The sequence below is a fragment of the Lepisma saccharinum genome, unplaced genomic scaffold (assembly GCF_977018435.1).
Source record: "Lepisma saccharinum unplaced genomic scaffold, izLepSacc3.1 HAP1_SCAFFOLD_457, whole genome shotgun sequence".
Classification (NCBI taxonomy): domain Eukaryota; kingdom Metazoa; phylum Arthropoda; class Insecta; order Zygentoma; family Lepismatidae; genus Lepisma; species Lepisma saccharinum.
Genome location: NW_028143152.1, coordinates 3052 through 63999, shown reverse-complemented (window position 1 = coordinate 63999; position 60948 = coordinate 3052). Strand labels below are relative to the sequence as shown.

The window sequence follows — 60948 nt, the reverse complement described above, 5'->3', positions numbered from 1 at the left end:
GCAAGCCGCTTTGACCGCATCCAGGGTTCCGTGGTGGTGTCCTTTGAGGGCTGTTTTCACTCTGGGAAAGAGGAAATAATCTGCAGGGGCAAGGTCGGGGCTGTAGGGAGGCTGAGGAATCGTTGTGATGCCAGATTTCGTCAGGAACTCTCTAACCACGAAGCACGTGTGACATGGCGCATTGTCATGATGGAGCTTCCAATCGGCGGCAATTTCTGGTCGCACTCGGTTGACCCGTCTCTTCAACCTTTTTAACACCCCCACGTAGAAGGAGCCATTGACTCTCATTCCTGCAGGCACACATTCCGCGTGGACCACACCTTTCTTGTCGAAAAACACAATCAGCAATGCTTTGATTCTGGACTTGGACATGCGCGCCTTTTTTGGTCGAGGCGACTGCGGAGTGTGCCAGCAAATCTCGCACACGTTGTTCGTTGTCTCTGGTTCGTGCGGTTGACGGGCGTCCTGCGCGGGGTTCGTCCTCCACGCTCTCCCGGCCTTCTTTGAACATTTTGTGCCACCGAAACACTTGCGCTTGTGATAAACTGTCAATGCCGTACGCTTGCCGAATCATTTCCAGCGTTGCTGCACCAGATTTTCCAAGGCGCACACAAAATTTGATCGCGTACCGCTGTTCCATGCTTTGCTGCATTTTGCTCTTGCACACACTACTTTGCAGACGTCCACGCCACGCGTGATCATGCCTCAACGGACGCCAGCAGGCAAATGCCGCTTGGAGCGCTTTCAAGGTCACACCCCCCACTACCGACTCCAATCGGTCCCAGCGCGCTCTGACGTCTAGTCGCGGCAGAAAAAAAATATTCTCATTACTTAAAATACAGACTCTGTAAATGCAACCTTATGTACGGAAGGAACAACAAGCTGCACGTGTCGCTCGGACTTGACCGTTTTCTCAATAGCGTGCATATTGCTGATTCGGTTTGTTGTTCGCGCATGCACGGTGAATCCTTATTTGTAGACTGAAGTTGCTCGTGTCGCTTCGGTCTGAAGTCTCCTTTGAATATGGAACTGGTATGAACTTAAACAACGAAAATAAAATATTCAATATTTTTATTCGTTTTTGAAAAAAATAGAAGGAATACATGTGCGCAGTATAACAACTTTTCCAAATATGACAATACAATATTTTCAATAATGTAAATACTAAAGAACGTCAGTAAAAAAATATATATTTCTTGTGTGTAACAAAGCAGTGAAACGAGAAAACTACGTATGCCCATCTTCTTCTATCAGCTACAATGTCATGGTTGCATAGAAAAATGTGGGCTTTTAGCAATGGCTGTGCGTGGGGGTAATATATCATGAATCCAGTCTTACTGTCCTCCCTCCATCGATTTCGACAACCGCAAGCTACGTTCGTGGTTGTTTCAAACGGTCTTCACTTTCTTACAGTCCCAGATATACAGTCCCAAACCTACAACAACCAGTACAACTCCCACGGCTATCAGGGCCCACTTGACTCCTTCCAAGATTTTAAGCTTGGATATCAGCATGTCGTCCAACATGTCAACAAGTTCGTCGCTAAGATTCACCCCCTGCAAGAAAGAAAGGAACACGTAACAGTTATTTATTGATAACATTTGAGATTTCTTGTTGTGGAATTGTGTTGGGCTATTTCTTAAACAATGTGGAGACCTTGGGAGTATAACGTCACAGTGAATGAATGGATGTATGTCTAAAACTCTGCAGGTAACCAGGGTTTTAATTGTTCCTGAAAAAAGGGTTCCTGGACCGTATTTAAATTGATGCGGGAAAAAGCTTCCTGGACCGAATTGAAATTCATTCTGGAAAAAAGGTTCCTGGACCGTATTAAAATTCATTCAGAAAAAAGGTTCCTCGACCGTATTTAAATTGATCCGGAATAAAGGTTCCTGGACCAAATTGAAATACTTTACAGATAAAAAGGTTCTTTACGGTCCAGAACCCATTTACGCTTGCTGATTTTCTCTCCTGGACCGGAATTGAATTTATTTAATATTCCTGGATCTTTAACAACCCTGCAGGTAACACCTAGCTTAACACCTAGCGCCAGTCCGGTGCCTTTGACACAGCTCGAGAGAAAGCCGAACGGACGCGTATCTGCTTTCGAGTCAGCCTCTGTTGTTCTGAGAAGATCTGTTGTCACTTTTAACTGCAGTATTTAGACATCAATTCATTCATTGTGACGTTTTACTCCCAAGGTCTCCACATTGTATAAGAAATAGCACAACACGATAACACAACCTAGCAAAGATAACGCAACCGAAACATTGTGTTCAAAAATCTATAAAGAAACTGAATTGGCAACATCTCATTTACTCCGCGTGGACTTGACAAGTACGCCATTGGTGGGAAAGATTTGAAGGGACGATTTACTGGACTCCGCGTTTACTTGACATATAGTTGTCAGACGGAGAACGTATTTCTCGGAGCTTTATTTGAAGTAAAGTGGAGTTCCGATTAGGACTAAAACTATACTCGCAGTTTAAGTTTAAAACACAGTATAAAATAAGCCGACCTCCGTTGCAGAGTGATTTTCTCTGCGTGCTACAACGCTAGGAGGTCATGGGTCCAAATCCCGGCCTGGACATAAATGTTTTTCATATCATCACTCATTCTCATCTTCGCGATTATCAAAAGTGGCCGAAGTAAAGTAACAAAACTAGAGTGTCAAACAGTATTGTGTTATCATTATATACTATCATGTGTTTGTTATTTTTACTATGTATTGTATTGTAATGACATTCTGTTTTTCTAGTCGCCCATATCGAGTACTATAAATGCCAAATACCTCACTCCTTAATTACTTAAGCAGGCTAAAGAAAAAAAAATGTTCTTAAGTTCCATTTTGTTTACTCACCTCGTCAATCCACACAAGCGGAAATAACGTATCCTTAACATCCGTAAAGTACTTCACACCTGCGTACCTCTTCAGATATAAATTGAACTGTACTCTCTTTGATCCCCTGAGTGGTACACCTGTGTGCTGAAACAAGAAAGTAATTGTATGTACTTGTAAATGATGTCCTTTCCTTGCTTCAGCCAGTTCTTGTTCTGTTGAGGTTGCATTACAAAGTTAATGGAATGATGTATTTCTATTTGCCAGTGTTTGGAAGGAACACCTTACTTCTACCTGCCTTACGAGTAACAGTTACTTTTGTTTAGGAATTCTAATTGTAACTAGATACTCTTAAAATTAAGGAGATGTAACTGTAACAGAGTTCGGACATACTGCCGCTAGGTGGCAGTGCTGCTTAGAGTTCATTCTGAGTTCAAGGTAGCTCTAAACTGGCGTGTATGTAATTTTAACTGTTTCCTATTGTGTGGAGATTATAACACTTAAAAATCAAAAAGATAAGAAACGATTTCTGAAGGTCTGCAGCCCTATTTGCTCTTTACTCTAGTGCACTTAAATACATTGTTTTGTATATAATTGCGCTTCACTAATTTACTACTAATTGTCTAAAAGAAATCAGAACTGAAGACTAAAATTGGTAAACGATGTAAGTGCCAAAAAAATTCAAACACCGTTTTTCCACGTTAAACTGTCAAATGTGCCATGCTTTATAATGTGGTAAACGTGAAAAGTGGCTGGTAGCCCTCTAAGTAGTTCAAAAGGGCGTGTAAAGAGGTCGCTAGTGTAAACGTCCCTGCGGGCTGATTGGTGAGCGATGGAAGTGCCAAGGTTACTCAAATTCTCTAACAATAAATTGGAAAAAAAATTATTATTTCAGGTACCAAAACAGGTTTCAGGTTGAGGGTGAGTGAAAATCGTAAACGTTTTAAGTACCAGATATGTGGAAAAACAGTTTTTTGCAATTTCCCAACACTTTCGCTTTTGGCACTTACAACGTTTACCACTTTTAGTTCTCAACTATTCATATTCCTACAACAAAACAGTTACCGTAAGTATATATTTAAAAAACAATAATTACCGTAAATGTACAAGATTTAGAGATTTGCCTTCACATCTGGAAACTCCATTTTACCTACAAATCATACATTGCTAAAGAAAACAGTAGCTTAGTAACAATTACTTCTATTGTTTAACAGTTGAATTGTTGGACATGTAATTTTATGAGTTTACGTTTGTCGCCGATTTGTGTTGTCTCCAGCTATAATGTTAGGCAAAAATATAAACTAGAATTTGAAAGAAATAGCAAGGAAAGTAAGGATGTATTGAAAAATAGCGCTCGTATACACAAAGAAGGTCTAGTACACGGTAAGAAGTTAATTGCAGTTTTGATGGTCAATTTCAGCTGCCATCCACTAACGTAAAAAAACAAGATCATGACTGTTCTTTAAGTATTAATGACCAATACATTGTTAACCTAATTAATGTAATGTCAATGATTCTGTTTTTAAAACTATGTATTGCACATGCAACTTCAATTTATGGTCATTATCTATATTTATTCATGATAACATATTCAAATTTAAATAAAAAACGGCTGTGTCCTGTTTTTGTAAAGTTAAAGATAGAATGTTAAATTTTAACGGTAGAGTATTGAAAACGTTACTGTAACTTCCGTGTACAGTCGTGGAAAGAATCTTTCCTCATAAGACTACTGGTACACTCTATGTGGAAGTACTTTTTTTTTTTCATGTAAGACGTATTCAGTGCAATGAAAATCAAATGTCACATTTTGAAGACACGTCCAGCAAGTAGGGGGTGTGTGGCAGCCGAGTTCTTCACAGCAGTTCGTTACGCCCTTCTTGCACAAGCACAGGTGTCCTCTGTGATGTAGGACCAGTTCATTGTCGGTCACAGCTTGATGCCCAGAACTGTTCCACTCAGCTGTCTGTGGTCTGGGACTCTTCTTAGGCTTTTAACTGGAGACGAGGATGAAGTATCATTTGAGAATGAATGCATGACATTTCTACTGTGAGTGTTTTGTTCACTGTGATGCTGTGGTTATTAAATCGCCCAACCTATCACCTTTCCCGCTCTAGCGATCGCTCGACAGTTCCTGTGCCAATCGAAAAGGAAGGAAATTACCGAGGAGCGAATGGGAAGCATTACGCACGCAATGTTGCCACTTGGTACTTTAATCCCTACTTTTTAGCCATTAAAAAAGTTTATTTTTTACAATTCTTATGGTAGTGGTTGGTTTGTGTGCTGCACGTACACTTGGCCATTCCCGCGTAACTTATTCGCAACATGGATACCACCAACTTCGGGTTGACAGTAGATAGCGATAACACCACGTGGTTTCAGCTAGAAACGTCAGCTTATGGCAATCATGGTAACAGCAACAGCTTATAGTGCAGGAGGCCTTAGAAAGAGCGTTTCGCGGGCTAACAGCAGACGTCGCTCGCACACTATTGCCGATACTCTCGTGTCCTCTGCTCCTCAGCCGAACAAACAGGCCGAGGTAGCAAGAGACAGAGGTCATTCACCCTTCCAGAAGGGTGCAGCGAGCTAGCTGTGGCAACCGGGCTCGCTCATTCTCGGACCTGATTGGTTCTCGCAGACACACCCCCATATTGTCGTCTGCTGTAAGCCCGCGAAGCGATCTTTCTAAGGCATCCTGCACTATAGCCCAAACGCGTTTATTTTAAAACTGCATACCCTCCTCAACCTGAACTTCGTCTGTTTCCCGCCTAAGAGCATGCAACGCCACCATAATAGGCAAAGTAAATCCTACCATAAATTTTGCCCAGCCCTGAATTGACTTGTAACAGTTTCAGGATCGAAATGAGTACGTGAAACTTGATCTTATTTCTTATCAACTTACTGGTTCGATGTCTGCAAATATTTGATGCTTCTCCTTGTCAGGTAAAAGATTTTCAACTCCGTTCTGATACTGGTCGTCAGCCATGTAGAAGTGAGGCTGAGTAAGGAATATTGCAGTGTCTGTAGAAAGAGAATAAATTGAGTTAGATATTTACATGTACCGATGTGACATTTCCTGCCGTTTGTGAAGAACCCTGTAGAAAAATATCACCTTTGCATGTTTTTCGCCAATGCTATAATACTGTCAGGTTTGATACCTAGTGAAGGCATGGTGGTTCTGGTCCAGCTTTAAACGGTAGGTCCAGTCCCGATTGGTCAGTGGATCTTTGAAGACAATTTCCTAAGGTTGCAGTAAAAATAATTGTTCTATTTTGGAACTGATCACCTTACAGAAAATATTGACTACATCCGTTTGCCACTGTTTAAATGCATACGCCACTTTTTTAGTTGTGCATCTCGGCTCATATGCTTTTTCGAATGTGTTCGTATACAGGGTGATTCTCTCAATAAACTTTTCTTAATATTATTTTCCCTGTTAAAATTTGCATACGCATTCCACATATCTTGCAAGACAAGTTTTTCTTAAAATTGATACTGAAAATGGTCTCCTACATAATCTAAAGATTATATAGGTCTTTCTGTTTAATATCTAAACCTGATTAGGGCATTGTAATTTAACTAATTTCCTTGTTTTCCAAACGGAACAGGTGAAGTGTGAAAAAGATTCTCTGCTTTAGGAATGGGAGGCGGCGTGTTGTAAATCAGGGCTATATGGTGGATGGCCCATCAATTCAATGTTTTCACCGGTCAAATACTGAGTTGTTGGGACCGATGTGTAACAACTCGCATTGTCATGGTGAAGAATGATCCAGCGTCGCTGGTTGTTTTTTCTGATTTTCCCAGAAACTTCTGGCAAACAAATGGTTGTGTACCATTCAGAATTGACGGTTCTACGATTCTCTAGTGGCATTGTAGCCACATGTCCATTTTTTCCCCCCAAAAAAAAAACATGCGACCATTTGCTTCGAATTGATTCTTGCACGAACAACTTTTGTTGGGTTTGGCTCATCTTGGAACACCCACACCGTCGACTGCTGTTTGCTTTCGGGCTCATATGCATAGATCCAAGATTCGTCACCTGTGTAGATGTTATACACGGCTTTTGAAGCACCACGATTGTATTTTGTGAGTATTTGTTTGCACCAATCGACACGAGCCTTTTTTTGAGCGATTGTCATATTATGCGGGATCCAACGCGAACAAATCTTCTTCACGGCTAAATGTTCATGCAATATCTTATGTATGCTAGTCATACTAATGCCCAGGGATGCATCAATCTCACGATATGTCGCATGACGATCTTGGTTATCAGTTCTCGCACAGCATCAATGTTTTCTGGCGCAACAATCGATTTTGGACGGCCTTCTTTAGATTCGTCCGTGAGCGAACGACGGCCACGATTGAATTCACTAAACCAGTGATATACAGTGCTTTTAGATGGTGCGTCATCGCTAAAAGTCGAAGTGAATTGATCGATGCACTGTTGTTGAGATAATCCACGTCGAAAGTCGTAGAAAATCATTGCTCGAAAATGTTCTCGAGTTAATTCCATTATTAGCTCCGATGAAATTTTCAAGTCCCTGTAATAAACAAAAATAGCATCCGTAAACACAACGTTCTGGGTACATATACCATAGAAATGTCCAACTTTACGATGGATATATTAGATGTTACCTAGCAACATTAGTGTTGCCAGTTCCGGATACATAAATAGCAACCTATGTAGTACTCCAAATCTTTGTCGCCAGATTCTGTCAACAACTCCTACTGTTTATACACGCAGGAATTTCGTTTCTGTATTTTCGACTAGAGAGAGTTAGTTAATCCTTATTTGAGGACTACATATTTCGTCAAAGGAAGCCATGTGGAATTTGTCTCTGTTTCCAGCTAAGTATGTGAAACAAGCGATTGGAAGTGCCAGCAACAAGTCTACGGATTGCAAGCTTTTTATGTGTTCGTACCGTTAGCCCTAACTACTATGGAGCGTCTCTCAGACAGCGCTGAATATATCATTTAATTTATTTCTCGACCCCCTCTAACTACAAGCGGGTCCTTCTCCATACCTTTCGCTGCCTAGGTCATGAGGTCTTACTTTTATTTTATTTCTTTCAAATCATACTGAATTTTATTTCCGGAGACCTGTCTGTAGAAATTTTTACAATTTGCAATTTTTAAAAAAATAAAGGAACCACTGGCGTACGCAGAGAGGACTGATGGGGCTACACCCCCTCCGAAATTTTGATAAAAATAACATTGTCAAATAATAGTAGTGAAGAACTAGGGGGGGGCAGAGTGGTAGTAAATGCAAACGCCCATTAAAATGACTCCCGATCGCTATTTTAAGAGTGGAAAGTTGTAAATATACGTAATATCTCACTGTGAATGCTGGCCCCCTAGAAATATATCCACCTTAACCATTTCAGCCCATCCCGAAAAACAATCCTGCGTATGCCAGTCAAAGGAACCATTGTTGCAATTCTTTACTGATTTTCTTCTTCATTGCATAAAATGCGTTACGTTTCTTTAACTAAACAATAATATTTTAAAACTGCTTTATAATATTCTTCTGTAACCGTGTCAAGTCAAATGAAACGTGTCAGAAAATGAAAATAGCAAAACACCTAGTTCACAGTTCAAAATCAAAACAGCGGTCTGACAGATCCCTTGTAGTAGTTGTGTGGTTCACTGTCCATAGTAGTTAATGGTTAGTAAGAAAAACTACAGTTAGCTCACTTCTTGTGCTGAGGTTTGATCACAGCTTGGAACTTCAGCCTGTTGGCATGAACCCGATTTCTTGAGCATGGTCGAGTTACTTGTGAAAGAAATGGTGACCGACTCAGGTGAATAAAATCATCAAGGCAGTGGCTGTGGATCTCGATACGGTAACCCCATCTCACCCGATCAGCAATCCCTCAAAAAACGGTTACAACACTGAACTGGCTTGAACTCAACTTTCCACAAAACTTTAAGGTATTAAACACGTTTAGAAAAATGAAAGCAACTTACTTTGGCAACTTGTCAAATCCCAAATCCCTCTTTTGAAGCAAGATTGTTTTTCGGGACAAAAGCAATAGTTTTCTTTGCGCTCTTCAACAGATGCGAACAAATCTTCGTCTATAATGTAACGGTATCCAGGGATCCCCTTGTACTCGATTTCCTTCTCGTATACAATATGCAGTGACCTGCAAGTAAAAACAATTCAATAATAATAATAATAAACAGCAAAGTGCTCCCCTGCGCTTTGCACCACGCCATGAAGGCGTATAGGGGGTGTGGAGTTAGGGTACTTACTTCAATTGTTGGCGACCGAGTGAACATGGTAAACGCGCAGCGTAACGGCATAACTTGCGTGAACGGGGACAGAGATGGAAACGCTGCATCATACACCGGAGAGGAAGGAAGAGCGCCGAGAGACAGGAGGAGGGAAGAAGTTGAAAGCAACGGGGTGCAGAGTGCAACGGGTGCAATTAGCCGTGATCCGCGAATTCTGAAGTACCAAATAAGGGAATGAAGGTCAGAGATCCGGCGGGGCATCTGAAAGGACAAAGGTAAGCAGCAAACGGCCATAGACAATAGTGAGATTGTTGAAGAGAGGGTCAACATCCTATTTTGGAACATTGAGGGCATAAAGGGAAAAGTGGGAAATGCCTCCGTATTGAAATTTCTAAAAGATTTTCACATTTCCTAAGTTGACACTTGGATGCCGGAGGAGGAAACTCCCATGTATTCAACCATTGCATTCTGCAGGGCGTGCAAAGGGTGGGGAAGAGGGGGAGGCACAAAATAGAGGAAATTAATACGGGATGTAGGGGACTTGTTGCTCTCAAAGCAAATCTTAACAATTGGCAACTATGTATCGTAGTGGCTTACATACCACCAAAAAATTCTAAATTCTATTCTGACAAATTCTTCAAAAATCTTCTCATTTGCCTCCAGAATATAACAGAGAAATACCCAAACACAGTAAACAGGAACAAACTATGGGATAAACTGTGGCACATGGGAATGTCGGCGACTGATATACTGTATAGGAGGATGGAGTTCTGTGTCAGGTGCCAGGCAGCAACGGTGACTGAAAATAAAAAATCGGGGGCGGCTGTGAAGCAAGGATCTGTTTAATCCCCGCTCCTGTTTATACTCTATATAAATGACATTGTCACATATATAGAGGGGAAAGACACCGACACCCCAAAGGTCGGGACGGCCAAGGTTTTGGCTCTCCTGTACGCGGACGACGTTGTTCTGATCTCGGAGACAAACACAGGCCTGCAAAGATCGCTCGGCGTGTTGGAAAGATTCAGCCGTGACTCTAAGTTAGAAGTAAATGAGGCCAAAACAGAAATTGTTGTGTTTAAAAATGGGTATGTGTACGGGAAGGGAGAGAAGTGGAACTTTATGGGTCAAGAACTGAAAAGGGTTAAACGGATAAATTACTTGGATACGGACACAATAATGGGAATAACGAGAACACTGCAAAACTATGAAATAGTTCAATAAGCTATACCGAGCCTTATTAACCAAAGACAGTGCAGCTACTTCAGAAAAGCCTTGCATGTCGCAACAGGCACCGCAAACAGCGGGGTACTACGGGAACTGGGGCTTGCGAGGGAGAACACCAGACTAACGTGGACAAGGGTTAAATATTGAGCAACTCTTATAATAGCAGGGGGAGACACTATCGAAGGGAAGGCTCTCATACAACAAGTAAGGGGAGGAGAAATGGACTCGTGGGCAAAAGAAGTTAAAGGTAAACTATTCGAAATTGGGTTGGGATGGGTATGGGAAGAAAAGCACATAGACCAGGGAACACTTGAACTCGTTAAACAGCTAGTAGAAGATATACGTAGATCGGCAAGAAAAAATGATGGAAACTGCAACTAAAATATCACTAGACCTCCAGACAAGGGACATTCGGGAATGGGGACAAGCAAATTATATAAATAAAGTAAGCAAGGAAGCAAGAGAGGGATTAGTATGGCTGAGACTGGCGGGTGGAGACACAGTGCGCTGAAAAGAGAGGGAGGTACATATGAATGTATAATATGTAAGGGGAATGACAGGACGGATCATCTGTTTTCGTGCGCGGGAACGCGCGCCCTGCAGGACAAATGGCTGGAGGGTGTGGATAAAGAAGAAGCACTCAAATTAGTTGTGGAACACGGTGAAGCTAGTGTGGAAAAGTTAGAGAAAGTGGGAGTGATTTTGGTGAAAGTGAAGGAAAAGAGAAGTGAGGCGAGGAAGAAGGAAGAAAGACTGGTAACACAAATCACCGTCCCGGTCCCCGGATGACTTCTTTCATACCCCGGCACGGGGCCAGACGTCACCTTAGGTAGGGGAAACTGGTCGTGTGATTGCCTACGGTCCAGGTTTTATTAGTTCGGTACTGAGACGGTCATTTATTGTCGTACTAGTGGTAGGCGGAGATAAAATACCTTGAAATATTACACTTTTTGCTTTACCTTAGTTGTGTCGACTCGAACAATAACAAAACACAAATAGCATTATACCTGATACCTGAAAAACATCAAATGATAACACAGACGAACGGTAAAAAATATGAATATATTCTATCAACTAAAATATTGGAATTAACAAACGTTTTACAGGTCCCCGTGATTCACTCTCTCATTCATTCGCTCATTCTCACTCCTGGGATGTCACATGGGAATATATATACAAATCATGGATCTAATCGACGTACCATTTCCTTTTTGTTTAAGCATTTATGTGAATTTAGGTCATTGGTCTTTTTGGTACGGTGTTGATACAAACAATACATGCGTACATGGGCATGAACCAGCTGAAGAATACTCTACCCAGATTCTGCTACATCGTGGGATCGTTCATCTTTCCTGAATGCGGGGATTTGCACAAGGTTCCTTTGCGGCGAAAATGTTCCTTTGAGGTCGACCGTGGCGAAGGCTGGTCGCGACGATTTCGGGCGCATTCACAGTCACTAGACGTCGCGTATTCCTTCTTCTCACAAGCGTTGGCTGTACTTTCTCACGCGTCGCACCGGAATCTTTCTTGTGTATCGGGCATCAATCAAACGTCGTCCAGAATGTTTCTTGTGTATCGGGCATCAATCAAACGTCGTCCAGAATCTTTCTTGTGTATCGGGAATCAATCAAACGTTGTCCTGGAATCATATCTCTCTCTCTCTCTCTCTCTCTCTCTCTCGCATTAGGCTTCTGTCGGGCGTTGATCTGGAATCATCCTTCTCTCTTTCTCTCGGGTACCGGGCTTCTGTTGAGGGTCGAACTGGAATCGTCCTTCTTGGCGTCGGGCAATGGTTGTTTTCGCGGCATTGTGCATCGCAGGTGTTGGCTTTGGCGTCGGCTGGCTTCGCCGGATGGTGGTGGCGCAGTGTCGTTGCGGGTTTCGGGAAAAGGGCTACGGCCCCCTTTTTCTATCGTGTTAGCCGCTCATGGTTATGATAGTTCTTGTTTCGTAAAAACAAACCACCGCGAATGCAAACAAATTACACACTGATAAACTCACTATCGATAACTCGCTCATGGTCCGAAAAAAGAACAAAGTCCACAGTAGTCACGCGGGAGTGTAACGCGGAGATGCTCTCTCTACAAAATCCGGATAAAACTGTGTGGTGAATTCGAAGTCCTGCAGATTTATATGAGATTCAAAAGTGTCCGTTGAAAAGACGTTAAGATGGCTTGGCTTCGGTTTCTGGGCGAGATGGAAATCACCCCGGCTCATTGTCTCGAAACGCGGTCACAGGGTCTTCAAGCTTGGGCTCTAGCTGTGAATCCTGGTCTGCTGTGAAGCTCCGATGAAAAGCAGCTCGCCCTCCCGCGGTGAATTCTCTGTTGGTCCTGACGAAAATAAGTCCATTTTTCCTCCGTGTCGAGCCGCTTCGGTTGCAAAAATATCATGTACTTTGCCGTGTTGACGGTTCGTGCTGTGACTCAGAACCTGTCCCCCAACACCAGATGTCTTGCTCGAATATCAATTTTACCATATATGGATTGGAAATATTCAGACTACATAAACCAAACTTCACACTTTACACAAGTCATAATATGATTAAATAAACAAAACGATAAATATCGAACTGTGATTTTATACGTCACTGGATACCGTGACACTGGAAGAAGAACGAATAGAGTGAATGAGCTGTTAGGGGAGAGGAGAGAATGTGTACATAGGGGACAAACTAAGAGACAGCATATAAATATATGTGTGTATTGTAGGAAAATCCAAATGATATGGAGTGCGTACAGCTTATGGCTCGCACATGAAAGAAAAAATCTAATCTAATCTAATCACTTTATACGACGCTGGGTGGGCGCTCTTTTTTTCTACTGTTCTACCGAGAAGAGGAAAACCATCTGGTGCCGTCGTCAAATTTTCGATGGTGTTGTACTAATTGCGAACAGTCCCAGTAGCTAACAGTCCCAGTTGCGAACAGTCATAATTGCGAACAGTCCCAGTTGCGAACAGTCCTAATTGCGAACACATGCTGACTTAACAGAAATAACCTCGAAGTGCTGTATCCTAATTGCGAACACATTTTTCTGCTTTGGGACCTACAACTTTTCACTTGCCGTGTTTTTTTTTAGGAATTCTTAAAAGCGAGTTAGTTCCACCACACGGTTCCACACTTGAGACTGGTCAGTGCAGTGCCTTGTGGGTCACAGTTCGTAGATTGATGGATTGATTGACATGTTTAATTTTCTTCGCTTCTTGTGCTACTTTTAGCTAATTTGCGAAGATGGGGATGAGTGATGATATGATTAAATTGATGAATGGACACTCGGAAACTTCCATTCCGAGGTCAGATTTCGAACAATAATTTCCAAATTTCTTCATGACGTGTGCTCCAATGACTGTTTCTTTCTGTGGGTATGGGAATTTTGGGCATGCATTTTTTCCCCAGTAGTCACTCAATCGTCAGCTGTTAGCAACATGTCGATTAAGTGCTCAGGGTGTAGTAGTTTTTTAGTAGTTTTTGGTCGCTAGTCGGAATATGTCACGAAAATCTACAAACTGCAATAACTCAAAACCCATTGATTTCCGACCCCCGGTGCATAGGGTCAAATTTGTTGCAAATGTGCTCTAGTATTACCCCTTTCCAGGAATAGCTCGAATTACCAATCACCCTGTGTGTATATATATATTAATAATAAAAGTGTGGCCTGTTTTTATGCGAATGCATACAATTCGAAATGAATTTGGAGTTATTTTCGGTTGTGCAAAAATGCTGTAGATGAGAATTTCAATGTAAAGGAAACCGAAGATACTGACGGTGTGTTTGAATTTGCACTAGTCTTTGCTTGCGCTTTACAGAGAATAACACTAATGTTCCACATTCCATCCTCCATCAGCTTTAATCATAGCGTTAATACTTTACCAAGGGATGTTTATGAATGTGGTCCATGGGAGAACAACAGCGTTGTCATTGCTTCCCTCCGCTACGTTTTCTACAACCTCGGTGTGAGCCATTCCGATATATATAACGTACTCGCGGACCTTTTTTAGAAGGCAACTTTAGATCGGTCCAGGTAAAACAGAGAAATCAATTCGGAACCAATATAGAACCTTAATTATGGTGGACCGGAAACTTTTTTCCGGACGAATTTGAATACGGTTCAATTTCGGTCCCGGAATGAATCAATAACCAACTAGGATCGAATATAAACTATGATGGGCAAAAGGTTTGGGTCTTGTTACCAAACCCCAAAGAACCCATAAGAATTTATCAGTTCTTGGACATTTAACAACCCTGCCATAAGGGAACGTTGGCATTATACCATGCTATTAGCGATGTTATAGACGTAATCTTTATTCGGTGTCAGCGTCTGTATCAACATGAAGTGGATGACAGTACACAGCAAAAGCAGAAATGTATATTTAACGATGTTGATTTTTTTGACAATGAAGCAAGGTAGAGGAGTTATACATTTGACAACACGGAGGCACTCGGATACAAGCGAAATTGATGCGAGAGAATAAAAGCAAATGACTACTCATTTTAGTTCCCGAGTTGACAGCGGTCTGTCTCTTTTTGGTATAACTGTAAATCTGACTCTGCTTAAGTCCTCTAATGAAATACACACACACACAACAATAGATGGAAATGTAATTAATAACGCCATTGTGCTTATTAAAATATTGACTTTAGTTTAACTTACCGGCACACGTCTGTAATGAAAATATCTATTTTGTCGTCCTTTGTTAAATATGGGGAATATACGGTTGAGTCGGAACCTTTGATGATGTTGCAATCCTGGTCACTCCACGTGTCGACATACTTGCTGTAATTCCATCCTGCTATCTGACCTATCAGACTGGCATCGTCAACCCCTGTATGAACAGTGTACACCCCATCGTCAGTTGCGTTTTTCTGCAAGTACAGTTATTCGTTAAAGTTTCAAAATGATAATACATACGCCAGGAGTTCCCAAACTTTTTGCTTAACACACAATTCAAATTCAGAAACATTTTATGTGTAAAAAGTACTAAATATTTGAAATATGTGCAATTTCAGTGAAAATATTGGAACACTTCGCTGCCCCCCAGGGCGCCGCGGCGCACGCTTTGGGAACCACTGACATACAGGGCGAGTTAAAAGTCCTTTAACAGCACTTACAAAATCTAAAGGATTTACGATGGTTAAAATTAGTCATGATGGAAACAGGTTATGCCCAGGGGGAACTATAGTTATGTGTGTGCCAAGCCGAGGTCCGTCATATTGTTGGCCGTCATATTGAATTCAACTCGAAAAATTTAAATCAAATTGGATTGGAATTTCACGAGAAATGCTTACCCTCAAGCAACAGCTGGTCAAATGCTGCGTAATGTCATCACTGTTATAACATGTTTTTATTTGGCATCAGATCTAATACTGGGAGCAATATATAACTCTACGTATTTGATGAAAATCAGCTGAACTTGATAAGGTATATTTTGACATATTTTATCAATTTCGCGTTTTTACAACTCTATTTCTTTGTAAAAAAATATTTCTGTACAATTTCGTAATTGTCTTGCATATAATTCGTTATTTTATAATATATTCTTCCTCTTTGTACCTTTAGCGCAGCGGATAGTTTATATTATCGATGGCAGGATAAGGAAATTATGAACGAAGAAATTATAAAAGCAGATGCCGTCTTTTCTTACTAACTAGTACATTTTTTTTATCCCGCCGACAATTGATAGCAGTGTGAACATTATTGAGAAAAAATGTTCTCTGTCATTGTTGTGCAAGTACGAGAATCGCCGAACAGATAGTAAACAAGTTGTTCTAATTTATTCACTTTTTTTTTGCTTCAAAAGTAAAAATAACATTCAGTACATTACAGCCCCTACTCTATCGGCAATCGAGTTCTGGAGTTTCAAGATCACATCAGAGCGTATACGCTCTGATCACATGTTTGAGCCAGTGCGAGTGAATAGAATGCCATAAACAGGAACTTCTGCAGAAAGATTGTAAGTGTTGTTGAACGGAAACGTATTTAGTGTAACTTGTCTGACAAAAATCTTGTAGGCTGTTTTTTTGAAATTCTATATACTTGAAATCCTCCTAAAATATTTGTGTATTGATTGCTGCCACAAGATGATACGTTCATTGTGGAACGAAAATAATATTGAGTGTAACATGTTCTGACAAAAAATTTGTAGGCTGTTATTCAGATTCTATACACAGGGTGTGCAACTTCAAGTTTTAATAACTCCAATTCTAGTTAAAATCTCTCCCCCCCCCAAAAAAAAGAAAGTTGTGTTTGTGTATTGATTGCCTAGATTTACCAAAGCTGGAGCCAGCTGCCAATCATGCTTTAGAATCCACAAAGGTGTAAATCTGACTTAATAGTAAATGAAACGTAGAATAATTGCAGTGAACCTCATGATATTTTTCGTATTTTCTCACTACAGTCTTCGGTTAAAGGGATTCTGACTTCATTTAATACCCCACTCCCACCCTAGACAATCTTCCCTGGAAGATACTGACTTCCTGCATAATGAGAAATTCAAAAGGACTGTTGCGCATATTTTTGGCTTTGCTTGGAATATTTATGCATTTTTCTGACATATTTTTATTTTTATCTGACAATTTTTTTTATGTCATAATTAGATACATATTTTGCTGTTTTATAGGACATAAAGTCCCGGGCCGTAGTCATCAGTAACATTGTAGAGCCTCTCGAGAAATACACTGAAGTGAATTAACTTTCTATAACTATTTCTCGGGTGTCATATAAGTTTAACGTCTTGTACTATTTATTATTCCACCATTTGAGGATTTATCCTGGTAGTAAATAATTCAGAGGTGCGAAGAATGTATTATTTTAAACTACTTGTAAACTTATTTCAATCTTGTATTTTCCACAGACTTTAAAATTATTCTTGGAAGATTATGTCGTCATTACAATAAGAATATACAGGGTGGCTCAATAAGTCACTTAACACCCCCAGTACAATGGCACTGCGGCATGGAACGTGAAAATGGCGATGACCAATCGTTATCAGGCCAAGGGGGAACCACATTGACGTCACCCGCATGGTCGGCAGCCATCTTGATGCCCGCCATCTTGAATTCAACTTCAGAAATTTAAATGGGAAGGGGGTCGTGCGACATATCAAAATGGGCTAGACTTTCACCAGGAAAACAACTGTGACATTTGTTTTCACCTAACTTTAAATTTAAGGGCGATTTCCGCATGGGAGAGTGAAACGTCCTTTCCATTTTTGCTTAAATGTTTATTGTTCAAATAATCGTTAGTATGTGATTATGTGGTATTTATTGTTAGACCAATCACTGAAAATGTCCGGATGTTGACTTACCGGTATGTACATATCTTGTAGTATTGGTTGGCATGGGAATTACGATTGTGTTTTGTCTTTACATAAAAGTTTAAAAAAGTGATGATGTGAATTGATCGTGTCAAGAGTAGCATATTTCCTTTTTCACTGATCTGAACGAAAATGCCACTAACACGTGAGGAACGGATTGCCATCATATAGATGTCAGGGGAGAGAAGTACGCGTGACATTGCCGCAGACTTCAATAACCGCAATCCTGCAAGACAACCGGCGTCACATGTGGCCGTCAGCCAGTTGCTGGCAAAGTTTCAAGATACTGGATCTGTGGATGACAAGCCGCGACATGGACGTCCGAAAACAGCCACGGATGAGGGTACTGCTGTAGCGGTGTTGGCATCATTTGCAAAGTCCCCAACCCGTAGCACACGGAGACTGGCGCTGGAAAGCGGTGTCAGCAGGGGTTCAATTCAAAGGATTGTACGTGACCACCACTGGCATTCGTATAAGATACAGCTGCAGCAGCACCTTAGTGAGGACGATCCAGACAGGCGTTTGCAGTTTTATGAGTGGGCTATAGCACAACTGCCACGTGACCCTGCCGTCGGTAGCAAGATTCTGTTCAGTGATGAGGCTAATTTTTATGTGTCGGGAGAGGTGAATAAGCAAAATCTGCGGTACTGGTCACCCGAAAATCCACATTGGACATATCCCAGCAAGGTGACGGGAGGCAGGAAGCTAATGGTGTGGTGTGGTACTTGGGGTTCGCGACTTGTTGGTCCATTTTTCATTGAGGCCAACTTAAATGCAGAGGGCTACTTGCTTCTGCTCCGGGACTAGATCTTACCATCCTTACTGTCCGAGGATGGAGCTATCCTGAATGGTTCCAGCAAGATGGTGCTCCACCGCACTATGGGATGATAGTCCGTCAGTACCTGGATCAACAATTCCCTCTTCACTGGATTGGTCGCCGAGGGACTGTGGAATGGCCTGCACCCTCACCTGACCTGACACCATTGGACTTTTACCTCTGGGGACACCTGAAAGCCATGGTGTATGCTACGAAAATCAGGGATCTGGCCCACTTGCGCACACGCATTGTGGATGCCTGTACTGCAATAACTCCTGAGGTTCTTCAGAATGTGGTAAGGTCATGGGAGAGACGATTACACGTGTGTGTTGCGCAAGAGGGACGTCATATTGAGCATGTGTTATAACTTTGTGTTATTGTTAACTCTGCAACAATTAAAGTTAGGTGAAAACAAATGTCACATTTGTTTTCCTGATGAAATTCTAGCCCATTTTGATATGTCGCACGACCCCCTTCCCATTTAAATTTCTGAAGTTTAATTCAAGATGGCGGGCATCAAGATGGCTGCCGACCATGCGGGTGACGTCAATGTGGTTCCCCCTTGGCCTGATAACGATTGGTCATCGCCATTTTCACGTCCCATGCCGCAGTGGCCTTGTACTGTGGGATCCATGAGTATTACCGTGCAAATTGTCCATCACCATGTTCGTGCACTTTATTTGACTCAATAAGAGCTTCAAGAATTGAAAGAAAACTCTAAACAAGCTGATGACAACTTTTGCACCAGCATGCATAAAAATTCATCGATTGAAAACACATAGGATGTGAGAGAAAAATTAATGACAATAGTCATGGACAATTTACACGGTAATACTCATGGATCCCACTGTACTGGGGGTATTAAGTGACTTATTGAGCCATAACTTTGTGGTATTGTTAACTCTGCAACAATTAAAGTTAGGTGAAAACAAATGTCACAGTTGTTTTCCTGGTGAAATTCTAGCCCATTTTGATATGTCGCACGACCCCCTTCCCATTTAAATTTCTGAAGTTGAATTCAAGATGGCGGGCATCAAGATGGCTGCCGATCATGCGGGTGACGTCAATGTGGTTCCCCCTTGGCCTGATAACGATTGGTCATCGCCATTTTCACGTCCCATGCAGCAGTGGCCTTGTACTGGGGGTGTTAAGTGACTTATTGAGCCATAACTTTGTGGTATTGTTAACTCTGCAACAATTAAAGTTAGTTGAAAACAAATGTCACAGTTGTTTTCCTGGTGAAATTCTAGCCCATTTTGATATGTCGCACGACCCCCTTCCCATTTAAATTTCTGAAGTTGAATTCAAGATGGCGGACATCAAGATGATGCGGGTGACGTCAATGTGGTTCGCCCTTGGCCTGATAACGATTGGTCATCGCCATTTTCACGTTCCATGCCGCAGTGGCCTTGTACTGGGGGTGTTAAGTGACTTATTTAGCCACCCTGTAGTATGATAATTTGAAATTGATGTGTAAATACTGTATTTCTATCCTAGTCAATGAATAGAGACTTAGCTTCCTATAAGTTTTTCTAATTATACTTTTATGAACCTGAACCTTTGACAGTTAAAAACCTGTATTAATAAGAAATGAAGTCTGAAGAAGTGATCTACCATAATAGAGAGAAATAGAAAGAAGGATTAAGAGAGATAAAGATGGGAGAATAGGAGGAAGAAGAAAAGGATAAAGAAAGAAAGAAACAGGCACGAAAGACAGAAGTAAAGAAGAAAATGATGAAGGAACAGGAAGACGGAAAGGAAGAAATAAAGAGAGAGAGAGAGAGAGGCACTAAGAGACATAGAGATAGTGAAACAGAGAGAGTAAGAAATAGGTAAAGGAATAGTAGTAGAGGAAACGAACGGGAAAAAAGGGCCTAACCCGGAAATAATTGCAAAACAAATGTTCTTTGTGCCATATTGTGCGGAATGGTATAGTGAATAATATATTAAAAATCCGCCATCCAAATGTTTGCGTAAAATCCGCCATCTTGGAAAATGGCGGCCAAAATTCAATTTAAATATTTAAAAAATTAATATCTCGAAAACGGTGTATTGTAGACAAAAAGTGAAGATAACCAAAATGAAAGAACAGAAAATTTGCTAAATTATGCTTTTTCTTTGATAGAGCTACCATAAATTTTAATTGAATTAGAAAGATTCAAATATTATCTTTAATTTTTAGAATTAGCGTAAAAGTTGGTTTCTTACACAAAAAACAGCATATATGTAAGAAACTATGTATATTACGTCCTAAAGTCACTGAATCAAATTCATAGCTTAAGATTTCCTCTACAGATTGGTTTTTGTTTCGTGCTCTTAGAGTCAGGGGTTGAGGAGATATGTAGTTTAATGCAGAGTCATGCGTTTCCCTAAATTTACGTGAGATGTAATTGACGGGTTGACCAACTCCAAGTGAGCCGCATTGTTGCCAACCCACCCCAAGAAAATTTCACCATGTGATATTTTACAGGCGACGCTAACCTACAAATAGGAGTTGGCAACACTGCCTAGTAGCTTCACAAACCTTTTGATTTTTAAAAATTTTGCCATATGATATTTCAGAGGCGAAGCTAACCTACAAATAGGAGTTGACAGCGTAATATTTTGTAGCCTTCATATTTTTTTTAATATCGAGCGTAGCTTCTCATCTATATTTAAATTTATACATGTGGGCATGCGCGCAGGAGTGAACTTTATTTTTTTGTTTGGGTGGGTTGTAAGGTGAGTGAATATGTAGGAAAAACAATGGTATACACATAAATCAAAGTCACATGGTTCTGGGTCCCATAGGAGCCAAGAAAATCAATGTCTTGGAAAACGTCTTAAGACAAATATCTTAATCTTTAAGAAAGTCGACTTCCGGTTTGGCAAGATGTTATTTCCGGTCTGTCAAGAAAATTTTCTTAAGGCAAATATCTTAAGACGTTTTCCAAGACATTGATTTTCTTGGCTCCTAATTGAGCTAGGATGATGATTTTAGATTTGTTGGATAGGATTCGACGAGAACTATTCGACTAGCAAATAAAATCGATTCTACCCCCTCAAGTTTCGGAAATACAGACAATTTTTTATTTTTTGAGAAACTTGATTTGCTGGCTTAGTTTTTACCCTAATTCGAAAATTTTAATAGCATTCGATAAAAAATTAGAAGTAATCTACAACCTATTGGAGGGATGATGACTAGTGCTTGCTGTTTTCGAGTTATTTTGGATTAAAAATTCAAGATGTAATTTCTAACATGTTTTGTAATTCATAAACTATGGGTTGTAGGAAAACGATTCTTGCTCTATCTGCTATTGCTCGACGAATAGTATAAACATAAATAATGCTTATGGTTTGATTTCAAAAATGGCGACCGGAAATAACTCTGTTTTTGAAATTATGATTTATACTTCATACGCCAAGAGGACTGAGGGTTAGAAAGAGATTGTTTGGTAGAAAAACTTAAATAGAATTATGTACACATAATATTTTTGTGTTTTCTATACACAAACATTTTTTTTATTTATTTACAGGATTGATTAAGGAGTAAGAATAGCATATACATAAATAACACACACCAAACCAGCACCATCGTGAATTAGCCTTCCAAGGTTGTTTTTTTGTTGTAAAGCATTTATTTTGTGACACTCCACAAATAAAATAACATACCCACAAATATTTTCAACAAGATGCAATCTGTGAAAATTTGCCCTATGTGTGAAACTAGTTTTTCAAGTAAAAATTTCGAAAGACACTGCCGTAACTGTGTACCTGGTAAGCATGTGACCGCTACAGAACCATGTCCCAGGTGCGGTAAACATATTACTATTGGTCATCTGAAAAGGCATATAACAACATGCAAAGTCGTCGGAGCACCTGTCCCACAACCGTCGACCAGCTCGACCAAGAGAAAAGCGAAAGCCGACTCGCCGCCATCCGCCAAACGTGTCAAGCCTGTGGCGAAAGCGAACCAGTCTGCTTTCGAGCGTTTGTTAGAGGATTTTGTCCTCACTTGTGACGTGCGTAGCTTTTTGGAGAACGAGCAAGCCAAAATTATTTCCATCCTCAGCGATGCGCTTGCAACGCACTCCACCAAATTCTACGCATCGCTACGTTGCCAGTACAAGAAGCCGTCTGATAAAATTTATAGCTTCTACCACAACACCAAGGCGAAGACACTGCATCTGGCGGATGTCGACAACCTAGAAGTCATCTACAACAAGTTTGCCGAGGAGCTGTGGCCAAGCAGGAGGAACATCAAGCTAAAAGCTCAGGAGGTTCGCTGTGTGGTGAACCTCACGAACTGTGTATCAAACTTAACAAGTTTGGGCCTCTCTTCGCGTCCAGCTACGTCCCCTTACCACCTACCATTGCGTTAAAGAAGGCTGTCCTGAATATTCAGAACAGTGACGCCAAGTGCTTTCTCTGGTCGGTGCTTGCAGCGTTGCACCCTGTCCACTGGAAAAAACAACTCCACCGAGTTAACCACTACAAGCAGTACGAGCCAGAGCTGGAAGATGCGATGGTTGGGATCGACTACCCGGTGGAGGTCTCGGATATTCGCAAGTTCGAGGCCCGTACACACAACCCGCAGTTGGCTATCAATGTTTATGGCCTCATGGAGATGAAAAACAAAGTATACCCTATTCGGGTAAGCGACGTAGACAACAATGATGCTCGAGAAATCCATCATTTACTCATCAAGGATGAAACTCACCATCACTACACTCTTATTCGCTCTCTCTCGGCTTGCTTCTAGCCAAACAAGCAAACAAAAAAAACACATAGAAGTTTGTCGCAGGTGCTTGTCCACTTTTGATAATCGAAAACAGCAGGATTATGAGAGCATCAGAGGTCCCAACATTGCTGCCGAGAAGCTTGCTAGCCACAAATTCTATTGCAATGCCAACGAGATAGGGGTGGCAGTTTTGCCCAAACCTGGCACTGTAGAAACATTTCACATGCACAGTGCCATGGTAGAGCACCCTGCTACCATCATCGCCGATTTCGAGGCCTTCCTCAAACCTATGTCCACATGCGATCCCAATCCCGAAGTTTCCTCTACTACCCCTTACCAACTCCACGAGGCCTCGAGTTTTGCTTATGTTGTGGTGTGGCGAGACCGACTTGTTGACCCTGAGCCCTATGTGTATCGCGGTCCCGACGCAGTCAAACACTTTCTAGAGAGGATGGTTGTGGAAGCCAACGAGATAGGGGAGTTCCTGTTGACCCCCAAGTCTATGGAATCGCTGTCTCCTGACGACAAAATCAAGCACGACAAGTCTACTACATGTCCTGTGTGCAACTGGGAGTTTAGCACCAACAACCGTAAAGTTCAACATCATGATCACTTCAACGGCAACTACATTGGTCCTTGGTGCAACCGGTGTAATTTGTTGGCCCGGGACCCGCGCTTCATCCCTGTGTTTTTCCACAATTGCTCGGGGTACGATTTCCACCATCTGGTGCCACATCTTGGGTACGACGACATGCAAATCAACGTTCTGGCGCAGAACGAGGAGCGTTATATTTGCTTGAGCAAGTGGGTGCGAATCCCAGAATAAGGCTCTCGCATCGAACTTCGTTTCCTCGACTCCCTGAGGTTCCTCCCGGCCAGCCTCGATACCCTGGCGAAAAAGCTCAGCGATGAACAAATGCTCATCACCTCTGCCATTTTCCGAACTTGGACGCCGGTCTCTTCAGGCGTAAGGGGGTCTAGCCCTACGAATACGTCACCGACTCTACCAAGTTTGCGGAGAAGTCGCTGCCTCCTCGAGCGAAGTTCTACAGCAAGCTGCGAGGCTCAGGCATCTCTGAGGACGACTACAACCATGCTCAGTCCACGTGGCGCGAGCTGGATTGCCAAAATCTTGGGGACAACCACGATGCCTACCTAAAACTCGATGTGACGCTCCTCGCTGATGTGATCCAGGCGTTTCGTGCAACTGCGAAGACCATCTACAAGCTGGACCCTGCATACTTCTACAGTCTTCCTGGACTGGCATGGTCGGCCATGCTTCTTGTTACAAAAGTCAGGCTTGAGCTTCTTTCGGACGTGGACATGATGCTGTTTGTAGAACGTGCCGTCCGGGGTGGAATGGTCCAGGTGTCGCAGCGACACTCGCACGCCAACAATCACCACATGGCCACCGGTTACGACCCCTCCCAACCGTCCAGCTACATCATGTACACAGAGGTCAACAACCTCTACGGACACTCCATGATGCTGTCACTTCCCTCCAGAGGGTTTATGTGGGCTGACCCCTCCAAATTTGACGTTGAAGATTTTTGCGATTTGTATTTCGGGTTTTTTGCCGAGGTGGACCTTTAGTTCTCCGAGAAGCTGCAGGATTTTTTTCTGCGACCTTCCGTCAGCCCCGGAATTCAAATGCCCGCCTGGCTCGAACCAACCAAAGCTCGTCATGGACTTCAAGCCCAAAGAGCGTTATGTTCTGCACTACCGAAACCTCCGGTGGTTGATGAAGCAAGGGGTTACCGTTCGCACAGTACATCGAGTTCTTATGTTCGTGCATTCTCCATGGTTGAGGCCATACATCAAGCTCAACACCAAACACCGCACAGTCGCTACTTCTGATTTCGATCGCGATTTCTTCAAGTTAATGAACAACCCAGTGTTTGGGAAAACCATGGAGAATGTGCGAAATCGTGTGGATGTGAGGCTAATGTAAAAAAAGCACAATGTCGCAAGTTTGTAGCAAGCCCGTTATTCAAGTCACGTACTATTTACAATGAGCAGCTTGCTCTGGTGCATATGAGGAACAGCGAGGTGATGCTCAACAAGCCAATCTATGTTGGTGCCTCAGTATTAGACCTGAGCAAGCTGCGCATGTTTCAAATATATTATAAGATACTACGCCATCACTATAACGACAATATCAGCCAACTCTACACGGACACAGATAGTTTGGTGTACCACCTTCGCACGGACGACGTATATAGGAATATAGCCACGGTACCAACTTTTGTGAACCTTTTTGACACGTCAGGCTATTCCCAGCCGAACCGATACAAAATCCTGGCTCGCAACAAGAAGGTGCCTGGAAATCTCAAAGACGAGAAGGACGGAGATGTAATTCTTGAGTTTGCCGGTCTTCGCGCCAAAGCCTATGCTATTCGGGCAGAGGGTTCCGTCACAAAAAAAGCTAAGGGTGTGGGCAGGCAGGTCGAGGATTACGTCGAGACTCTTCAAACTAGGACGCCAATTCTAGGAGTGGAGCAGCGCATCCAGAGTGTCGACCATGTGTTGACAACCAACAAGGTGAGAAAGGTTGCCCTGGACGCACGAGACGACAAGAGGTGTGTTCTGAAATGTGGGATTCACACGCTCCCGTGGGGCCACTATCGTCTAAAAACTAGTAAGACATGCCTCAAATGTAGTAGTATGAAGTAGTAGATAGTATGTATGAAAAAAAACTCATGTAACAGAAGTTCCAATTTAATATAGCCAAGATACTAAAACAATAGTGTTTATCTTCAAATGCAAACAGGTAGAGGTTTGGAATTTTTTTTAACGGAACTAACTCCCTGCCGTGTCCTACGGGACGAAAAAGGGGCACACGCAGGGCCGAAGAGGAAGTTTCTTTGTGCGCTCAAGTGTGATTATTTCTAAAATGCATCAAAATTAAATTTTATTATTTTTTCCAGATTATCCTCAACAAATCTTCTCCATCTTAATAGTGTAAGAAGATGTTCCATGAAGTATGCTCAATTATCAACCTCCACTCTTCGCAGTACATCCTGGACACTGCGTTGCAGGTTAACAAAAAATCTAATGTTTGAACCTAAGGTCAGTATAATTTTATAGAATTATGCGATTTTTTTTTCTTGTACTTAAAACTGTTCGGTCACTCTTTCATTTTTGACATCATACACAAACGTTTTCTCTGCAATAAGGATGACGCTGAACAGGGTGTTGGCGGGCAAGGCATCGTGGAACTCACAGACAATCTTGATGTTGGTGCGACCATTAACAACCACCTGCTTTCTCTTCGATGTGTTGATGACGAACATGGGTCTGCGAGCTATGAACTCATTGGGGTTGTAGTACACGTCCACATTGTCGGAGGTCACTCTTTTGTAAGATGTGTATACCTCGTACAGTTTCAGGTAGTCGTTGTTTGCAATGTTCAGGTTGTAGTTCTCACGCGGGAATATCTCGTTCCTGCCATTTTTGAGGTAGATGTTCTTGATCTTGCAGTTGTCGAACTGGCTCGAATCTTTTTCTTGGTTGTTGTCCTCCCCTGTCTGGAAGAGCACGACCACAAACTCTGGCATATCGTACCGGATGCTGTTAAACTGTGTGGTCACGTCAAATTCAAAATGGTTGCCGGAAGCAGGTTTCTGCACGCACTGGTAACCGTAAAATTGGATGGGTACTTGGGGATTCTTCAAAATGTCTGCTTTGTACTTGAGAGTGTAGTTAGTTTCGTATTCCACTACGGGCATGCGCAACTCCATGGACTGGATGATGCACTTGGCAGGATCGGGTAGTGTGTTGGGAAGTGCCGAACCGTCTGCACTCAAGGTGCTGTAACGCATCAGCGCATCGTTGTCGTTGGCGCTTCTGCGAAAAGTGACGCGCAAACCACCCTTCCACATAATCTCTGTGTAGTCGGAGAAGAAGCCAGGAAGCAGAAGCATGGGAAACAGTACTGTGTGACTTTGAGTTTTGATTTTTGTACCTGCTTCGAACCCCCCCTGCCTGGTAGTATGCGGCATCGGTCTTGGAGAGTTTCAGTGTTCCCACAGCTGTAGAGGTAATCCCGGGGTAGTCAACCCTATCGATGACGGTGCCATGCTTTCTAACTTCCACCTGCGAGAACAGGTGCGGCACAAAATTATCTACAAGTCTTAAATTTGCATTGGCAAGAAATGCTTCGCCGTTGTCTCTCTTCACTACATCAAACTTGATATACAAATCAGCTCTGTGAGGGTGAATAAACCCGTCCCCGACGTCCACATCGAACTCAATCTCTCGGATCGGTTCGTTGAGGTTAGCAAACGTGCGACGATTGGGAGGGAAGGACTGCAACTCGTAACTTTCGATTTGCTCCATGATGGTTATTTATTATATGTTAATCTCCACGACAGCAGTGGTCGTGGCTCCTGCAAAATCAACCACCTCTCCCTTCTCGTTGGTAATTGCCAATTCTATGTTGTCTATGCGATTACGAGATACAGGAGAGTATATCGTTGGGGAGGGTGTGTAGATAATCGGCTCCATGAACTCAGATTTTGGTTTGAACGTAGCGATAATACCTTTCTGCTTGTGACTCCCTGGGATGCCGTCCGAGGATTTGGTGATCATACCTTCTGCCACATTGCAATGTATGTTCAGAGTCTCGATGGCTAGAAATTTAGGAATGTTAGCACCGATGTGCTTGATGCCAGGTTCGAGCTTTGTGTTGTTCTCGAATCCCAAAAGCTCTCCGATGGTACCCAGGTCTACGGTTTCCGTGGCAGACACTAGTTCCACCCTGTGAGTTACAGAATTTTGCGACAGCAATACACTTCTTGGCAATTGAGCCTGCAAGGTAGACAGGTTGTACTGGCCAGGGGTGATGCTCATTTTTTTGCTGCCAATTTTGATGGTATTGTTGTGTACCGTCACATTAGGTATCAGGTACATGCTGTAGAATGCACGAAGAGCAATAGATTTAGGATAGATGATATCGTCATGCAATGCGAGTTTCAGAAGCGAAGTCTCGCTTGTGAGATGGAATATCCCCATAGTGCTTTAGGTGTCACAATGCTTTCTGGAAATCCTCGATTGTCGGGTTATTTAATTGCGAGAGGAAGACAAGCATGGATACGCAGAGATGGCCACAGTTCACATCGCTGAAACCCTGAATGCGTTCGTCATTGTAATAGAGGTTGACGACACTGAGATTCTTTACCAACACAGCAGCTGGTATGCCTCCGAATGAATCGAAAACAAATGCTTTGTTGTTGGCTTTGAGGTAGCATATCCAATGTGTACCTGGATTTTCGTAACTGTCCAGGTTAACCACGCCACACTCTTTTTTCTTCACAACAGAGGGTAGAGAATCAGACATGAAAACGCCCCTGAAGTGCTTCGCCCCCAACGATTCGATCAAAGATTCAATATCGAAGTTGGACAGGGGCTCTTCTATTTTTTTAACTTTTTCAAAGCTTCGAGGTTGTTCTTTCGCTTTTTGGTCACACCTTTCCCCTTCTTCTCCATAGGCAGGTTGTGGCGTTTCTGCTCTTCTAACTCGGCCTTGTTTTTTTTGCATCGATGACGGTCTTGGCAATGGCGGCACTGCCTCCTGCCAAGCTGCCTACAGCACCCAAAGCTGTCAAGATAGCCGGGATGCTGAATATGAAACCTCCAGTCTTCTGCTGCTTTCGCGAACCTTGTAACCTCCTCAACTGAGGAATGCTAAGCAGCAATTTCATTCCATGACCTTTTGCCAAGCAGGAATATTTCTTCTCGCGTTGCTTTTTGGTGAGCATTCCATCAAGAGCTCCGAGAGACTTAAGGTTTGCGTAGGGTATTTGGTAAACAACACCTTTGGGCTTCATGGTGATAGTATGTTATTTATATATCGTGAAAAATGAGAAAAAATCTCTGCTTTGCCCCTAATGCAATAAAGTGATGACAGGTTGGTTATACAAGTTGCTTTTTTTTTACAAGGGTTATTTAGTTACAGCCCCCACCCTAATTTTTGTTTTGTGTTCATGGCGATGGTCGTACCCAATGCAGCAACCCGTTCACCTAGCGAGGCGTCTCTGCTGACGAGTCTCCAGAAAGCTGCATGCTCCAACTTCCTGTCGGCATCGTGACGTGCGTCGAGATCTGTGTGTGTGTTGTAAGCAATGTCGTGATCCTTGCATGCAGCATCCAGGGGATTCACACCCTTGTCTCCTCTTTCCAGTCGCTGTTCGAGTTTCGTACCCGGACCGCAGTACTGGTAACCTGGCAGGTTCATCTCGAAGGGTAGCTTGTTGATAATATCGTTCACCAAACCTCGACCCTCGGCTACATTCAAGAATTTGGGAGGCAGGGTGTTGATGATTTTGATAAGATAACCTATACCTTTGTTGTCGATGACAATAAAATTGGCAAGCTTGGTGCTAATCATGTACATGATGCCCACCTTCTCGTTGTGGAAGTTGCGATTACCTGCATTTCCTTCGCCTGCTATAACCAGCAATCGATCTACAAGCTTCCTTACGTCGTCTACCCAAACAAACTCCTTGGGCAAGGTGTTGTAGTTTGACACCGCTGCCAGTCTTGAGCTGGGTCCATATTGGCTTGATGAGGTTCCTGTACTTTTCTCCACTGCTAGATTTCACGCGATTCTGTGTTGCATCGTTGTTTTGGTACAGTGCGTCCGTCATGATCAAAATTTCTGTGTAACTTTGGTAATCCTCGTCTGTATAATCTTTAGGTTCTTCTTAGTGATAAGTTCCCACAGTCCCACCGTGCCGGGATACCTAGTCCAGCTGTTCTTCTCGCCCAAATTAACTTTTACATCGTCACCCTCGAACGTGACTTTCGATTTTCCAATTTTACAAACCACACCCTCGTTGGGTTCCGTGGTCGGGTACAATCCGAATACCTCGTCTTTTTCGAATTTCCCGGTGCTTAGGTAATCCCTCGCCAACGGACCCAGCTCGACTAGCTTGTCCGAAGAGGTACTGCCTAGGGCCTGACGTCTCGGAGCCGGAGCAAGTTCCAACGGAGTAGTGTGAATGCTGGATATCGGTGTGGGTATGGTATAATTTTGAGCGGTGAGTGGCACAAGCTCGTTGATTAACTCTTTGTTTTGCTCGGTGACATCTTTGATTTCTTTACCAAGTCCACTGATGGCATCGATGATAGGTTGGTCCTGACGCTTTTTCTCTTCGTAAATTCCACGATTCTCGGATTTCCAACCCTTAAACCGTCTTGCCAGGTAGCTACGCAGCTTCAGGTTGTCGTCTGCAAGTTTGCGTTTCATTTTTTTTTTTTGTATGTAGTTATTTATAATAGGTCAAGCCGTTTCTTGTAACGTTGCAACGTTTAGAAAATTATTAATTTTGTTTCTGTATTTTCCGTTATTGGGTTTCCTCCTCACGTCTATTGTGACAAATCCGAAATCATCTTGGTTCCAGCATGAAGAGCAAAATTTGGAAAACTGATTGTAGTTTATGTCCCCACCTACATAATCATCGTAAGCGTGTTTTAAATTGGTGTAGTCTTGACGAAACAAACAAATAAAATTAGCATTGTCTCGAAGTAGCTGCTTGGGGATTTTTCAAGAGAGAAGCAGTCCATGCCTCTGTGCCGAACCTGAGTAAAAAAATTGCGAATTTCGTTCTGGTTCTCCAGGATCACATCGTCAAAAACGACCACCGAATTTTCGAGACAGCAGTCTAGTGGTATCACTTCAGAAGCAAATATAGCTATGCCTAGTCCCTCGTACAGTTTCGACAGCTGGCGATACTTCGGTTGCTCCAAACTTTTGGAGAAAACATACACGTGCCTGTTCTTCCAGTTTAACCAGTTGGGTGCAAGAAGAAAATTATCAATAAGTAACGTTGTTTTTCCACATCCATAAGGTCCAACAATGAGGCAGCGAATGTTGCCGGGTAGAAGCTCGCCATTTTTCCTAATGGAAAATCTGGCAGTCGCCGTACCACATCCCAAGTACCCGTTACACAATCACCTCGTTTGCGTCTATCCAACTTTTTTCCTCGAGTCCCAGCCATTTCACCAACAGTTTGTCACCTTTTCTACGTAATACTTTTTCAATAAAATACGTGTCGGGGTATTTTGTTTTAGAAAGTTCCTCTTCGTAAAATCTTCCTTTCAGAATTTCGTCGCGATTATCTTTTATTATATACGTGTGACGGTTTCCGGGTAAGACTCGAACTATGGTGAAAAGTTCCGTACTCCAATTTTTAGTGAAGTCTTTTTAGAACGCACGCTTAAATTTACTGATTCTCACCTGATCTCCAATTTTGTATTTCGGTTTCTTGCTTGTAAATTAGTACTTTGGACAATAAACTGTAGAAATTAAACGCTGCTCGTCAGATTTGTTGACGTCAGCTGGTTTCATGTTTATCGTGCGATGCAAACTGTGATTATAGCTGTAAACAAGTTCCGGAAGCATGTCGTGCCACTTGTAATTTCCCTGAAGCGTGAATTGTTTCCACATGCGTGTTTAGAGAGTTCGGTTGAAACGTTCCACTATGCTGGCTTTGATGTGACTAAAGGTGGAGTAATGTTGAATATTTTGTTTTTGAATAAATTGCCGAAAAACAGAGTTGTAGAATTCTTTTCCGTTATCCGTTTGAAGAAATCGAGGTCGCCTGCCACTTTTATCGAAAATAGTTTTGAATGCTTCCACTACACAGGTTCCTGTTTTTGCCTTGAGGGGTAAAGCCCACGCAAATTTTGAAAATGTGTCTATAACAGTGAGAAGATACTTGTATCCCTTGTTGATTTTATGTAATTTTTTCAAGTTGCCACTGCTTATTTCCACAAGGTCAGCTTCCCACAGGTCGTCTATGCTTTTGGTCACTACCGCCAGTCGTTTGTAGTTTCGCCGTGCAGGTTTGTGCAGCTCCTTCACAATAGCCTGCCTAGACATTGCGCGAAAATAAGAATATAGCTTGGATGGGATTTCTAGCCGCAGACAATGCCGGGTTTTCTATGTACAGCTTGTCACCTATTTCTATGTCGATAATTTGAGTGGCATCTTCGGCATAGACAGTCTCGCGAGTTTCGGGGTGGGTGAAATCGACCAACTCCACTCCTCTTATTTTAGGCTCGTCACTGATGTTCGTCACGGTCATGGTTGGGTAGTGGGTTGCGTGAGGCAAAGACCAGTATGAAACCTTGACGAACTGAACTGTTCCAGCGATGAAAAACTGGTGATAGGCTTTGGCAGGGGTCAGCATGTAGAGTTTGGCACCCGGATGGAAGAGCGAGGAAAATTCCCTGTTTGGAATGCTGTACAGTTCGATGACAACAGTGAACTTGAGATTGTCGATGCTGGCGTTCAGGGTGTTTACATTGGTTCGAACCTCGCTCTCCACATCTTCCAATCTGCCGTTCACCGATTCCAGGTGTTCCTCGATAGCACGGACAACAGTGTCGTAATCGGGCTTGATCTTCACATCAACAATAAGCCTCTTGAATTTTTCGTTTAACTCATGTAGTTGGGTACTGAAATTGGTTATGGTCGATTCCTGGCTCGCCTCGATACTACCAATTTGCTCTTTTACATTGGCGATAATCTGCTGTAGACTTTCCACGAGTGTCAACTTGGAGCTCTGGGTTGCGAGGTCGTGGACCTGGGTTCTAATTTCCGCAAACAATTTATGTAGCTCGCTGATGTTCTGGTTGGTGGGTAAGGTTGCAACACACTCCCGAAGCAATTCAATTTCGGTTTGGATGTTTTTGATGTCGTCGGATTTGAGTATTCGGTTGAGAGCCCTCTTCACGCTTTTCAATTCCTGCGAGGTAGGCAGGGTGGCCACCGTGTTTTGGAGTGACTCCAAAGCTTTTTTCATCGCGTCCAACTCTGAGGCAGCAGCAGCAGCGCGTATGCCTTCTTGTAATTGTGTTATGTCGTCCTGGGTGGGAGTGGATTGTTGCAAACTTTCCAACTTAGTCTGTATGTCGTCGATCAAGTGATGAAAATGCGACAGCTCTGATTCGGTGTTTAGATTTTCCAACTTGGTGATCTGCTGTTGGACGCTGGCCAGAGTATCCCTGATGCCAGGCAGTTTGGATTCCAGTGCTCCGTGTACGTTTGACAGATCATTTTTGATGACAGCAAGAGCATCCTCAATATGGCTATGGTACCTTGCAGCTTCCCGAAATCCTCGTAGGTCTCAAGTTGGAGTTTGATGTTGGCCACGCTACGGGCAATAGCAGTCAGCTCGCTGGACGAAGGTAGATTGTCGATGAAGTCCTCTAGCGTTTGGAGTTTAGTTTTGACTTCGTTGATGGCTGCATGCAAAGCGTCCGTTTGAAGCTCAGCCTTGATGCTTTCCAACGTAGGAATTTCGAACGATTGAAACTGTTCGTGCAATTTGGCAATACTGGTATTCACGCGATCGTAGTCATCTTGAGTCTTGATGCTCTGGATATTGTTTTGCAGTTCAGTCTGGATGGTGCTCGTTTGGCCCTGCAAGTGTCGCTTCAGCTGTTCCACATCGGAAGTCTGCGCTTGCTGCAGCTTCAAAAATTCGTTCTGCAGCTTGCCTATGCTCAGCGCCAAGTTGTCGAAGTTGTCTATTGACGCGAGGTCGGTGTACTTTTGCAGCAGCGATTTAAGCTCGGCGTCAATTTTGAGTACGGGGTCCAGGCACTGAGACTGTAGGCTAGCTATCTCTGACTGGAGGCTGGAGTTGAGCGTGGACTGCAGGGCCTGCAGGTCGCTTCGCAACTTCTTGACCCTGACGTCGAGCATGAGTAGCTCGTCGCCGTGATCATCGCCCTTGGTGTGACCAAAAATATCGTTAGGCATTGGTACCACTGTGGTCATTTATTATAGGGTAGGTGATTCGCATCTCCACAAAAAGAGGGATGAGTTTGTCGTAGTCGTCCAAGAGCTCCACGTACAGGCGATCGCCAGCAGACACATCGTACGTTGTAGTCGCATCCATCCTATCATGCTTGATGCGATAGATGTTCTTGCCAGAGGAAACCTTGACCTTCCCTTTGTTCTCAGGGTTCATGTTGAACTGCAGTTTGCCGGAGATGGGGAACCGGTAATAATTCAAGTTGTTGTTGAATACATAGAAAGTTTTGCCCACATCCTCGTCGTACTGGGTCAAAATACTATTCAAGTGTATAATTAACAGACCGTTAAGTTTAGGTAGCATGGAAGGCAGGAGTTCGTTGAAGCTCGTAAGCTGGACGGGCACTTCCATAGCTTGCTTCCTGAAGCCAAACAGATTCATAGGCATTGTTATTTTATAGAAACATTTCTAGCTGTAAGGTCAAAATTGGCCAGTGAGAAATTCCATTGTTCAGCTACTGAAAAAAACCAGGAAGTTTATTTCTGCCGTCCAAGGTCTACCTATTGTTCAATCTGTCATTCGGTCAACATTGTTATCACACACAGAAGGACGAAATTGTAGTTTCTAGATGTCCACAGAAAAATAATTTTCAAATACGATAACAGAGAGAGAGCACAGTCACGTTTCGATACCAAAAACTAATTGCTACAATACAATAAGTATATATTTACAATTAATAGCAAAATATTAATATTTTTTTTATTAACAATATCTACGAATTTGTTTCGAACGAAAACATATTATAGAAACATTGCCAGCCGTAAGTTCAAAATTTGCCCCCCCCCAAATCGCATTACATACAAACATACATGTGGAGGACCCGTGGCGTTACAAGAGCCTGCCTCCCAATATTGCTTAAGAGGTTTGGTTAGCATGCAATAGATCAGTATGCTAGAGAAAAAACAGAGGAAAAGGAGAAGGAGGAGGAGGGGGGAGAAAGGGGGAAAGAGGGGGGAGCATTAACACTGCACCACCACCACTATTGCCAGTTAGCGTCACCAACTCTTCTTCATCTTACTGCATACTTATCATCTTAGAAGGCTACTCTGTCAACTCCTATTTGTAGGTTAGCCTCGCCTGTGAAATATCATATAGCAAAATGTTTAAAAAACAAAAGGTTTGTGAAGCAACTAGTCAGTGTTGCCAACTCATATTTGTAGGTTAGCATCGCCTGTAAAATATCACATGGTGAAATTTTCTTGGGGTGGGTTGGCAACACTGCGGCTCAATTAAAGTTGGTCAAGCGGCCAAACTATACTACTTACGTGTTCCATTTCATGATATTGGTTCCTTGATTGATTGTTTTGATTTATTTTACTTTGCTTTTTGTGCCACTTTTGGCTAATTTGCGAAGATGGGAATGAGTGATGATATGATGAAATTGATGAATGGACACTCATAAACATCCATGCCGAGGTCGGGATTCGAATCAGGGACACCTGGCGTTGTAGCGCGATTATGATATTGGTGAGAACGTAACACATTGGTTTCTGCAGTGTTTCGTTCACGTGGCGTTTGCTACTTACATGTTGTTTTTGTTGTTCAAAAATGTATGCACACAGTAGCGGCGATTAGGTGTCTTAACTTAACAAGAGGGCAGGGGTGGGGGTGGAGGTGCAAGGATAGTTTACTTTCCACTGACTGCAATTAGAAAGAATCGTATTGAAAATGAAATTCGGGCAGATGATTTTGGCTCAAATCTACTGGTAGACAAGGCTTTGAATTAAGAGACCATAGTGCGGGAACAAAAAGTGTGTATAGGGGGGAGAACTGCTGCCCATGCCCCCATCCCTAATCGCCGCCACTGTCAATACATTGAACTAATATGACACGGTAAAATACGGTTCTTAAGCGGTCACTTTGCCTTAGAGTCCATTTCTGAATTTTTCGTAAATACCTGGTGCTAACATGTTAAATTTCATCATTTCCTCTACATACAGACTTGCAATTATAGTACAGATGTTGCCCCTGATGCAGCAAAAGGAGAAGATATGCGTAACTGATTGAAGATGTAAACCCCACTTCCCAATACGCTCGACTTTAATGAAATTCCGACGAATATCGAGCATCGTAATGTATTGCAGCCACTGTTATCTTTGAGAGTTGAACCAAAGGTAGATAAAGATTTTTCAGCACCTGGGAGCTTGAACTTACATTAGCGTCTACTTCTGAATTGAGCAGGCCAACTATTTATTGAACGTATCTCAGAAATTTTTAATATATTATTCACTATACCATTCCGCACAATCTGGCACAAAAAACATTTGTGTTGTAATTATTTCCTCTACTATAGGGAGAAAAGAAAAGAATGAGCGAAATAAGGAGAGAATGATAGTAAGAAAGAAAAAGAGAGTCCATCTGAAAATATTTCGAACCAGAACATCATTTACACAAGCTTTACTAACTTAAGGTAACTTAACTCTCTCTCTCTCTCTCTCTCTCTCTCTCTCTCTCTCTCTCTCTCTTTCATACATACACACACATACCTAGAGAGAGAGAGAGAGAGGGGCTGTTCTTTCCACGTATGCGTCGTAAAAATAACATCTAGAAACATACTTCCCACACACAACCTTCGTGAAAACCTGAATCTTTCTATGTGAAGATGAAAATGTTCAACGTATTTCTTTACTCCTAACAACACATGACATTTTGTACTTAAAAGAATCCAATACTGCTACTCACGTGTCTAAACAAAGCGAAGCTATAATCCCCATTGCTATCAGTAATTATCATCTGTGGGAGGTGGTCTTTGATTGTTTTGCATGCGACTGGAGCTAGAGATCCATGGCAATTCAACGTGATTCCTCCAAATAAAATGTTGTGCACGGTGTCGTTGAGGAAAAGGCTATCTGAAGATTTGAACATGTTATTTACAGCGATGTTCGCGCTTCCCTCTCCTAGACCTAACGTGTCAACGGAGAGTTCAACACCAGCCTGAAAAAAAAAAAAAAAGAAAAAAATGGGCAAAAAATACACCATTACATCTTCAAAAGGTAATATAATATTATAAAGTTGCTAAGAGAGAACACATGATTGAATTCAAACATTCGATTAAGGGTCATTTCGATTTCCAGTGAAGAAATAACGTGTTAAGAGAGCCAAATCCCGCTGTCATACAACTACCGTAAAATAAATTACATTATATTTTTAAAAGTACTATCGGACATTACATAGTTAACCTAATTTAATGTAATTTTAATCATTGACTTTTTTTAAAAAAACGGTGATACATTCAACCGCAATTTATAATCATTATGTATCTTAATTCTCCACACCTGTAGGTGTGGGAAGGAGACAGGCCAAGGCCCTCACGGGCTATAGAGCTACGGGTTATTATTATTATATGTCTTAATGAAAGATAGAATATTAAAATTTAAACAAAAGAAGCGAGTAAGTCCGTTTCTGTAAATTGGCAAGGCAGATTGTTCAATTTTAACGGTACAATATTGTACATTTTACAGTAGCTTGTAACAGTGTGTATTGAGAAAGCATTTAATTGAATATATAAATGATGGAATGGTGATTGAGCAAATTCAATGACACGTCCATGAATGGCTTGTATTTAACCTGGTTTTAGAGCACGTTACACTTGCAATCTCATCGCAGAGGCCAGCACTTGGCCGTAATGAAATTTGTCAGTATGTCCTAAGTTTTTTTTTCAGTAAATTCAGTAATTTCTATTTTCTGATTAATTTCGACCTCTCCAACAATACTTAACAATTGCAAGCGCGGATCCACGGGGAGGGCGATAGGAGCGATGGCCCCTCCCAACTGCTACTCTTTTCTATATATGATTATATCTAAGGTTTTTGAACTCAAATGCTCAAATCACCAAGTTTAACAGGCTCGAGAATATTGTTTAAAGTTTGATGTAAGTCCACTGTATGCTCATGATAGGCCTGGACCTACAGTTTAAATTTGAATCCGAACCACTGCGCAATATGCCTCGGAAGGGGATCGACCCCGGACACCTTGAGAATATGTTCTTGTTTTATTTATTCTCTCTACTCCTCATATATGATCAGCTCTTCAAAATGATAGCCAACTGCATTCACACATTCCCGGCACATTTTGATGAATCACGGGTCGAAATTGCCGGCATCCGAGCGGTGCCTCGCCGTTCTGCAACCACGCGCTATCTCGGCCAGGGGTCAAAACGAACGCATGGTACTATGACACTAGGGAGTATGTTTTAAAACATTGGATTGGCAGAAATTTTATGCCTATGCTAGAATAAAAAAATAACTTTTTAACACTAATGTGAAATATGTGAAAATAATATGTTTATGCTAAAAATGGTGAATAAAGTTTCATTTTGTACATAATGTAAAGTAAAAAGTATTACATCTGCCTATTACGGCGTTCTGCCGTATTTCTTTAAAAACTCTTGTTAATGTTACGGTATATTACCATTTAATATATGGGTGCAATAGATAGATTGTGAAACATCTACGATGTTATAATATCTTTGTATGTAGATGTTCAATTGTTTTGATGATTGCGTTGCGTTTTCAAGCATAGAATTTTGTAAAGTTGTCAGATTTTGAGTTACGAATTAAATTGTTCTTATATTAAATCGAACCCGCATATGTTATTATATTACCGTTGTTGGAAATACAGCAATAGGTATCCGTTTAAATATTTCAGTAGTCACCTTAAATGTTACTATATTTGGCAGAGCGAATTGACAGTTTTATATATATTTCTACTCTTAACGTTTTACAGTGTAGAATATTATAATTAGAGTATGGTTTAACATTATTAGAAATGTCAAAACAGCATCAACCTGTGTATGTGTAATACTCTCCGTAACGCTTATAACTATAAGAATTCTCCCATAACGCCTTTAATGAAAGGGTATCACGCTCTATTCACCATTCACATTGCACAGTGGTTCGGATATAACCGTAAGTTGTATCGATCTAGTCGTGATTACTCTATTACAGTAAAAAAAAGGCCTAGAAAAACTAATAATAACTTTTAAAATAATTTTTCATTTAAGTTTTATTATTTTAATTTTTTATCTCAAGATCTTAGGCTTTTTACAAATATTCTTCTATTCAAATTCTGTCTTAGGCAGTTCAATTGTCCTTCCACCGTGATACTGTATGACAAAAAGGTTTCAAAGTTAAAGGTTTCTTTAGGAGTAAACAGGACGCTATGTTCTATGAACGGACACAATAAATTAAAATTGGTAGACATTTTTATATTACGCATCATTCCTGCCATCATAGCTGTAATTAAGTAATTACCAGTTGCATAGATTTCACCATTGAACGATATTTCTTTTTTTTACATATTTAAGTGATCTAGTGCCGTTATTTTTAATCTAATTACATATATTTTTTGTACCTACGTAAAAATTACAAATATCTGCGAAATTACAAACTTAGCAACGATATACATCAATTTCATCCTACATTTTTATGTATTGTTAGCTAATTACATATTTTTCCCGTTGTGAGTATATATTTTGTTTTACACAAAATGTGATATTTGCGCCATTGTTCCAGATTTATTGAGTATTTCAGATATATTTATGGGACAAACATTCTAAATACGATTTCTCCATTCATTTGGCAATATTTATCTGATCGTAAGTGGCCATTTTCTTAATTTAATGATAATACTATTTATTGTTTATTGTGGAAATTTAAAGGCCGATTACTGAACTGCACACAAAACGTTGCCAGTCACTCTATCAAATATCACGATCATGTCTTTTCAAATCCTATTTAGCACATTCAAGTTTCATTATTTCAAAATAACTTCTTATAATGAAAATGTTGAGAAATTTGTTTAGTATAATTATGCTTTATTTCTGTCAGAGATTTAAAAATTGCGCAGAAATGAAGGCAATAACCGAAAACTACCAAAATGCCATATTTTAATGCATATACACATTTTTGACATATTTCAGTGATTTTATTGGCTATATTTCTGTTCATGTTTTACATATTTTCTAGGGATGTGCCGAAGCCGATTACAGATGTATGAAAATCGGCCGAAATTGACACATCGGCATCGGTATCGGAATCGGCAAAAATCCGATATTTAAACCGGTACAGATTATACTAGAGTTTTTACCTTCTAATAAGTTTTATATTCTAGTTTTGTAAGATTTATTGAAAATTTGGTTATGATTCGTCATTATTGTAGAGTTTTTGTAATAAAATTATTGCAAACTCATTCAGAGGATCAACCTAACTATAAATCGGAAATAAAAAAGTACATTGCTGAACCAGGATCTGCTGTTGTATTGGAAATTCAAAAATGAATATTCAAACCTGAAGCAAGTCCTGAGAAAATACTTGGGCATACCTGCTGCATCAGTATTCAGTGATTGAGTGTTCAGTGTTGCTGAACAGATTTGAGATAAGAGAAGAAGTAGGATACTTCCTGAAGTGCTTCCAAATCTCGTGTTTCTGAAGTTGAATCTGGCAGAACAGGAATTCATTTTGCATTTCAAAGAACTGCTTGTGTACTAATGTTTAATCTCTTGAGAATCCATGTTCTTCTTAAAGGTTCACATAACATTTTGTAGATGCAAATGTACATTCGCATCTCTTTAGAATATATATGTATATACATATGATATGCAATAGAAATAAATGTACATAGCAAATTTATTTTGTCATGCTGAAAATAACATCCCATTTCTGTTTAATAATCTTATGTATCGGAATCCGTTAAATATCGGCATCGGTATCGGTTCCAAAAATTATCGGTGAGTACTTCGGCATCGGTAAATTTTCAGCTTCGTCACATCCCTAAATTTTGGCTGCATAAAATATCTGGTCCTTATTAATCACTTCATTAAAAAACCTTGCAAGTTTTTCTCCAATTTTGACAATTTTAAGTAGATAATTGTTCTTCGATTTATATATATTAAACATCGTAGTGCACTTACCACCATAGCAGGGTGAAGAATTACGACAGTGTCAGTATCCATGTTCCCATCGGACAGCTTCTCGTTGAAAATAAAAGTTTGATTCTGCTTGTAAGTGACTGTGTAATTGTCGTTTTGCACCATCCACACTTTCTCCCTGAATTCGCTAAAATTTTCAAATAAAACACATTATCATTAGGCGATATTATTTATTCCTTCACACACGGAACTCGAAATGCATGAAATCAAGGTTGGTGCACTTTTATTGTATCAATTGACAATGTTAAATGTGTAAATTTGTTATCTTTGAAATGATCTTCCCTTTTCAGTGCATCACACGGGACACCAACTCGTGAATGTACCCTTTCATCCATTTCGGTGTGTATTTTGACACAGCAAAAAGTGCATCATTTGCAGTTTATGCACGTTGGAGTCAACATAATTGTATCGATTGACACGTATGAGCTCTTCTTCTTCATTTTCTGTGTTATTCCATGTTTGAAGCACTTTATGTGAGGAAATTTTTTTAGCATTTTTTACATTTTTTTTTCCTATTGTTTTTTTAAGGTAACTGAATGCTAGATGCTCTATGAAACATATGAAAGTGTAACATATATTTTTATCAGTACTTAAATTCGTAATAGTTAGCTTAATTTGCAAGAAGAAAGATTGGTGTTCCATAATTTGGTACTTCCGTCTACTTTTTTTCGCTATTTCGCGCATGAGTTGGCGAGCTGGCTACGTTATTAATATCCGACACGGTAGACGAAACTAGCTCGAGAGAAAGAAACATGAACGAAACAATGCTGTAGGTTTCAGATCAGTATTTCATTCGTATGCATGTATTGCTACCATGAACATTGAATGCATAATGCAGGAAAATGTAAAATCCGGCAACGTACAATCGGTGTTCCACTGTATATTGCAACTCTTAACTCTCTCGTTAATGTATTTTGTACGTTACTATGTCAGGCCTCCCGCACTGGTGCAAAAATCCGAACAAGGTTAATTTCGGAATTCGTTTGTTCGTGCATGAATTAACCAGCTACCAGTCGGCACCACCATCGATGTTAAATCCTAATTTTCTCATTAAAAATTTAGTTTATGTATCTATTAATCAATGATGATCACTTGTACGTGATTTTGTATTTTATTAAATTCCTTTCCCTTCTTAAAAATGTATAAGAAAAATCGTATTTTTAAAGTCAACTTTTACATGACGTAACATCGTTCCATATGATCTGTCATGGACATACACTAACTACTTTAATACTACCATTTTAATAAGGATGTAGAAGAACAAAAAATAAAAACAATGGCTTATTGTGCAGATTTGTATTGTAAAAACTGTCAGAAGAGGAATCCAGAGCTGTCTTTTTTTCGTGTTCCGTCATATCCTGAAAGGTTAGTTATTTATGAATTCTGTTCGCTCTTTATGTAAAAATAATTTCCATAAAGTTGGTTTCCACGGAGAATAATTCCTAGCATGTCTTCCTATTCTGTATTTTGCTTCATTTAAGTAAAAGGCCATCTGTTAAAAAAACGTCTGAGAGTGTAAAGGTTCGATTTTGTAACTTAATGCTATTTATAAGTTACACAGGAGGATAGGAAGCCAACGAGAATAGTAGGAATGACTTGAAGTTTGGGTAACAGTTTCATGCATCGGAGACACATTTAAATCTGATATTTTGTCTTTCTCGTGGTTTGTACTTACCAATTATGTATTGCGGAACATAGTGGAAGGTGTCAATATGCTTTTGCCACGAAAACAAACACTTTTTCTGCTAAAATAAACCATTTTCCTTAATGCTACGGAAAGCACGTCACGGTGCGATATCGCTTGCTTTGCGAATTGTAACGCTTCTTTTGTTTTTGAATATCAATGTTTCCAACTCTATTGTGCATGAAAGTTGTAAAAAACCGGGGATCAAAAACCATGCACGGGTAGCCCCACAAACCATTGACGTTAGCCCCAAAAACCATCCACGGATAGCCCCACAAACCATTCACGTTAGCCCCAAAAACCATTGACGTTAGCCCCAAAAACCATCCACGGATAGCCCCACAAACCATTGACGTTAGCCCCAAAAACCATTGACGTTAGCCCCAAAAACCATCCACGGGTAGCCCCACGAACCATTCACACAAGGTTAGGTTAGGCCTGTTAGGTTAGGTTCCATTAGCACCCATTTCACCCCTAAATTCAACGAAAAACCATTTTCCTTTCTCGACAAAAAACCGCGCGTTTCTCGAAGAAAAAAAAATCGCGTTTCTCGAAAAAAAATCGCGCGTTTGGAAACCCGGATTCCACTAGCGAGATCGCGTGACTTCCGACGCTAGAGCCATCTGCAGGTACATCTTGGAAACAACGGCATGATGTTGTCGATTTTCACAAAATGCGCAATATTATTACATGAAAAGTGATTATTTATTGTTCTGCTGCATTGTAGGATGAAGTTTTAGGAAGAATATATATCGACGGAGGTTGTAAACCTTGGAGAAACTCATTTCCGTAAGTAGTTTCTTGTGTAAAATTGAAGAAATGTGTCTCCGATGCATGAAACTGTTACCGAAGTTTGTTTGAAGTTCAGAAAAGCTCATTTGTGCATGTTATAATGTAGAAAGTTGCAAGTTATCGCGCTCCTATTCGCTTCTGCATGAAGTTTATTTCTTGTAGCATATAATACTTTGTCAACATGTACAGGAGATGAAAAAAGCGTGTAAATATTAAAGCGATGAAACCTAAGGTTCCTATCGTTCTATGATTTTTTTAAAAATTCTCTTCGCAGGAAGACTAATTATCGTAGAATTTTAGCAATCATTGTCATACGAAATTTGAACCTTTCTTAAAGCAATTAGCACTCTTTGGATTTTTTTAAAAAAAATATTTATGTTGAAAAAACAACTTAAAAATTAGCTTACGCAAGCTTGCACGCTTCCCAAGGACAATGTATTTTCCATTGACAAGGGACTGTAAGTATCGTAGACTAGTGGGAATTAATATAGAAGTAAATTCGAACCTTAGTAAAATGAATTTAGGGAATTTATTTATAATGCTAAGAGAACCAAACCTGGCCTGCCTAACCTAACTACGAAAGCATACATTGAACCAAATCATAAGTAATCACTAGTTTTGGAAACGAAATAAGTGTAACTAACCTACATGTGCAATATATGCAAAATATTTTACAAACATTTACACATGTGTTACTGTAAAAACAATCCTTTCTCACTGGTGCCACGGGAGGAAGATTTTGTGTTTCAAATCGCATTTTAATCTATGTGCTTTAATCCAACCCTACAGAATTATGGATGTTACTCCTATTAATAATAATAATATAATAATATATTATGTTGATCGAATCATCTAATTATACCTGTAGTTAATATTATTGCTGTAATAGCTCTTGTTGCTGGTCATGGACTTTGATCTACTAGATGGTATGGGTGATTTTGATTTGTTGACATATTTCCTGTCCTGGTATCTTCTTCATAAATATGTTGTGTCATAACATTTTTCTTGAAAGTACTCCCGGGAGTAGATTCCATGATCCATTCAATGAGAAAAATTGCGTTGTTAGCCAGTTGTAGGTTAGGCAGTAAGCTTCAGGGACTCTTTCTAAAAGATAATGTGGTAAAACTTTGCTTCATATGTTAGGAAGTTTAGTGCAATATCTATAATATTTTTTTATTTGCATTGCCACACACTGTATGGTGCCTTAAGAATTAGTTACGATGAGAAATAATGTGAAAATTGAGTAAAAATAAATCAATTGAATGGTGACAAGCTCATAAGATTTTCCACAATAGTTGAAGGAGCTCTCACAGAATGGCCCCTATACATTTGACACTACTTTATTCAACAGATACAGATAGTGATCTAATGCATATTCATTTTCAGTAACTTTTCTTTGTGTTGACACGCTCCGACCTTAGCTCACAAACAACTCTTGCATCATGGAATTTATCTTTTTTGAGTGACACAAAATGCAGAATGCTTTGTCTTGCATAGTTATATGTTTCTAAAATAATTTTTCATCTTTTATTTTTCTCGTAGAGCTGAGATATGGTTGGAGAAAATATGGCGAAAGGACTTGAGGCACAAAACATACAAAAGTTACAGAGTTTGTGGAGACAAGTTTTCAGAGAAAATGTTTATGAATTCTAATAGAAATAAGTTAGTGCATGATGCATACCCAGAGTAGAACCAAGTAAGTATTTCTTATGGAATAACATTGTCATCAGTTATGTGGCTCATGCATAAGAAATTGTATTTTCTCTTTTCTGCATTAAAAAAAATATATGCTTTAGAGAAAATGTTTGCTTAAAGTACATAACACTTAACAACACAATACATTGCTTGAGGATGTTAGAAACAAATGTATTTAATGTTTCACTAAATATTCCACTCAGGGTGGATAAAAATATATGATTTTCAGCTAAACAGTCCTGTAAAATATTTGAACAGTTTGATTAAAGAAAATAAAATGCACACATTTTTCTGTTTGAGACTGTACATATGTGAACCTACTATGGCAATGTTTGTTGAGTGTGTTAATGATGCTTTAATAATTTCAGTAACTTTTATTCCAGTGAAAGTCTGTAGGACCTCAAAGAAATTATCATACATTATGCAAAATATATAAACAATAAATATATATACCTGAATAACAATGTGTTTATTTTCCCTTACATTTGTTATTAGCAATAGAATATAATGTTTTACATTTCCACAATATGAGTACTAAATCATTAAGAGTAATGTACTTACTCTGAAACTGTTATCTTCTTCTGGAGTATTTCAACATGTAAATTCATTATTGGTGAAGTATAACATGTCACCATAGTGAGTGTCCGACCAAGAAACCTATCAGTATGACTATCAATGGTTTGTCTAATGGAATTTCATTAACAACATTATGATAATATTCAATACAGTGGAAATTAATTGATGTAGGGTTTTAAGGATTTCTTATAGTCTTTTACTCTATATTCCATATGTTTAATGCTAACAATATAATTTATATATGTAATTGGAAGTAAGATGCTTGAAATAGATTTTGGGACTTGTAGGCATAATGACCATATTGGGCCATTCAATGTATGTGAGGAAGAATCATCTTGAGTTTGAACTGTTCTTTTAGGTCTACTTTATGCACAGAAAGGCTAATTGGGTTGAGCCTACAGTTTAAAATGGGATCCGAAACACTATGGGTCTCCACCAGGTATCGAACCCATACCTGAGTTAAAAAATGGGTGTGAAGAGCCCCTTGAGAAAGGTTGAAAGTGAAATGTTATAAAGACTTGCAAAGGATATACACAAAACTACGAACTTCTTCAGAGACAGTATAAGAGCCCCTCTCTTCTCAAAAAGGTAATGACATTTATTAAAGTGCTGTCATTATCTCCCAACCTGGTCAATAATTGGTAAAATCAAAAGTTTGAGGAAAGTATAATCTACACATTAGGTAGGAATAAGCCAATCACTTAACATTTAGACATGACACATTGGATGGCCTAGCCCTTGCAGCAAATCATCATGAGTGAGACACCTATGTTCGATACGAAGCCAAGTTAAATTTACTTCTTGATGGAAGGGATGGTATGAGAAATGCACCAATGATCGACCTGATAGTGTGAAGCTTGAAAGAACGATTATTTATTAATTCTTTATGTTCACTTTCTTTTAGACTGACTAAAAACATGTGTGACATTATTTAGAAACTGATAATGAGTAGCAGGGATTTTGTCAATATGGCATCCACTATGGGTTAAACGTTGCTGTTCATTGGTTCATTTCCAAGTGACATATGTCACATGTCACTTTGGTGTGAAATCTGTCTAAATTGCAAAAAATACTGTTGGTTTCTTTGTCATCAGCTGGAAATTTGCACATTTCTTTGTTTTTTAATTAACTTTAAAATTCATGTGGAATACTTATTCTGAATGCATGGATTGTATCATCTTCAGTACTGTATTAAGTATATGAATATATAAAATACATATCTGTGCAGGATAAGATCTTTCAGTGGTGTATTTATAATTCCATTGTGTGTGTGTTTAGGAGTGGGGGGCTGGGAGTGTGCTTATCTAGCTTGATCGTACATACTCCATGACTGCTTTGTTTTGTATTCTAAGATATTCATATTTCGAGTCCAGTTTTTTGTGTAACTATGAAATATGTAATGCCATATGATGAAATTGTAGTCAATATGTAGAGTGGTTCCCGTAAGTAACTTCGAACAAAACTCGCTTGCATGACATATTCCTACTCCCATTCTAGATTAAAAATTAGGGATGTTTGACAAATACTAAAATGAATAAGCATGCAGTGATTAGTTAATAATATATCTTACAAACATCCACACGTTTTTAGAAATGGGTTGATATTACTCTCATGCAAACCAGAAAAGTGAAATTTCATACAACTTCGATTGATTGATTGATTTGGTGTTTTATGTCAACTTTATTCACAGTAAGGCCAATTGGGACTGGACCTACAGTTTAAAGTGGAATCCGAACCACTATGCGTCTCCATATAGGTACAACTTCGAAATGAGATGGTTGCTATATAGGCATTCTAGGTTAACTTGTGTAAGGTGTGACCTGTTCTTATACTATTTTCCCATAACTATTCATTATCATCATCACAGTAGTTTTTACAGAGAAATAGACTGATAGAATTAAAACAATTACAATTTTATTCCAGAAATTATTCTGTTTGATAACTTCCCCAATGAGCTGTGTCACTCACAGCTATTATTTTATTCTATTCTCTCATGGTAGATGGCACTGAACTAGTTTCTATGTTGTATTTTCCAAAATATTATTTCATCTACAGAACACTGGATGTAAGTTGTGATAGAAATTAACTGTAGTGTAAAATATTTACTTTCATGTACAGAATAACATAACCCATGGTTCTACAGAATAGTTTCTCAACATATAGGGTGCGACCCACTCTTGGGTCCTGAGGGGACATTTGGTGGGTCGGGAAGTTGGGCTCGAAACTTCGTTAACTGGGTCTTAAAAACCTATTACCTTAAATTACTTAGATATATTGTTTTAACAATTTAAATTCAGGCCGTGTTGTTGTAAAAGAGCAAATATATGATTATAGACTAGGTGCACACCCCTACAAAGTAATTCCGCTGGTTCCCATCTTATGGTCCCATGAAGTGTAATATCCTTCAAGGTGGGTCCCCGACTGAAAAATGTTGAGATCCACTGCTCTACAGCCCTGGAAGGGCCTTGGCCTATCAACTGACTGCCAGTCTGCCTCCCACAACCCTACCTAGAGGTGTGGAGATCTTCAACCAGTAATGGGGTGACGTGGGGTCAGCACATCGAACCCTCAGTTGTTATAGGAGATTTCCCAGACTGGGTTACGCTACTCACTTGTAGGTCCCCAATTTTCTTAGGATGGTGGTTAAGTTTGGAAAACAAGTACTGACTATATGTATATATCTTTTATTCCAGTATTTCATACCTACAAGCCGCCAGCCGATTTGTAATGGTTTCGTTAGATGAATAGCGCTAATGTTCCATCAGTAGTTTTTAATATACGTTTTATGATTTATTCTTATTTCCTGAGACAAAACCTTCGAATCCTGTCTTTTGTATCCCTGGCATTTTCAGCATCAAATCTCTCCCCCCCCCCCCTCAGGGTACTCCACTGATATCAATTGCAGAGAAAGTGGATGCATTTGTCTTTCGTTTTATGAGGCCATAGACAGATGAATGGAATTTTCTACGTTGGTAAATCAGAAGTGTCTACATCTTGCGATTGAATATGGTAGGCCTACACAAGAGAGAAAATTACAGTGACGGCACCAGAAACAGTTGCTGATATTAAGTGTGCTGTATCCTGCAGATTGTCACCAACGTTAAACTGTGCAGCAATTGTTATGAAGAGAAAGAGACAATTTGGGAAATGTTGCAACATGGCTCGAGCGCCCATTAGAACACTTTTGGTAGCGCAATGATCCACTCACCCCACCCTTCCATTCCTGCTTTTATTTTCTGCTAATAATTCGGACATATCTTGTAAGGTCGTAGTATTTATTTTATTTAAGTGCATATAAATGTTCTACAAGAATAAATACCATTGTTCAGTTAATGCAGGAGTCCTGGGTTTGAATCCCTGTTAGAGCTTTCTTTGTGTCATCAATTTTTCATAGCATCGTCGCGATTAGCCTAAAATTGGAAAAATGCGACGCTAAATAAATAACGACGAGGGAGGGGCAAAACGCATTGATCTACGAACAAAGTAATCGCCGTAGAGTTTACACAAGATAAAATCGCGATTTGCCAAAAATGTCAGAAAAGCAACGCATAATAGGGAGAATATGAAATAAAAATACTTATTACCACAGATAATACACGGTTCATTTTTCATGCACAACGGAATGATTTACGTGTTGGAATTTCAGGAACTTGAAATTATTTTCCTATGTTGTGCTTCTGGGCTACTAATTCTGTATATCTCGTAACTTAGATGTAGAAATCATTCATACATAATATGCATTAACTGAACAATGGTATTTATCCTTGTAGAACATTATGCACTTAAAAAATAATTAATTCGACCTTACGAGATATGTCCCGAATTATTAGCAGAAAATAAAAGCAGGAATGGAAGGGTGGGGTGAGCGGATCATTGCGCTGAGACGCATTCAACTGTCACTGCCAAGAGTAAGACGTGATTGGCGGAGAGGTTGCTATAACAACGCTTTACGTTTCGAAACAGCCGTAGGATGGTTCCACATGTCCGGTTTGATATACGCACAGATTACAAAGGAGAGATAGGAAGTAAGCGATCTTATTAATCTGTGACTATGTGTGGAACTTCAGTGTTGTTTCGGCAGCACACGATTTTTACAGAACCTTTTTACCTTATTGCTCCACCCCTATTATACCAATGCACTCGTCCAGTCAGCACGTGATCAGTTTCGTCGATCCAGGCTTGGTAATTTTTCGTACTTCCTACACCTTATAAAGGTGTATTTGAACACACTTAAAATGAGTTTACATCGCTCTGGATTTAGAAAGACGTTGGTTCACATTTATGTAATGAAAATAAAAGTATAATATTGGGAAATTCGTACTTACTCATAAACATATGGCCCCCTCTCTCTTAACTTTGGCTTCTCAGTGCCATTTTGCACGGCTTCCGGGTTGGTGACTTCGAAAAGATACACTTTGAAGAACAAAGGAAAAGGCAGTTTCACGAATTTGTCCCACATTTCGCTTCCGTTTGTGAGCTGCATTTTCTGGAAAGACAAAAAAGCAAGAAAAGATTGAAACTCCTGTTGTCATTTTAAGAGGGAGATAATTCTACTTTGAAAACTAACTGTAAGTTAATCTCATGTAACGTTGTAAAATGTAGATTGTATAGTGAGATTAAATCGTTGCACAAACATCGATGATACGTATGTTTGTATCCGTGCTTGTAAATGCTTAATGATGGTTTTATTTATTTATTTATTACATCTTGTTTATCATGGCGACGTTAAGGCTTTGTAGCCTTTTCTACCACTTAACCATGTTTACATCGAAATTTTAGTATATGAAACTTAGAAAATAACATTTCAACCATTACATAGAAAGGAAAAAATTGAAAACAAATGAAGAAAAATATAAATTACAAACAAAATTATAAAAAAGAAATAAATCCATACGGGAATAAAAGTCTAATCTACTCATACAAGAAAAAACACACACACATACGCTCACATATTCATGACAGTAATAAGAATTTGAAATATTAAGTTGAATAAAAGTTGTCTGTGTTTTTCTGCACTTAACTGTATTCAATTTGTCACTAACGCATAAGCTTGCATTATTGTGCTAACTATTTGTGCCCAATAAAAAATGTTTCAATTGTGTCTTATAGATATACAGTATGTAACATTCTTATTCGTACAGACGGATTTTCAAGGAAAATGCTTCAATATCTTAAAAGAAATACACTCTTTTGAAATTGTTTCTTTACAATTCAAAAACTAATATCATTAGGAACATAAAATCTTACCCAAATTCTGTATAACCAATGACAATAATAAATTAAATTAAACTGAAAGAGAAACATGCCATTTTTTGTACAACTTTTCTATTCGTACACTTAATAATATAAAAGAAAAAAGTATATTCAGAGCAAATTGACTGACAGTTCTAATACTTTGATGCGTATCCTTTGGCTTCAATTACTGCTTGACACCTGTTCTTCATAGAATTAACCAGTTTCCGACATGTTTCAGAGCTTATTTTATTCCACTTGGCTTGCACAACAGTTTTCAACTCTTGTTTGGACTTGACGCCTGCCTTATGGACTCCCCTCTTCAAAATTGCCCATAAATGCTCAATGGGATTTAAGTCTAGACTTTGAGCTGGTGTTTGTAGTAGTTTGGTCACATTCCATATTAGCCAATTCATGTTAACTCGCGCCTTATGCTTACTGTCATTGTCTTGTTGGAATCTGTAGATAGGCGGCATGTCCATTTTTTGGGCACTCTGCTTTACATTGTTCTTCAATATGTCCAAATAGACATATGCATCCATGATACCATCAATAAACTGGATGGTACCAACACCTTTGGACGACATTCAGCCCCAAATCATTAATGACTCACCACCGTGTTTAACTGATTTTCTCCAGACCCTATTTATCCCATCTGACCCGTATATATTAATCTTGGACTCGTCTGACCATATGACACTATCACAAAATTCCTGGTCCTTGTGGATGTGCTCTTTCGCGAATGAAAGTCTAGTCCTGCGATTCACCTTATTTACGTACGACCTCTTTCGTGGTATTCTGCCATGACATCCATGCTTCCACTTGGCACGTCGGGCAGTTTGATCGGACATCATCTTGCCAGCAACACTTAGTCGGGGGTTTTCTCGCACTCTCTTTAAAATAAAGCTTTCATCACGTTTATTCAATCGTCTCTCTTTTGGTTATCTCGGCACATTCTATGTTGAACCTTCCTCTCTAAATTTGTTTACTACGTATGTATTGAACTGTGGAGTGTGATTTATTGACTGTTTGTCCAATTTTTCTTAACGAATAACCTCTAAGGGCCAAATTTATAATAACATCCTTCAGATCGGAACTAAGTTCCTTCACCTTGCCCATTTCGAACACGCTGATAGATAGACGATAGACCTACTACAATACCTACGGCAGCATTCTGCTTAATGGGGAGCGCGCCTGCATGTTCAAACTTGTTACGAAGTTGCAAACTGCACGAAATCGCCCGAATAGCGGTGGCGCTGTATGCGAGGAAGATTGAAACTCTTGCCTGTACGAATAACAATGTTGCATGAATCAGCGTGTTTTTCTCTTTTCACACAAATTATATGCTCTGTTTATACACTTTGAACATACATTTTGATTGACATTTGTTGGTGAAACCTTCCTTAACATTAATTTCCAGGTACATATAAAAATGATTATATTTACTAGTAGATATGACATTTTTTCCTCGGAAATTCTATGTGTACGAATAACAATGTTACATACTGTAAATGCTGAACATTCGTTCCGGATTTCGAGGGGCAGTGAGTTCCAAAGACGAGAAGTGGAAACAGCGAAATATTTCTGAGGATGAGTAGTTGAGTTCTCCTGCGCGATCTGATGTCAAGGCTGTGTGATTCGGAAAGCATTGAGAATCTGCTCGAGAGATAAGCCGGTTCTATTTAACTGATTGCCCTATGGAGAAGGGTGAGGTTCTGTACCTTTCGCCGATCAATTAATTTGAGCCAATTTAGTTTTGTCTAGAAAACATATAAATGTCTACAAACATTTCATAAGATGTTTGTCATCACTATTTAGCTTGTAAATCAATGATTGCTTTTGTTCAAGTTATACCACGACTAATACAGCGGGAGTTCGATTTTCGTTTTTCAGGAGATCAAGGTGGAAAAACTTAAAATGTAAACCTCTGGAAATTTTTACAGCATTTCTCTCTTTTACGACCATAAAGATTGAATTATAAAGCAGGAAAACATAAAATCCGGGAACTTTAAATCGAGGTGGTACTGAATATTGCTATCTTATTGCTTATTTGTTTTGAAATACTATCCTGTGTTTTTAGAAACCAATTTTCCTTTTAATATTTTTAGAAAACTTATTTTTATCCATACTTAATCCATTGATCACTGGCGTACGCAGAAGGGTCTGAAGAGGCTACAACCCCCAAGAAATGTTGAGAAAATAAAAAATAAATAAACGAAAGCACTAAAGAAGTCTGAAAACCCCAAAGTTGTAAGTTCAACCCCTCCTCTGAAAATGATCAAAGTACTTTTCCTCTTTGAATGGAAAGAGAACAAAGGACTGAAGTTTTCGTTGCATAGCGTGTGGGACATGAAGCAGACACGCTTGAGTGTCGCGCATGGGCGTGAGTTAGTACCTAAGTAGTGTATACTGAGCGTTTCAAAGTCGTACTTAGTAGGTATCGTCTTTTTTTATCAATTGAATATCACTTTTTGACATATTTTGACAATTTTTTGTCAATGTTTTAGCGTTTGACGATTTTTTAGTGCAATTTTCACCGCATCTCATTTTTTTCCCACTCGTACTTGGTAGGTATGCATTTGTAGCTTTTTTTTTATCAATTGAAAATCAGTTTTTGACATATTTTGACAAATTTTTCTCGATGTTTTAGCGTTTAGCGATGTTTTTGTAAAATTTCCTATTTTTTTTTTCCCACTCGTACTTGGTACGAATGCCACGATCTTACGTGATATAACTTAACCTATTTATTTTTTTTTTGTGCTAAACTACACGAGAGCCTCTACGTGCTTTGACCTACTTTAGAGTAGAACCATAAAGACAGAGCTGCAACCGAAAGTGAGGCTCGAAGTGAGGCTCGGTGAGGCTCGACTTAATAGTTTGCTCTTGTAAGACATAAGCCTTATTTTCTTGCAGTGTTGCCAACATTTTACTCGAAATAAAATCACCAAGGTTTTTTTTCTTGGTCTAACCTATGTTATTGAACTGCGTCGTCACGTCCAAACCTGCATGACTTCCGAACACTATTGGTTTTATTCATATTTTTTCTTACGTATAGGTGTATATGATGAATCCAAAAACAGATTTTTCCTAAGTCTTACCGTTTCCAAGATAACCCCACTTCCGGTCGCTATTTTCGATTTCCGAGCATAGGTTCTATTCATATTTTTTCTCACGTATAGGTGCACCTGATGAATCTGCAAACAGATTTTTCCTAAGTCTTACAGTTTCCAAGATAACCCCACTTCCCGTCGCCATTTTGGATTTCCGAACATAGGTTCTATTCATATTTTACTTACATATAGGCGTACGTGACGAATCCGCAAACAGATTTTTTCTAAGTCTTACCGTTTCAAAGATAACCCCACTTCCGGTCGCTATTTTGAATTTCCGAGCATAGGTTCTATTCATATTTTACTTACATATAGGCGTACATGACGAATCCGCAAACAGATTTTTCCTAAGTCTCACCGTTTCCAAGATAACTAGTAGTGCAGATCAGGGCATTCTGCGCCCGAAAGTGAGGCTCGGTGAGGCTCGCCTTAATGGATTTCTCTCGTAAGGCATGAGCCTCATTTTCTCGCAGTGTTGCCAACTCCTGACTCGAAAAAATCACCAAGGTTTTTGGGGTAACCTAACCTAAAGCAAGGAGCTGGCAATTTTTTTCTCGCAGTGTTGCTAGCTCCTCACTCGAAAAAAATCACTAAGGTTTTTGGTTTAACCTAACCTAAAGCAAGGGGCTGGCAACCTTGCTTGAGGCTTGCCTTACAGTACATAAAGCAAGGTTGCCAACCTACTGGTACTTTTACTATGGCTTTTTACAAAAGAGAAAGGAGAGAGAGGGAAGAGTTAAACAACCGACAGCCTACCTACAGCTTTTTTTTTTGGTCTAACCTAACCTAAAGCAAGAAGCTGGCAACTTTGCTTGAGGCTTGCCTTACAGTACATAAAGCAAGGTTGCCAACCTACTGGTACTTTTACCATGGCTTTTTACAAAAGAGAAAGGGGAGAGAGGGAAGAGTTAAACAACCGACAGCCTACCTACAGCTTTTTTTGGTCTAACCTAACCTAAAGCAAGAAGCTGGCAATTTTGCTTGAGGCTTGCCTTACAGTGCATAAAGCAAGGTTGCCAACCTACTGGTACTTTTGCCATAACTTTTTACAAAAGAGAAAGGAGAGAGAGGGAAGAGTTAAACAACCGACAGCCCACCTACAGCTTTTTTTTGGTCTAACCTAACCTAAAGCAAGGAGCTGGCAACCTTGCTTGAGGCTTACCTTACAGCGCATAAAGCAATTTTTGCCAACCTACGCACACTGGGCAAGGAGAGCCGGCAACAAATATGTACTGCCGTAAAAGAGAGAGAGATGGGTGGATGGTAATATAGTATGTGTGTGCGTGTGTGCGTATAATATGTAGCATTATTAACTAGAGTGTGTTGGCAATTTACTTACAACTAAAAAAGTAGAGATGCCAACGTTTGCTGTAAGATGAAAAGAGAGAGAGAGGCTCATGGCTGGCAACAGTAATGAGCGAATGCGCCATATCGTAATTTTCCAAGTCCCCGGGGGCCAATGTTTGTATATTGTGACCTTTGTAAACCTCTCTCTCGGGGGAACGATGTGCCACACACACACGCGCGCGCATGTATTGTGACGCAAACAAACAAACAAATAATATTTTTTTTAAGATTCTTGGCCTCTAACCCCACTTCCGGTCGCCATTTTGGATTTCCGAGCATAGGTTCTATTCATATTTTACTTACATATAGGCGTACGTGATGAATCAGCAAACAGATTTTTCCTAAGTCTTACTGTTTCCAAGATAACCCCACTTCCGGTCGCCATTTTGGATTTCCGAACATAGGTTCTATTCATATTTTTTCTTATATATAGGTGTACGTGATGAATCACCAAACAGATTCTTCCTAAGTTTTACCGTTTCCAAGATAACCCCACTTCCGGTCGCTATTTTGGATTTCCGAACATAGGTTCTATTCACATTTTACTCACGTATAGGCGTACGTGATGAATCCGCAAACAGATTTTTCCTAAGTCATGAATTGGAGGGTTCTATGGCAACTTATATTAATTCTCGTAAGAGAACAGAAAACAAAAAAAAACAAAAAAAAACAATACTGTGGTCACTACAACAAATAGTCTTCTTCAACCCCTATCCAACAAACCAAAAAAAAATCATCATCCTAACTAGAACCATATAACTAACATTGTGATGACTCATATTAAATACCTCTTAGTTGTATTACTTATAAGGGTATACTATAGCACAACGTTTTTGCAACAAGTTATTACGTAACATTGTGATGACTCATATCTAATGTTTTTTGTTGTATTAACTATAAGGGAGTAAACTATTACACAACATGTTGCAACAAGTTATGACGTAATGTGATGAGTCATATCTAACGTGGCGTCTTCTGATTGGTTAATTATTACAGGTGTTTTCAATACGGTCCGCATTTTTATTATATAAGACGGCATACACTGCAGATCAGTCAGTCTCGTGAGAGCAGCCGAAGAGTACGGACGTCCTGTCGCAGCGCTTCTTGTTTTTGTAAAAAAAATAGGTATTTAACTTTTTTTGAAGTTACATACCATCTATTATTTCAAGTTTAAAGGTGTTTCACGTGGTTTTTTATAGTAATTTCGACCAGATTGAATTTTGACGTGATCGTGCATTTTCTATTTCACCTCAAGAAATTCTATATAAATAACATACCTGAAAATTGTATCGCTATATACTAGACTTTTTGATTTCTGTGATTTTCGAAAAAGCAATGGCATCCACCACCAGTTTCAATCGTAAAAATGATAAAACTGAATGTGTTACTTGTGGAAAGCTAATCTCAAGGAACAATTTATCGGTACACAGGGCAAGATGTAGCGAAACAGGTTCGAGAATTAATCGTTCGTCACCTTCTAAGTCTTGTGCTCGATGCGGAAAGATGATCAGCATTACAAATTTAAGTAAACACCTCAAAATTTGCAAACCATTGACCGAACAAGGAACATTGAAAAGAAAAATCGATGATCCAGGAACCGAAGCTTCCACTTCCAAGCAAATTAAATTATCCAATGAACGCAAACCAATTAGATCTGCATTCAACGACCAACTCCAGGATTTTTCAATTAAGTCAGAACCAGGCCGTGACATCCTTAGTTTCTTGGATGAAACGAAAACATCTGTACTAAATATTTTGAAAGATAAACTTGAAAACAACTCTATAAAAGTATATGTTGTTCTGTTTTCCGAATACGAGAAAGTTGATGGCACAACGAGTATTTTTTATCATCGTACAAAAAATCAGACTCTTTATTTTGCTGACGTCGAAAATTTGGACAACTTCTATTATAAAGTTTCCAACGAGCTGGTTAAGAAACATGACGATTTCGAGGCTAAAGGGTCGGGATGGTCTCTGTGTGGAAGTCCTCACACGTTAACCGTTTACGTGAACCAATTCTCGCCTCTTCGTGCATCCAGCTACGTTCCTCTTCCACCGAACATTCAACACAAGAGGGCTGTGTTAAATATACAGAACAGCGATAACAAGTGTTTTCTCTGGTGTGTGTTGGCTGCACTGCATCCTGTTCATTGCAAAAATAATCCAGAACGGATTTATCATTACAAGCAATACGAGACCGAGTTTGAAAGTGTAATGTCTGACATTGAATACCCGGTGACATTGTCGGATATAACAAAGTTCGAAAATCGTGCCGGAAAACGCATCGCTATTAATGTATATTCCTTCACGTCAGATAAATATCTCGTGCACCCCGTCAGGATAAGCGATATCGACGATGACGATGCTCGTGTGATTAATCTTCTTCTAATTTCCAACGAGGATGTTCATCACTATACGCTAATTTGTTCACTATCACGTTTGGTCAGAAGTCAAACAACCAAGTATGAACATTGCATCGAAGTTTGCCCGAGATGCCTAACCACGTTCGACGATCGAAAACAACTCGATTATCAAAATTACACCGGACGTCAAATTGCTATCGAGAAACTTGCCGAACATAAAATTTATTGCGGTGACAACAGACCGGCTAGAATGTTGATGCCCGAAACGAACGAAGTCGAAGAATTCAAAATGCACAAGGCATTGTTGGAACATCCCGCAATCATCGTCGCAGATTTCGAGGCGTTCCTCAAACCACTCTCCTACTGCGAACCGGATCCCGAACTTTCCTCCACAACGGCGTACCAGCTTCATCAACCTAATAGTTTCGGCTATGTTGTTGTGCGACGTGATAAAATAAATGAAGCATATATATACCGTGGGCCAAATGTAATCGAACACTTCCTGGAAAAAATGGTGGAGGAGGTTGAGGTAATTGGTAGCGTACTGCTTACATCAAAACCGATGGCACCTTTAACTGAAAATGAACTTCAAAATTACAATTCCACTGAGGTGTGTCCGGTATGTGATCAAAGTTTCACTGATGAGAACAAAAAAATATTCCACCACGATCATTTCAGCGGAAACTACATAGGTGGAATTTGCAACACGTGCAATCTTAAAACCCAGAAACCTAAATTCATCCCCATATTTTTTCATAACGGAAGCGGATATGATTTTCACCACCTGGTGAGACATCTTAGCTACGATCCGAAACGTATAGGTGTCTTGGCCGAGAATGAAGAACGCTATATTAGTCTCAGCAAGCAAGTGTCGATTCCGGGAACGAAAAATACAATTGAGATGCGCTTCCTGGATTCGTATAGATTTCTCTCTGCAAGTCTGGATGCTTTAGCGAACAAACTCACCGACGATCAATTTAAAATAACTAGAGCTAGTTTTCCTAACGTAGACATAGAACTCGTTAGACGTAAAGGGATTTATCCTTACGAATACGTTAGTGATGGTTCTAAATTTAACGACGACGCTCTTCCACTTCCAAGAGAATTTTACAGCAGACTCAGAGAGAAAGGAATCGCGGAAGAAGAATACCAACACGCGCAACTCATGTGGGAGAAATTAGAATGTACGACACTCGGAGACTACCACGACGCATACTTAAAACTGGACGTGACGATACTCGCGGATGTTTTTCAAGCGTTCAGGAAAACGGCAACGAATATTTATAAATTAGATCCAGCGTATTTCTACAGTCTACCGGGATTAGCGTGGTCGGCAATGTTATTCCAGACAAAGGTCAAGCTGGAACTGATATCGGACGTTGACATGTTGCTATTTATCGAAAGAGGGATACGAGGTGGAATGGTGCAATGCGTACAGAGACATGCAAAAGCTAATAACGTACACATGAAAGAAGATTACGATTCAAATCGAGCATCGAATTACATCTTCTACGCCGACGTTAATAATCTCTACGGACATGCCATGGTTCAGAAACTTTCTTACGGGGGATTCGAATGGTTAGATCCCACTTCGATAGATATTATTCATTTCGACGATAGCGAGTGTGGTTTCTTCGCAGAGGTAGATCTCCAATTCTCCGATCACCTGCACGACACGTTTTCGGATTTGCCTCCGACTCCCGAAATCAAATGTCCATCCGACTCGGTTCAAGACAAGCTTTTGTTAACATTGGACCCTAAACAGAGATACGTCGTCCACTACAAGAATCTCCGGTTTTTGATTGGGAAGGGTGTTCAGATAGTAAATGTTAGAAGAATACTAAAGTTTAAACATTCCACGTGGTTAAGACCTTACATAGAAACTAACACACAACATAGAACAGCTGCCACTTCCGATTTAGACAAGGACTTCTTTAAATTAATGAACAATGCGGTGTACGGAAAGACCATGGAGAATGTTAGAAAGCACGTAGACGTGAAATTAATTTCCGATAAGAATAAATGTCGGAAGTGGATAGCCGATCCTAGATTCAAGTCGAGAAAAATTTACAACGAGAATTTGGCACTTTTCAATCTAGATATAAAATTGATGAAATTCAGAAAACCAATTTACGTTGGCGCAACGGTTCTCGACTTGTCGAAACTTTACATGTTCGAATTTCATTACGACGTGATGAAACCCTTCTACAATGATAAGATATCGCTTTTGTACACGGACACCGACAGCTTCATTTACAGCATACAAACACCTAACCTATACGAAGACATAAAAAATCCTTCCATGCTTGAGTATTTCGATACTTCTGCGTATCCTCAACCCAACAGATTTGGGATTCCATCTCGTAACAAAAAAGTCCTAGGTAAACTGAAAGATGAATGTAACGGTGATATTATTGTGGAGTTCGCGGGTTTGCGTTCGAAGATGTATGCCATGAGAACAGAGAGTAGCGTCACGAAGAAAGCAAAAGGTGTGGGCAAGAATACGGTGGAGAACAAACTCACCTTCCACGATTACATCGATTGCCTTTACTCACAATCGACGATACTAAGTATAGAACAAAGAATCCAAAGTGTAGACCACGTGATTACAACAAACGAAGTTAGGAAAGTAGCATTAGATCCTCACGACGATAAAAGATGTATTTTGTCTTGTGGAATCCACACGTTGCCTTGGGGACACTATCGTTTTGAAATTAGTAAAAATTGTAGGCAATGCAATTGAAAAAAAAATGAACTTAAATAACTATATCTAAAATAAAAAAAAACTTTGACTGTCTCAAATTATCACATACACAATAAATAACTAGCAAGGACAATGAATCACTTTGGTTTCCGAAAGCAAACAATGGAGACTGTACACCGCACGGCAGATCATGAATTTCTACCTTCCATGTTATCTAAACTCAACGGCCTGTTGATCAATCAATTTTCGGAACGTTGCTCTTCTTGCTGGAACAGTGACGATTTCGGATTCGCGACGATCGACATGACGAGGAAACCCAACGACGGAAAATACAGAAACAAAATCAACGACTTTCAAAACGTTGCAACGTTTCAACGTTTTTTATGTCTTCGTATAGGTTAGGTGTTTGTATGCTGTAAATGAAGCTGTCGGTGTCCGTGTACAAAAGCGATATCTTATCATTGTAGAAGGGTTTCATCACGTCGTAATGAAATTCGAACATGTAAAGTTTCGACAAGTCGAGAACCGTTGCGCCAACGTAAA

General features: G+C 40.1%; 1 protein-coding gene across 1 annotated transcript; it reads right to left on the bottom strand.

The window, feature by feature from the left end:
- Positions 1 to 1100: 1100 nt before the first annotated feature.
- LOC145982852 (sensory neuron membrane protein 2-like) lies at positions 1101 to 50122 on the bottom strand. The gene is made up of 8 exons (XM_083116214.1): positions 49975 to 50122; positions 40885 to 41029; positions 36657 to 36908; positions 14950 to 15161; positions 8804 to 8979; positions 5739 to 5857; positions 2861 to 2986; positions 1101 to 1556 (listed from the first exon to the last, which is right to left on the bottom strand). Exons 1-8 carry the CDS (start codon positions 50106 to 50108, stop codon positions 1389 to 1391), a joined length of 1332 nt encoding a protein of 443 aa, XP_082972340.1. The 5' UTR covers positions 50109 to 50122; the 3' UTR covers positions 1101 to 1388.
- Between the last annotated feature and the right edge of the window lie 10826 nt (positions 50123 to 60948).

Bases quoted from the DNA above. Each gene is read 5' to 3' on its own strand.
- LOC145982852 (XM_083116214.1), bottom strand. From the start codon at position 50,108: ATGTGGGACAAATTCGTGAAACTGCCTTTTCCTTTGTTCTTCAAAGTG. The intron at 15,162-36,656 runs GTGAGTAGCAGT...CTGTACTTGCAG, and splicing joins GCTTCGCTTTGTTTAGACAC to AAAAACGCAACTGACGATGG. The intron at 2,987-5,738 runs GTAAGTTGATAA...TTCTTGTTTCAG, and splicing joins TATTTGCAGACATCGAACCA to CACACAGGTGTACCACTCAG.